Genomic DNA, 57,685 nt, shown 5'->3' on the forward strand with positions numbered 1-57,685 from the left:
TTGCAGGTAAAATTATTTCTCTAGGTTTATTTATTTTGTATGAAATCATTGTCAGTGTAAATAATATTGTTACAACCTTATGTATTTTGGTGTTGATTTTACATGAAATTTTTTTTTTTTTTATGGTCTCTGTCCCAACCGTGTGGTATCTTCCAGCTAATTATCAGCAGAGGGAGGAATAAAAGGAAGGTGGTTGATTTTAAAGTTTGTTAGTGTGTCTTTTGTTGTTCAGTGACACTACAGGTGTGTTTCATTTTAACTGTTACATCTCCTGTCTCTTTGCTGCTAACTGTTAAACTGTAAGAAGACAAGTCAAAATATAATTTATGTAAAATAATGTATATATAATACAACATCTGATAAAAAAAAAAAATCAAAAGTGAGAGACAAACTAGCAAACCTTTATAAGTCAGGTTTGTGGCATCAATGTTTTTGAGACTATTATAGTTTTAACTTTCAGTTCTTGTCATATTTTTGACAATAAAATGTGTAACATGTAAATTAATGTAACAATTTCATCTTTTTTACTCTATTTATGTACAAATACTAGACTGTATGGCGTTAAACGAGGTGGTGGTATTTCTGTTTGCAGTCTTTATTTTAAGCAAAGCTAACAGTGTCCTGACTTCAGCTCAGAACTGAACACACAGGAATGAGATTGATATTTGATTTCTGATTGATATCTAATATCTCACCCCCAGAATAAAAAAGCAAATATCTTAAAATGTTGAACTATTCCTTTAAACAATAAACAGAATAATTAGGCTAATTTTCACCTCAAAATTAAGCTAGTATTTAAAATAAAATAATATAAAATAATATAATATAAAATAAAATAAAGTAAAATGATATAAATGTGAGAAAATGTTGGTAAAAAAAAGTCAAAAGTTTCTGACTGAATCTGAATTTCCTGAAAATGAACACACTTTGTAGCAGATACTGAAATCTCATTTATCTGATGAATTATTTCCCATTTGATTCTGCTGGTTTCATTCCTTCTGAATCTTTTTTTATTACTGTATTTAATTGGTTTAATTTAATCTTTAATGTTGTTCATTCACTTCCTGCACTTTGATCAGGAGGCTATTAGTTGTTTTATAAACTTAAATTAAGAAAACTTCAAGACTTTCTTTCAACTTTATTTATTAATTTGAATTTAATTAATAAATAAAGGTTTTCCACATTTCAAAATTAAAATGGTTTAAAGTAGAGCTATTCTGTGATTTCTGTACTGCAGCCTCCTTTCTGTCTCTCTTTATTTATGACATTTTTTTATGTTTCATGTCATAATTGTGTTTGTTTTAGCTGATTAGGTTAAAAGTCAGGGTTTCATTTATTTTTGTAAATGTCACAGATGAATCAGGCTGTTGACTGCAGCCTGCAGCGCCACCTGATGGTCAGGATGTATCTGTGTGTCATATGATGGTGCAGCACACATTTAATTCAGAGTGAAATTACAGCATTTAAGCTGAGTAAACAGCACTCTGATTGGCGGGTTGACAGGTTCAAAATTTTGGGGCCCTGTCATCCAGTCAGCGGATGAGTTTGTTTTCAAACTCATCCGCTTTTTTCTTCGCCATCCGCTGTTTTCTTCGCCAAAGTTTTGTGAACAAAGAGGCAACATGCAAAGAGGTCATCTCATGGTGATCCCCTCAAATTAGAAGTAAAACAGGACCGTCATAAAGCAACTAAGTCATTTGAGAGAGTTATTTTAGACGAAAATAACTGCAAAAGCTTTCACTTCCCCACACTGACATCCTGTGGTCATGTACAGCAGGTACAACCCCATCTACACACACACACACACACACACACACACATATCTAAACTACGCACAAAAAGTAAGGACATTTGTGTTTGGTAGATTATTTCTTTGTTGGAATAATGCTTCTTGGCAATAAATCATATACTGTTGGAAAGCCTTTTTATTCCCCTTTTAATGGTGCCACATTTGTAAGGAACATGTATTTGTGGATTGAGCAGCAGAGCTGAGTATGTGGGTTGCGCCCATGAAAATTTGTCAAATCTCTGCCAGTGCCAAATAGCTGTTCTTGCTGTTGCTATTGACTCTTGTTTTGAGCTTCTGGTACCCCCAGGTGCTGACAGTCAGGTGCCTGATTGTCAGCACCTGTGAGCATGTGCCCTGCTACAGTGGTCAGTTGGTGTCTGATCCAAAAATCGTGCCAGAAAGACCAACACAACCACATTGGCTGATTGCGACAAATGCTGGTTAAGAAATTGGATGCCATCCCACAGCAGTGTTTGACCAGGCTGGTGACCAGCATGAGGAGGAGGTGCCAGGCTGCTCACACGCTACTGAGGCTCCTGTTTGTTAGATTAATACATTGTTAAACTGCCAATATGTCTTGTTTCTTCAAAGTTCAATCATCCAATCCACCAAACAACACCAAACAAGAGAGAAAAAATCTACCAAACACAAATTTCCATACTCAATGTGCTATGTGTATATATATACATATATATATATATATATATATATATATATATATATATATATATATATATATATATATATATATATATATATATATATATATATATATATATATATGCATGGTTTTTGTCTGTTTGCCGTGTTCTTTCTCTTTTTTCTTTCCTTATTGAATTTCTAAATATGCTTCAATCATGTATCCTATGGATATCTGAAAAACAAATTAAAAGCACAACTGTACCACCTCTATACAATGCCTTTTATTTTGAAGGTCCCTGACTCCTCCCAGCACTTCCGTGTTTGCCTCTGCGTGTCGCGCTTCTGCTGCAGACTCGAGTGTTTTGTCGCGACTGTTTTAGATAAATAATCATGTCTCTGGAGGTGGAATCCGCAGAGTGAGTAGACCGTCTTATTAGCCATGAAGCGGGTTAATTTCTATAACAAATTTTCCGCTAATAAATCCGTATTTTATTATATTTTTCTGTCAGTGAGGCCTGCTCATCCTTTAGTGCAAACCGTTAGCACCCCGAGCTAATGCTAACAAGCTAACTCACAGTCACCTCCATGGAAGTTGATCGCTCTTTTTTATATTATTATTTTTAGCTCGGTAATATAGTATGAAATCACCTTTACATTGTATTTCCATTACTTCTCTGTTGTGTAAACAGAAGAATAAAACAGGAGAATCAGAGTGACTTAGCTAGCCTGTGCTAACGTTTTAGCTAACGTTACCCTGCCAGTTGTCACAGTTTCTGATCTGGAAAGTTTATTATTCAAACTTTAGCAGCAAAAATTAACCCTTAGATATTTGTATTATTGTTTATAAATCTGTAAACAGCTAAAGTTGACTCCTTATTCAGCTCATGCACTCGATGTACGTTTTATTTTTACATTTCTAAAGCTCACATACATGTTTTGGACTTAGATAAAGTATAAAACACATAATTTTATATATTTATTTACTGAGTTAAGCTATATATAATACAATTTACTCATTGAAATACTTTTTTATTACTAATTTATTTTACAGTTTTCTACGTTTTACATCAGACCAACAGTAACAAAAGAAAACACAATTTCCAATCATAATAAAGTATTTTTTAATTCAGAATAGCTTCAGCTGAGATATTTTGTATATATTCTTATTGCTATACCTGCATACAGTATGTGTATCTCTGTTGTTCACTGTAGCAATCTACAGATATTTAAATTTTTAACTTGCATACTAATTTTATACGTTGCGCTGTAGCATAAGGCACATTTTTATATTATACACATTATTCAGCACATTATCCATATTAGAGTTTAAATATACACATTCGAGTGCTAATTGTGCATTAATTTATTTCTTTACATCTATATTTTTACATACTTTACATACTCAGTATATTATGCATACTTTTATTATTGAATATTTACATACTGGTGCTAATTGTTTACTAGTACTGCATTTCTGTTTTTAAATATTTTTGCATACTTTTGCTGGTACTTATTTCATCTTGCTATAATTCTCTATGCTGGCATCAGACTGATGAAACACAATTTCCCCTGTGGGATCACAATAAAATATATCTAATTCTGTTTGGCGTCATTTGTGTTTTCCACAGCGTGATCCGTCTGATTATGCAGTACCTAAAAGAAAATAATCTGCAGCGGACTCTGGCCACGCTGCAGGAGGAGACCACCGTGTCCCTGAACACCGTGGACAGTATAGAGAGCTTTGTGGCAGACATAAACAGTGGCCACTGGGACACTGTCCTGCAAGCCATCCAGTCCCTCAAGCTGCCAGATAAGACCCTGATAGACCTTTATGAACAGGTGAGGTTTGCGTAAGGGCAAGGCACATACTGTGCATCCTCAAGAGGTATTATTGTCCTCCTTTATTTTCTCTTGTCCACCGTTTTGTCCACTTCATAAACTTAATCAACCAGTATTTGCTTGTTTGACATCTCTGATTTGCTAGTCTTTAAATCAGTTTTATTATCTATGCATCATTTTTATTTGTTCACAGAAATCCTTAAACTCTTGAACTCAATTCCTGTTGGTTTCTACTTAAAGAAGTAGTTTGTTTAATCTGTTGTTCTTACTAAAATCTTTTTGAATCCTGATGTTTCAGTCACTGAGACCTTGCTGGTGTCGTTATGTTAACAGATTTCTTTGTGAAAAAGAACTGGTTGATTGTGTCTGAAGTGTCCTCTAAGACTGAGCGTCTGTGTTGCTTCCTGATCAGGTGGTGTTAGAGCTGATCGAGTTGAGAGAGTTGGGTGCGGCCCGTTCCCTCCTCAGGCAGACCGACCCCATGATCATGCTGAAACAGACCCAGCCGGAGAGATACATCCACCTGGAGAACCTGCTGGCTCGCTCGTACTTTGATCCCAGAGAGGTGAGTCCAAAGCAGATGTGACACAAAATGTGGTGTTTGTAAGTTCTCATTAATCCATCCAGACATTTTAGGAGGAGTTGATCTGGCCGGTCATTTTTGCTTTTGGTTATAAAATACCAAAGAGCCTTCAGCTCATTGATTGTCGGACACAATCACAGAGCATAACTCAACTATTATTACTATTATTTAATGAGCAGTTTTTAGTTGTCCTGTTTTGTTTCTTGGTTTTATGATAATGAGCCAATTTTGAATTTTGAACATTTCATAAAGTCTCCATTTACTGTAAATAGTGAACACTTTTTTTCTAAGACTGGGCAATATAAAGATCTTAAATCATGTCAATGCTAAGAATGCTTAAAACAGTATAGAGAAATATAAATACATCATATCTGCCTTCAAAATCTCTATAGGTTTCATTTTAAATGCTATATATAGAGAAAATCTGAAAGATAACAGTGTTGTCGAGTTTCTCATGTGTGTGTTTGTTGTCGTCCAGGCGTACCCAGACGGCAGCAGTAAAGAGAAGCGCCGTGCGGCCATCGCCCAGGCCCTGGCGGGAGAGGTCAGCGTGGTGCCGCCCTCTCGTCTCATGGCTCTGCTGGGACAGGTCCGTTATATTTCCCACACATACATTAAATAAGGTTTTGCTACCATACAAATGAAGTGCTGCTGTTTACGATTTTGTCTACGTTCTCCTCCCTCAGTCTCTGAAGTGGCAGCAGCATCAGGGTCTCCTGCCGCCTGGTATGACTATCGATTTGTTCAGAGGTAAAGCTGCCGTTAAAGATGTGGAGGAGGAGCGCTTCCCCACCCAGCTCACCAGACACATAAAGGTACAAAGTATAGACGGTCGAGAGCAACATTAATGGGCTGCTTCACTGTGCCGAAATGATTTTTTCAGCCTAAAATATTGTCATCTAAACTTCACACTTCCAGGATTGATGGTTAATTTCGTGTTCTGATGTGATTTGTTTTCTTCCCGCCACAGTTTGGACAGAAATCTCACGTGGAGTGTTCCCGATTCTCCCCTGATGGTCAGTACCTGGTCACTGGCTCCGTGGACGGCTTCATCGAGGTCTGGAACTTCACCACCGGCAAAATCAGAAAGGTGCAGAATACAGACACATACAGCTGATTTACTGTGTGGCTAAATATAATGCAGCGTTTTTTGAATCATTTTAAAATAATATTTTCTGACGAGAAATTACTGTGTGCTTTGTGTCAACAGGATCTGAAGTACCAGGCTCAGGATAACTTCATGATGATGGACGATGCAGTGTTGTGTATGGGCTTCAGCAGGGACACGGAGATGTTGGCCACCGGAGCTCAGGACGGAAAAATCAAGGTAGACGAGAAATGTCAAAAATAATAATTTTCTGAACAGGCTAATCTTGACTTTGAAACCTTAAAAATCTCAGATTTGAATGGTACAACAAAGGACTTCCTGCAGAAAATGTACGTGAAGGCTGACAGCTGAAATTGCTAAGCATTACTCATATTACAGGAATCTGAAAGTACAAATGCACTGTACTGCCAAAAAACTCGAACTGAATTGTAAAACTGTCAAAGGTGGAGGTGTAGAAAAAGAAATGCTTTGCACTTTAAAAAGAACAAAAAAGTAAAAACATAAAAGTATTTAAAGAGCATAACAATTTGACCTTTGAATGATTTCTGCAGCTGAATGTAAGCAGAATTGGTATTCTTATTAAAAAATGTAAGTAAGAAGTAAAGTAGATATTACAATCTGGGGTCTTTTATTTTGGTGCTTCACCTAAAGAAGTGAATTCAAAATGATAACTATGAAACCTGCTCATTTCCAACGTGTTACTTCTGTTTTTTGTTGATAAAAATATTATTTATTTAACCACTGAAGTAAAACGTTTGTGAAATTAAAACGGTAATGCACAGAGTCCTAGTTACTTAACTGAATCTTATTTCCAGTAAGCATAATCTTCTGTTTTTGTGTGTTTTAAAAAATCCTTGAGAAAGTTGCTTGTGGATGCAGTGTGGTGTTGCAAAAACAAACTAAACTGTGTGTGTGCGCAGGTGTGGAAGATCCAGAGCGGTCAGTGTCTGAGGAGGTTCGAGCGAGCCCACAGTAAAGGAGTAACATGCATCAGTTTCTGTAAAGACAGCAGCCAGCTCCTCAGTGCCTCCTTCGACCAGACAATCAGGTAAAACCCAGATTCACCCTTTATTCTTCAGTCATTAGTGCAGCTGTGATCTTTACGTAACATCTCGCTTTAGTACAATATGTGAGCATGGTTTAACTTTTTTTTCTTGATAAAGAATCCACGGATTAAAGTCCGGTAAAACTCTCAAAGAGTTCCGCGGTCACTCCTCCTTCGTGAACGAGGCCACCTTCACCCCCGACGGTCACCACATCATCAGCGCGTCCTCGGACGGTACAGTGAAGGTGAGAGGAGCAGCGCAGTAAACGTCTCAGTGTGCTGTGTGTCTGTAGCCGTGTGTCTGACCCGCGTCTCATCCCGCAGATGTGGAACATGAAGACCACCGAGTGCACCAACACCTTCAAGCCTCTGGGCACGTCGGCCGGCACCGACATCACCGTCAACAACGTCATCCAGCTGCCCAAGAACCCGGAGCACTTTGTGGTGTGTAACCGCTCCAACACGGTGGTCATCATGAACATGCAGGGACAGGTGAGTTCACGTCAGTTCAGCAGGAGACCAGAGCTCAGTGCTGCTCTGAAAGTGCTTTTAGGGACGACAACACAAAATTTCAAGTGCAAAAAATGCAACATTGAAACAAATAATACAGAGCATTAAAACATGTATTGTATTATTTCTTGGTGTCATTTTGGGCTTTTGACTTCCTATGACTATTTTTCACCCGATGACATCATTTTTACCATATTTGGCATATGGGGGAAAATACATGCTATTTCCACCGACATATCCCAGGTTGTGACAATATAAAAAAAAATCCACTTTGCGTGTAGTGTATTTAAAATATTTATTTTTAATGTGTTTTTTCATCTAAAAACATAGTGGCATCATGACAAAAACCTGGCGTTTAATGGGCTAAAATTCTAAAAATAAATGAATATTTGATATCTATTATTAACTACATTTAACTACTATTAACAACTAATTGAAAGTGAAAAATATCATAATGTATAATGTTTATAGTGTGCAGAGTGGTATGATTGTGAGTATTTGACTCTGCACAAATATATATATATAATAATGTAAAAAAAATCAATGTTGCCGCTAATCATTGACATATTCCCGGCTGTGATCATTAAAAAAAATCTCTTTAGCATGTTGTATATTTAAAATAATTCTTTTTTTTTTTTTCATTTAAAGACATGGAGGCACCATGACAAAAATCTGGCATTTAAAGGGTTAAAATTCGGAAACTTAATGAATATTCGAATATTTAGACATAATATTTCAAAGTGAAAGGAGTGTGTGTAATATTAAAGCTGGATCTAAAGGGTTAAATTGCACATTACACTTTAGAAAGTGTGTGTATTTAGGTTTTTTTGTTGTTTGCTTATGAAATTTAACCTGTGTGCTCTGTGTGTGTGTGTGTGTGTGTGTGTGTGTGTGCGCGCGCGCTGTGTGCTGTATGTGCTGTGTGTGCTGTGTGTGCTGTGTGTGTGTGTGTTTGCGTTTGAATGCACGTGTGAACTCTCGATGTGCAGATCGTGAGGAGTTTCAGCTCCGGTAAGAGGGAAGGCGGTGACTTCGTGTGCTGCACTCTGTCGCCGCGTGGCGAGTGGATTTACTGCGTGGGAGAAGACTTTGTGCTCTACTGCTTCAGCACCGTCACCGGCAAGCTGGAGAGAACGCTGACGGTACGTCACGGCTCAGAAAAAAATGGAAAATTAAGAAATAAAAAAAACAAAAAAGGAAATTAACTAAAAAGTGCTAAAAATTATTACAATAATTCTGTAAATTGAAAAACATGGACCCAAAAAATGGCAAGTTTAAAAGTACAAAAAAATACCTGAAAATTAGTAACAAAGACAAAAAAAACCAAAAACAAAGTGGAAAATAAGGAAAACAAACAAGGAAATGACCTAAAAAAAAAAAGTATGATTATAATTGTGTAAAATAATTAAAAATATGTAATTATATCAATTTTAAATATGGTTTAGTTTTAGAAATTTTTCGATTGCTTTAAAAAACAGAAACATCACAAACTGCTCATTTCTTCCAAATTGTGGAACACTTTTTACCAAGTTGCTCATTTCCTTTCACCCTTTGGAAAGAAATCAAACCGATTTGCTCGGGGCTCAAAGATTAAAACGATATATTCCCGCTCCTCTTCCTCCTCCAGGTCCACGAGAAGGATGTGATCGGCATCGCCCACCACCCCCACCAGAACCTCATCTGCACCTACAGCGAGGACGGCCTGCTGAAGCTCTGGAAGCCCTGATGGGTTTGACCCAAAACGGAGACTGGACGCTCTCACGCGGCCGCCGCTCTCCTCGCTCTGCGCTCCGCTCTGCAAAGTCTCCGTCAGATCTCCGTGAACGCCGCACGCGTGTCGATTTCAGTGGCACCAGAGAGTTTACATGTTCAGCTGCGTGTTCAGTTTGAACATGTGATACAGCTGAATATCATCAAATGGCAGTTTGGGATTTTGGAGTGGGGGTGCACGGAAGAGCCTTATTTACTTGACCCTGTCTTCAGTTTGTCAACACGGAAATTGTTAAAAAAATGTTACAAAGTGAAATAATTTGCTTTACTTTGATGAATTTGTGAGGGTAGGCGTCCTGTTGTTTCATTTGTAGGTATAATTTTGGGAAGCAGCTCTTCAAATGTGAACTTGTTCATCACACACATGAAGAAAAGTGCTTCTAAATTTGTTCAGATTTTTATTTTTTACTTGTAATTTCAGTGTCAGGACAAATAAATAAGGTTCTGCCATTTAACGTTTGAAGTTAGCGGACATCCTGTGATTTTCAGAGAGAGGAGGGCAGCCGTCAGATGTAGATACTAGACTCTTTTTGTGTTTTTTAATTCCACTTTTTTGTAAATATATTTTTTATTTGCTTTTTGTTTTTTTCCAAGAAGGCCTGGTTAAATAGTTGTTTGTGTCTTTTTTCATAATTCTTCTTTAATTCCAGCTACAATTGAATGGCATTATTTCAAATTGTTTTTTATATATTTTGTACTCTGAAATTATTTCGTTTTTTCAACGTTGAGAATGAAATACCATTTTTGGACAAAATCAGAATTTGAAATGAGAATAATTGAGGTTCAGTAACTTGATGTACAAATGTCCATTAATACATCTCGTTCATGCCATTAAAGCTATTTAACCAGAACAGTGAAGAGAAGTGACGTATGGTGTTGGAGAACTCAAAATATGGCAAAAAATTTGTTTGGCTGACTTAAGAAAATGAAAACAGTTTTTAAAATGTCATAAGAAACGAGACCAGCAGATGTCACTGTACAGCCACGACTAAATATCCCGTACGGGGATTTAAAACTTTAAAAAATAATCTGAAAAAGTAAATTTCCGGCCCTTCAGGGTGCCTCTGTGTGATAGGAAGAGGAGGAGATGAAGAGTTGACTGAGTTTGATCCCTGAATAAACTCTGGTGGGACGGTTGTTGGTACAGCAGCTCTGTGGAGACGAGTCAGTCAGAAACACTCCTGACAGGATTTTGGCTAAGCCTTCAAAATAAAAGCATGGATTTGTCACCTTTACCAAGTATGTGTGAGAGTTTGAAAGTACTGATTTTTCAACTCTGCTGCATCTGTTGTCACCAAAATATTCTTAAAAATATGTCACAATAATCAGAAGCATTTGAAATGAGTAATTATAAATAGCTTATTTATGACATTAATCTGAAGAGTAAATCTGATGTGATGTTTTTTTTTGTCAGTCTAATGAGGTTTCAGTTTTTCTTGGTTTTGTTCCTTATTGTAAAGGTAAAATATGAGAAAGTGTAATTGTAATTTTATCCTGTGAAACCTGAGCAAATTGACTTGATTTCTTTCAAAATCACAGGGAGAGGGTCACAGCAATTTTACATAAAAGGATGAAAAAATAGAAAGAAATTAATAAAAAAGGTAAGAAAAGTACCTGAAAGTAGTGGGGGAAAGAGAAAAGAAAACAAAAATACACACAAAAACAAGGAAATGACCAGAAAGTGACAAAATGATTTACTTGTAGCATAATTTTAGATACATAAGATAATTATAACTATAGTTTCTTGGATATTTTTCCCTGTTTTTACATATCTAATCTCCTCCAAGCTTCAGGTCATTTCCTTGTCATTTATGCATGCCCATTATATTTTTTCCTATGCATTTGAAAGATATTAAACCAATTTTCTCAGGTTTCAGAGGTTTATAAGCTTCTGAAAAGTGTCTGAATGTGGCACAAAAAAAACTGATGTCGACCTAGGTGTTAAATTGTTAAATTGTTGTGTCTATAAAGTGTCAGAATATGAAAATATTTGTTATAATTTCCCAGAGTTGAAGACGGTACCTCAAAATTTCCAGACTTATCAAACCATCTGTCTGAAATGTAAGTTTATTCATTTTGAAGTCATATCTGGGAAAGAAAAGCAGCAAATTTTCATTATTTGAGAAGCAGAAATCAAGAGAATTTGGGCATTTGTGCTTCATAAATAGCTTAAATGATAAATTTATTGTCAATAAGCTGCAAATTAATTCCTCTTGGTTGGTTAATTGCTCCAGCTCTGCTTTTTTCCTCACTTTTTACACTGTTTTCTCTCACCACTATTTATCACCCCAATTCTATACGTGAGCGCAGCTTTTATTTTGTCAGCCTGTGGCTGGAGGTTGTCTCTGCAGTGTTGTGGGCTTGATGTTGCTGCAGAGCTGCAGGTCAGAGAGGTTGAATGTTTAGTGTTGGGGGGGTTTCTGCAGGGAACGGTTACTATGGCCGGACTTCTGCACTTCATTCTGCTGTTTTTTCTGCTTTGTGGATCATTTATTCTCATTTTATCAGAACCTGCCGATGACACAACGACAGTGACGTCCACTGTGGATTCAGATGCAGCTTTTACCACAACTGGGAGCCTTTTTCTTGCAGAGAAAACCACTGAGGTTCCCACCACCGGGTTCACAACCAGCTACAGCAAGACGACGGCTAAACCTCCAGAAACCACAACAACTGCTCAACATGTGACTGGAAACGCTGGTAAAACAACAGAGAGACCAGTGTCCAGGAAACACGCTGAGGAAGAGGAGGAGGAGGGTCCCTTAGAGTTGGGTGAGTAGATATAATTTGGATTTAATCTGTTGGAATATGAATGCTGTTTGTTTTACTCTATGAAAACTTTGCAGTGTGATGTGATGTTCAATAGTGAGTGCACAGTGATCAACTTAATCTCTAAAACTTTCTTATAAAATCCTGTTTTTTTATTGCAAAGATCTGCAGCTGTGCCAAAATGCCCAAATGCACATTTTTACAGCCTGACTAACTGTTGACTGGTTTTACATGTGACACATTACTTTTTCCATGAAGTCATGCTGGTGAAGGAGAGGCAGCTTTATTTATACAGCAGATTTCATACATCAGGCAAAAATAAAAATAATTACAAATAGCAAAAGTGCAATAGGTGCAAATAATTAAAGGGTGCAGGCTGGTCAGCAGGTCAACGATGAGAAACAACAGGGGCGCTGAGTTTATGATTATTTCTCTCTTTATTTGTTCATTTGTTATTTTCAAGCCAGAACACGAAGAAAGGGCGCTAACAAGCGCAGAGAATTAATATCAGGTTTTGGGTTTTTTTTAGCACGCCCAGCGGCGCCCCTCCAGCGTGTGGCGCTCTAGTCGACCTCCTATATCTCCTGTAGGGGCCGCCCTGGACAGTATATGTCCTCCTTGTTCACTGATGATCAAAATAAGATTTTAATGTTTCTCCTGTTGCGTTTTTAAAAATATCGCGGCTCAGCGGCTCCGAAAAGCCGCTAAATAGCAATAAAGTCGGACATTAGAAGTCCTCTCCTCCGTCACCCTGGGACCTTAGATCGTCTTGTTCATTTGTTTTTGGATGTGGAAATGTTGTTTTATTGCATAACATCGGTAACAGTGTCCCCTACACTACAGAGAAAACACAGATTGACGGAAAATCTGGTCAGTGGCGGGGAAAGAGTTAAAAAAATTAGCAATGGGTTAAACCCTGCTGTGGACTGATCTAGCTGCAGCAGTTTGACACACAGCATTATGCAGCGAAACCATGGCAACACAGGTGAATTTCAGTTTGTTATCGGTTCTATTTATCGGCCAGGATTGTTATTATCGGAATGATCGGTATGACGTCATAAGTCCCATTATCGGCCGATAATCATCGTGCATCCCTATTAGAAATTGGCTTTTTTGGTGATTTCACCACAGCGATCATAAAAGAGATGACCGTTTTTGTTTTCCTAGGAGCCTTTAAAGTCAGGTGTAAAATAAATTTGTGGTCATCACCGGTTCACGGTTAAGTGAAGACTACAGTGATGGTTACTGCAAACAAACAAAATGAACTTTAAGGAGAAAACCTTTAATTTGCATCTCAAGAAAATAGAAATACATCTATAAACTTGGTGCTGGGAACAAGAAATGTTCCTCAGACCAAATATGTAAAAGGATTGAAATGTCGATTGGTTGTGGAGTTTTTGTAAAATATGACGCCTCAGAGTTTAAATACGTTTCAGAATCGCTCGTCCTCGGAGGTTCACAGCGAGCTCTGTTGGCTCTGCGTGTCTGCGGTCGGACAGTCAGGGTTAGGGGTTAGGATGTTCCACATTCTCCGCTCTGAGCGCTGAGGCATTTTAACTGTGTGTTTTCTGCTGATGGAAACCAGATGGGCCGTGTGATGCCTCGGACCCAAAAAAAAGACTAACAAGACCCCTCACACATTTCTCAAAACCGTGAGATGTTGTCCATGCAGGCAGTCCAACGGTGCGCTCAACTGAAGCTGGCTGCAGCCAAATGGTCGTAATGTAAATAGATGTAAACATTTACAGCCAAAACTTCAGCTCAGCAGCTTTTACGTTAAAGTTATCCTCTGTTGGTGCTAAATGAAGAGCTTTTCAATACATCTGTGGCAACCATTTGAAGGTAAATACCAAAATAAAACTTAAATCAAACAATTAAAAGGCCCCTGATGCACCATGGGAATGTGATGTACGCAGGCAAAAGGAGACAAATGTCCATTCAGAGTAATTCAAGTTCTTCTTGATTTATTCTTTCAAAAACTAGTAAGAAGACAAAGGAACAAATCGTGGCTCCTGCTGACGCTTTTGCTATGTTAAATTTCAAAAAATAAAACTGCTGATAATAGCTTGAACACAATGTTAGAGGCGTGATCAAACATTTTGGCCAAAAAAACATATTCTCTCTCTACAAAAAACAGCAAAACTATTTCAAAGCATCTGTTTACAAACTCTCACGCAACTGGTGCAATATAATCCAAGTCTCATTAATCCGGTCGTACGTAATTCCCAAACAGACAGCGCTTTATGACGAGGAGCTGAACATAAACTGAGTCTTATCTATTCTTTCCTCAGACTCCACTGACAAAAACAGGCTTTTCACCTCAAGTTGCAGGCCCATCACTGCCTCATTTTTGTAGTTTGTTTGTGTTATTGTGGGTTATTGTGTTTTTAAAGGTTAGTTCAGATTAAGCAAAGTCACACAATAACAAACAAACTACAGATTGAGGCAGTTGGACAGCAGCAGCTCCCATGTTCAGCGAGGTAAAATTACTGTTTTTGCTAATGGAGTCTGGCTTTGAAAAGACTGTAAAATATAAGAGTATATAAGACTGTAAATGAGTTTTACTTTTAGGTCAGTTTGGTGACATAATGGTTGTTAGTTTGGGGTTACTGACCGTACGGCTGGATAAATAGACTCGGATTATACTGCACAAGTTGTGTGAGAGTTTGTAAACAGATGTTATGATATAGTTTTGCCGTTTTTTGATTTGGCGCCGGATGACTTTAATTCATTTAAAAAATTCTGGTTTTGGATTCTGCATTCACTGGAGGCGTGCAAGAAAAAGTGTTGTTGTTTTTTAATGAATGAAACATCACACAGAGTGAGATATTGACATGCAAATTGTAATTTTAGAGAAAAATTTGAGAGTGGTGTCAATGTTCTCATCTTATTCTCGCTAGAAAATTAAGTTTATTTCCTAATATGTCAAATTATGTCCCCTCTGAGGAAAGTTCATGTTCTACAAAGTATGTATTTTTCCTTCTTTGCATAAGATGGTTTGCATTTTCGTAGAAAGGAGGTCCACCAGGAGCGTTACAGTAGCAAAGAAGCCCAAAACAATCCTGAAGAAACCCAAACTCGTCAGCAAGAAACCGAAGGTCGTTAAGAAACCCAAACCTCCGGTCAAACACAGAGCGAGCCCGTCGGTTACCACGGAGACGGTCCCACGTATGTATGACCATCAGCCCTGATGTATACAGTATGTCAGTCAGACAAGGGTCACATGTTAGCGGCAAGTAGTTTGACGTACTCGCTTTGTGGCGTTTGCTGTGTCAAGACAATTCAGTTTGTCTAAAGTGATATTTGTTAGCCCGTTAATATTCGCGACACTCAGAGACACTGAATTGTCTGTGGAGGCAAATCCAGCCGAGAAAGCATCAAACTAACTCTGAAACTATTTGCTAATTTCATATTAAGATCAGACGCAGATCTGATTCATGTGATCACAGACTGAGGCAGCACATACTGTATATCTGAACCTGTAGACTGTAGAGAAATCATTTAATCTGCTGCTTCACCTCCGTCTGAAAATCACTTAATATCTGCAGTTATCAGCTTGTAGTTTGAGCTGCAGTTTTTCTATCAGCTGTTTTGTTTTGTGTATATGCACTTGTGCGCGTGTGTGTACTGTAAAACTTCAAATATAAGCAGGTTTTTGTGTTTGAAAGTAAGATTTATCCACATAAAAACTTCAAATAAAAGCAGAGTCCCAATAAAATGCTCAGTCCTTTTCACCAGCCGTGTATGGCGACACATTTTGACGAATAAAGGCCTGTCTTAATAAGAGACTTGGTCTGGTTACCATGAAATTTGTTTTTATAGAAGTTATTTGGACGTATTAGAGACATTTTTTTTTAAAGCCAGGGGAAAAGTGAACTGAATTCAAAATCCCAGATCATTTCTTGCTTTTTTTGTTTGGTTTTTTTTGTACTTTTTTGTTTGTTTGGATTTAAAAAAAAGAAAATTTGTGTGCAAATTTTCAGGTAATTTTTTTGGACTTTTTGCTAACCTCTTGGTCATTTCGTCTTTTGTTGCCTATTTCCTTCCTTCCATGTTTATGAGTAAAAGCCAATTAATAATTAATATTTTGAAATAATTAATTTGACTTATTTATATCTTTGCTGAGTAACAGTTTTGTGTGACAGGAATTAAAAGCCTGTTGAGTTCACTGATTTAAGCAAATAATAACTCGGGCTATTAATTGAAGTTTTACGTTATAAACCTCCTTGTTGGCCTATATCAGAATACTGTACGGGTGCATATTTGTGTGTGTGTTCTTGGCCTGAGATTGAGCCCGTTGAGGAAGTGTGTGTGTATGAGCGTCTGTATATATAGTGTGTGTATGTAGAGGGGAAACGTTAATGCGGAGTTTAGATTGTGGTCGGCTAGAAATAAATGCTGAGTAAGCAGCTTGTCACGTCAAATCAGAGCCGATGCTCATTAAAATCCCGTCAGCCAGAGCTGGAGTCAGATTAACTGTGAGCGATACACCCGAAAAGTTGCCACGAAACTGATATTACCTCTCATACTGTGTGCATAAAATCACATTTTTTTGTGCCAATTCGTTCTCTTTTTAAGAATATCACCAAAAAGCCAGTTTCTTGCTTTTGTCGTTAAAGAAAATTTATAAACACTTGATGAGAGTTTCAAAATTAAAGTGTCCCACATCTAAATTTTCAGTTTAAATTTTTTGCTCACAGTCCTGTTCATTATTTACTGTCTGAATTTGATTTTTGTTTTACATTTAGTTAGTTGGAAATCATGTCAGCATGAAAGAAAGAAAAGTTTTTAAACATCGCAATAGTACAAGAGTTACTTTGAGTTTCAGCTTTTTCTTGGTGGTTCTTGATGCTTCAGGTTAACAAGAGCTGAAACCACGTTTAGAAAGACATGTAAGAGACGCTAAGGGTTAATCACAAGCACCTCACTACTGTCGGTTTGAGTTTTTGTTTCTTTTATAAAAACTTTCTTAAGAGGAAAATGCGATGTCCTCAGTTTTAGGCAGCAGTGCTCTTTCCCCCCAAAAACACTTTTTTCCAATAGGACCTCTGTGCTTTTCGAAGTTTTACCCTCAAACCAACAAACAAACTTCATTTATTTTCTCTGCTTGTGGGCTTTATTTACCCAGATAATCAGCTGAGCTGTGCACTGAATGTTTTTTGTCTTCCGGGCATCATTTTCAGCCTCTCTGGCTCAGCTTCAGTAGTTTCAGTAGTTTGTGGTTTTGCAAGATTTCCAGTCAACACCAACAAAGAGACATCACTTTTTAAGTCACACGCAGCTCGACAGAGATCCAGCTGGACCGCCAGGCGAAGGGGGGAAAGGGTCTTTTTAGGGAATGCCGCCTACATTTTGCATTCATTAATACTGCTTCTATACGTTGGCCTGAGTTTTAGCAGCCGGTAAAACCTCCTGGCAGGAAGAGGCAGTTTGTACTGAGCTGAACCCTCCAGACAATAAAAGTCTGTGTGAGGCGGTAAAACTGCAGCAGAGGACGCCGCCGTATTTCACCCCCGACCAGAGAGCTGTGCTTTCTCTATTTCCTGCTCCACTTTTAAACGTCTCTTTCATTTAGCATCTTTGGCTTTAATGTTAAATCCATCAGAGCTGCAAGAAGTCTTAAAGTTGCAGTACCTTCATATGAATGAAAGCATGATGTGCGTTTTTTTTTGTTTTTTTTTCTCCCTCCTGGTTTGTTCTGGTGAGACAGACAGCTGATCTGTTAACCGTGTCTGTGCACATATCACCCTTTGAAACCTACACTTGATTTTTTTTAAAAAAAACAACAAAAAAAACATGGTAAGAAGGTAATGAGTATTTTACCAAGAAATGATCTAGAAATGAGCAAGAAATGAATAAATACTACAATAAAATACTTGTAGAATTGGCAAACAAACAAATGAGTAAAAAAAAGGAGAGGGCCTGAAAAACTGATTTTAAAATTACAATAATTCTATTTTAAAAAATATTTTGTATGCATAATAATTATCATTTCAAACATAATTCACTAAAAAATTTTCCCTATCTTTTCTCTATTTTTTAAAAATGTAAATCTAATTTCTTGCAATGTTTGTGACATGTCTTGTGGGGGTGCTCCTTGTCTAATTTTCCTGTGGTTTTGAAAGAAATCAATTTGGCGTTGGAAGGTGCTGAATGCAGCACAAGAAAAGTGACGTCCCTCCCGGTTTCAAAGGGTTAAACTAGTATTTTACCCCTGAGACAGTGATTTCTTATTACTTTGCCCTCCTTTGTTATAAACAAATACTGTTTAAGTTGTGACTAAACCCCTGCTGTCAGAATGTCCTCCTCTGGGTCTGGAGTCACTGAGGGTCAAAGACGACCAGCTGAGAGCGTCGTCCTACAAGCGCAGAGGCCTGGGTCCTCACCGCGGCCGGCTCAACATACAGGTACCAAAACACTCTGACAGCAAAACTAAAACTGGATTTATGACGTGTTACAGAGCTGCAGCACCGTGTGCTTTTCCTGTCTGTTGCAGTCTGGGATCGAGGACGGGGACATCTACGATGGCGGCTGGTGTGCTCAGTACAGAGACAGGAAGCAGTGGCTGGAGGTCGACGCTCGGCGGCTGACTCGCTTCACCGGAGTCATCCTGCAGGGTCGCAGCTCCATCTGGAGGTCAGTGCTGAAGGTTAAAGTTCATAAACTGTCACAGTGAACACTGGGAAACGAATATTCCTCTGAAAATCTGTCTTTTAACATATATATTATATTATATTATATTATATTATATTATATTATATTATATTATAAGGATATCCTTTTGAGGAATTCAAATGAATGTAAAAAGTGTGCCAACCAAACCCATTCTCCCCTATTGTACAGGTTAATCCTAAATAATAAAAAAAAAGATAAATGCATCATTTTTTTGTTTTTAATTGTGTGAGGGGGTCTTGTTTTTGGATTCAAGCTGCATTGTGAGGTTCTTTTTAGTACCATGTGAAACAGACCTTGTGTTTTGTTCCCTCACAGCTGGAACGTGGTTCACACCTACAAGGTGCAGTTCAGTAACGACTCGCTGGCCTGGACGCCGTGTATGAACGGGACCGAAGAGGCTGTGAGTGAACTATTTTTTTCTTAATTAAATTGATATTAGTTAACTATTCTTGTGTTACGACTGAAACTCTCTCATTGCGACTCGTGCTTGAGGTGCAACATAAAATATTCACAACATGTAAGACGGAAAGAGTTAAAATGTTCAGTATTTTACAATTAGAGTGATTGAATTTTAGTGAAGGCTAGAAAAACATAAAAAGCAGGATGATGTTCCCCTTTCTGCCTCTGACAGAGTGACACAATTAGGCTACTCACTTCAAATTTAAGGGTGTCAGCTTTACAATGGGAAGGTGGTTTACAGTATCATTTGTATAAATGAATAAATAAATAAATAATAACAATAATAATATAAATTATGCTCACGACTAATTAATTAACTAACTAATTAATTAATTAATTTTAAAAAATTATTTTATGGTGATGTTACGGGCATGAAAAGACAGAGACAGTTTGGTTATTAGTGAATTATTGTGGTTTTGATTTCGAGTGGACAACTTCATCCGGTTAACGGACCCTCGTCGTCATGGCAACAGTGGTTACGGTAATGCAACAACGCCCCGCGCTTAAAATCAAAAATAAACAACTTCGACGGTCGGTTGAAGTGGCTCATGAGCAGCAGTTTCACCGTGTAATCCCGTATTTTGAGGACTTTACTGTCCACCGGTGTTTGAAACATGATGGAGGGAGACGGTGAGACAGCGACAAAAGTGACTGGAGCCGCCGGCGCCGACTCACCGACGGCCCGGTTTGAGGGCCGAGAGGCGGCGCTGAGATTCGTGGCGGAGTGGGTGCTGACCGAGGGGGAGGAGGAGGACCGGTGCTCCAGCATCCTGTCCTCCTTCATCAACAGCCTGGAGGACAGACAGTGGGACACCATACGGGACAGGATGAGAGACCCTGTAAGTAATCACAGATATTCTGGTGTCTGCTGTTTAAATCATGTAAAACGATCAATATTAGCCAAGAAGTTTGTAGTTTTAACAGTTATTAGTTAGGCTACATTTGCATGGGCGGATTATGAGACACTGGGGCCCTGGGCACAGACATGAAGGGGGCCCCTCCACCTCTCCTTCATGGGAGCTAGCCCTTTTATAAAGTTTATTTATTTCTTGTAGCTCATTGTTGCTATTTCAACTACTTTCGGTTACATTTAGCTAACTTTTTCAACAGTCTATTCTTTTAATATTATTTCAATCATTTGTTGGGTTATACTTTTGGCTAACAGTTTTAACAGTTTATTCATTATTCTCAGCTAACTAATGCTGTTTCAACCATTTCCATATTTTTTAAATCGTCTTGTAGCTAAGTAATGCCATCTTAACCATTTGGCAGTCACTTTTAGCTAACTATTTCAACAATTTATTCATAATGTTTCGCTGACTATTTCAATAGATTATTAATTACTTTAGCTAACTAATGCTATCTTAAAGATTTATTAGTTATTTTAGCCAACTATTTCAATAGTTTATTCATTTGTTTTAGTTAGCTAATGCTATTTCAACCATTTGTTAGTTACACTTAATCATCTCAGCCCTTTTTACTACTTTTTTTTAACCATCATGTTACTTAAGCTAATGATTTCAACACTTTATTAAGTACTTTTAGCTTACTGATGCTAATTTAACTATTTTTCAGTTACTTTTAACATTTTTAAAATTATTTAGCCAACTAATGCTATTTTAACCATTTGTAAATAACATTTAGCTAACTATTTTAACATATATTCATAGATTATTCATGCTATTTCAAATACTTATCAGTTAGTGTTAGCGAACAGTTCAATGGTTTATTGATTTCCTTTGGCTAAATAAAGCTATTTCAACCATTTTCAGTTATTTTTAGTTTGCTATGTCAGTAATTTATTGATTTCTTTAAGATATATAATGCTATTTCAACCATTATTGTTAATTTAAGATAACTATTTTAACAGCTTATTCATTTCTTTTGGCTAACTAATGCTATTTCAACCATTCTCAGTTACTTTTAGCTAACTATTGCAATAGTTTATTCATCACTTTTATCAAACTAATGCTATGTGAATCCATTCAGCAGCAGCTTGGATCGAACTTGGATCTGTGAACATGAAAATATATTTCTTATAGTAATAAAAATCCAATCTCTGAAAGGGCCTTCATTTGTAAAATTAGGGGACTGCTCTCTGTAATAGCTCATAAATCATTGTGCTAAAACATATTAGGGTTCGCCTTTGTTTTTTAAAGTAATAATTGAGGTGTTTTACAGCTAAATTCAATATAACAAGTGTCTACGAAGTGTTTACAGGTTAGGTCCAGACGTTTATAGGCCCGAATATGAAAATTAAAAGACAGAAGTTAAATGTCTCCAGTACAGTCGATATTAACCTGTGTATTTTTTTCCAGCGGACACAGGCTTGTCTGGCCCAGGTGTCTCGCAGGATCGTCCTGGTGGTGTCTGAGCTGGTCTTCCAGCTGGTCCCGACCCTGGTGTCAGGTCTGCAGGAGTCTGCAGTGGCTGCAGCCAGCAAATCCTGCAAGAAGGAGGAGAGTCAGAGCAAAAGCTGCAGGTAAGAAGCTCCACCTCTCACACAGATACACCTTATAACAGGTCACTGTAAGGCCAACCATCAACATGATCTTTACATGTGGAGAACCAGGAAATATTCAACTTTATTCCCTCTGGGTCCTAAATAGGCCTCCATCTCCTAAATAATCCTATAGTTTATTTTTGATTCATATCCAACGTTTTCCAATTCTTAACTTTGTGTTGTATGGCAAGAAAATAACATGCATTAGGTTTAAACGCCAGATATTCCATTAGATGGGTTTCCACTCCATATGTATTGGAAACTGTACCTTTAAGAAAATCAACAAGCGCAATTAACCCTTTGAAACCTGAGGAAATTGGCTTGATTTCTTTGAAAAATATAGGAAGAAGGCAACAAGAAATGGCAGAAAAATTAGCAAGATAATATTGAAAAAAGCTTGCAAGTCAAATACCTGAACATAAGCACAAACAAGTTTTTTAAAAAAGTGCTAAAATACATGTGTATTTTATGTAATATAATTTTAAATATATGATTCCAAGAATTACGAATATAGTGTTTTGGAAATTTTCAAATTTGTTTTACAGATTTGTTTCAGGAAATTTCTTTCCAAGTTGCTCATTATGTTTTTCCCATGTTTTCTTAAGAAATCAAACCATTTTTTTCAGGTTTCAGAGATTTAAATGCTACTTAAAGGCGTTTGAACACAGTACAAGAAAACTGATGTCGATCCAGGTGACTAAGGGTTAAATCAGTCAATAACTGTTTTTTTGCAGGTCCTCCCCTGTGATGCACGTCCAGGACCCGGCTGCACAGGACTGTCCTGCCTCCGCGGAGCCCTTGAGCTTTGCGGGCGAGGCCCTCGCTGAGGCGGCATCGTGTCACAACGTCGAACAGTTTTTGGAGCCGGCGACGGGAGCGGTGATATCAGCGATCGTTCGAAGCTTAGACATCTCTGAAGAGCAGCGAGAAGCAGGTTTGGAGTCAGAAAGCCAAGCCGTCAAAATTCTGAAAAACGTCTACATCAAAATGAAATCTAGAGGTGAGGAGACAGAAGAGTTGAGCTTGGACGAGTACGACGTGGACAGTTTGGACGTCTCTTGCTGCTGCTGGGAGATATTTCAGAGCTGCATCGGGAAATTTAGAGTATCCTTACGAAAGAACCAAAGGGTGTCACCTGAAAATGAATCACCTCTTCACGACACGGCGATTACTTATCCGATCGCTGTGTCCCCTGAGGACGTCGTCAGAGACCTTTCATGCAGCAGGTTTCAAGACATCAGCTTGGATTTACTCCGAGAATTCCTCATGGCGTCACTGCACACGTTTTCATCGTGCTGCGTCGAGGCGAGGGTCACCTCATTCGAGCCCTTCGTGGACTCTGTGGCGCCTGTGGCGGCAGAGATGCTGAACGCTGTCGTAAACGCTGTAATTCAACTCTGCCAGCCCGAGCCGAGGAGGTTCACCTTCCCCTGGAAACGGTCCCAAAATACCATCGTGTCTGAGGAACAAATCGCCGCCGCAGCATTGGCGCTAGAAGACAACTTGCAGGAGACACTGAGGAGGTTTTTCATCTCCCAAAAAGAGGCATCAGGTAAACTGACGGAGGATGAACAGGCTTTGTGTCACCATCAGCTCAAAGAGGGCGACATGAGAGCTGAGGCATCAGGTTCACGCGAGTCCAGCATCAAGAGCACGGAGGCTGTGGTGGAGTTTGCCCTGGATGAAACAGAGCAGTCGAAACAAGACGACAGCAGAGTCCAGAGCGGCGACGCAGCGTTAAAAGGGCTGATCGGTCAGGACAAGCTCTCCATCTTCTCTAAGATGCTGGCTGACACGCTCACCACCATGTACAACCAACAGGTCCTGAGTCCTTCCAGGTCGCCGAACAACGGCAGAAATGCGTGGTCGGATTCAGAGCTCAGCAGGCCGACAAGATATCCCGTCAGCGTCATTGTGCCAAACGAACAGGTGTACGCATTCGTCGAGGATGCGGTGAAACACCTCCTGACCACCCTCGTCCTCCCTCCAACCTCCCAGGGACACGCGACTCAAAGCGGCGATCCATCTGCCGCTAACTGGGCAGACAAGATTAAGAAGTACGAGGCCATCGTCAGGGTCTACAGCGAGATGATGGCCGACCAGGTGATGGAAAACCTCAGCAGGACGTCCGCTGCCTCCGGGCTCCAGCAGGAAGTCACCGAGCCAAAAGAAAAGAAAAACATCATCCACTTCCTCCAGGATCTTCCAAACAGGATCAGTAAGAAATGGAGGGCGGTGGCCAACAAGGAGGACTAAGAAGGTCCGTCTGAGAACAGACGAGTCATTTTAGCCTCCCCGACACCCTCCCACCCACGCACTTCACCCTTCCTCCCCCCGACCCACCCACAGGAGGAAATGTTAACATGACTCCCAAACTACAGCCTTTCCGCTGGGCCTCACTCCTCTGTGAAACTGCATCTTTACAACAAAAGATTAAAAAATAAATGATTTCTCTGTCAGCAGTAACTGACCTATATTTGGTATTTTATAGATTTACGGTGCATGCCCACGATATGAGACCAATTCACCTCCACTCGCGTCTGTCCTTCCCCATTGTTTGCTCGTATCTATCCAAAATTTGAAGTTTCACTTCAGCAAAATGTCCTCGATGTATCCAGAGCCTTTCAGAGAGGGACTGCAGCTGCAGCTTGAGCGGCTGCTGATGTGAGCTCCGTTTGAGTTCATAAATTGTCACTCCGTTGTGGCACCACCAACATGTCTGCACCATAAGCACGCCAGCGTAGTACCCAGTCTTTTCTAAGAAATGTCCTAAGAATTAACTACAACCACTGATAAAATATCTGCAAGATTAGAGTAATAACATAAAGCATTAAAGAGATTTTGTAAAAGCTGTACTCTAATTAAATATAAGTTGGCAATATTTCCATGTACTTGAATGTGAATTTTGAAAATGGGTTTTTTACATTTTCCATTATTCATTTTTCAGTTAAATACATCATGTTGAAACTGCTGCAGCAGATGTTTAAGGTCAGTTATGGAAGAAAATGAGTAAAACACTCATTACAGTGTAAATTACCCACAGACTGTTATTACCATTCCTACAAAGGGCAGTAAAGGAAAGTTTGGTCACTAGATTTAAAAATATAGCAGTTTTGAATGATTGGATATTTAACAGGCATTTGGAAGTGCCTCCTTTTCGTCAGGAAGTTTGAAATGATGCGAGGCTGTCTGATTTGGTTGCATTCATAAATCTCCTCTGCCCTTTGGTTATTCAGCGCGGCAGAGCTGGTTTGGAAACTTTGCAGCTTCGGTCAGGTTTGTTTATTCAGGTGGTCTTTTAGGCATGTGTGTCACAGCCACAGCTGACCGAGGTGTCAAGGATTTATTTATTTTTTCTGTCAGGAATCAGACTGACTCAAAAATGCTTGAATTAACAAATTATTTTAATAAAGTTCTAGGGCTTTATATTTTATTTTATTGAGCATAATAATACATCTCAGAAAGAAAAAACTTTAATGACAAAATGGAGCTAAAATCATGATTTGCAATGATATAAAACTATAAAATTGTTGAGCCCAGTTTGCAGCCTCAGAGCTTAATGCGTCTTTTCAAGAGCCATGTTCTATATTTGGAGCAGCCTTTTCAGTTTTTATTTTTTTATTAATTTATTTTTAATTGAGCATTAGGCTGTGGATGGACAGGAGGACGGATGACTTCACGACAAAAGTCACCGGCGAGATTTAAGTGTTGATTTCATTTTACAACTCAAACAAGGCTCTTAAGTTTCCTTCTTTTTCACCACGTCTCCTCTCGCTGCAGGTGTTTGAAGGGAACCAGGACACGGAGACACCTGTCCTCGCCCTTTTCAACACTTCAACAGTGGCCCGTTACATCCGGATCAACCCTCAGACCTGGTACCAGAACGGGACGGAGGGTGACATCTGCCTGAGAGCCGAGGTGTTGGGCTGCACAGTCCCAGGTACGGGACGCCAGCTGCTGCAAAATGTTTCTATTTATTTAAATTTCACACTATGATTGCTGAAATACTCCTTTCCCATGATCACAGATCCAAATAATATCTACCCGTGGCAGACGGAGCGGACAGAGTCTAGAGACAAGCTGGACTTCAGACATCACAACTATAAGGAGATGAGAAAGGTGAGACACAGTTGGAGGTGTATAACTTTCATCCCGATGATCAGATCTGATGGATCACAAAAAACTCCTGCACTCAAAATCTTTACCATTAAGAAATCATTTCTATAAATAAGACTTTGGTGTTGACAAACTTACCAGTTTTGTGTGTGTGGGGGGTGTCTGGTCTCAGCCTGACCAAAAAACAAATATTATGGGCGGTTTCACTCCTTCATGGCAGCGTCCTCACTGTGCTGTCACTACCTGTGGGCTGTTTTGAGACAGCGTGAGGCATCTGATGGTCAGAAAACAGCCTGCAGAGACAAACAGATCCACATCCCACGAGTGTAGATATACTCGGTATTTTAACCCTTTGAAACCTGAGATAAATGACTTGATTTCTTTAAAACAACAAAAACATGGGAAGCAAGCAAAGAGCTTAACACAGCCAAGGACGCCTTTAATCTCTACATCTCTGTTTTGTTTTTTTTTTGAGCATGAGCGTCCTTCTGCGTGGTGACACTGAAGAAAGAGTTTAGCAGGTCTGACTGCATACGTGCACGCAGAACTTCAGACTTTGTCTTGAGACTAAAGTCAGTTCACGCTGGCAAAAGTCAAATGTTGAATGTTTTTTTTTTTTTTTTGTCGTTTACCAGTTGATGAAGTCTGTGAACGAGGCGTGTCCTGACATCACCCGCATGTACAGCATCGGGAAGAGTTACACGGGTCTGAAGCTCTACGTCATGGAGATCTCCGACAACCCTGGAAAACACGAGCTGGGTGAGACACACCGCACGCAGATGTGAAACTTTCAGAACGTACCACAGCTGTTTAAGAGGAGAAGTCCGGTTCATCTGCGTTCAAACCTAAAATGTAGAAAATCCAGTTGATAAATGTTTTGAGAAACAAAAGAGCGTTCTCTTTCTAAATAATGTGTTTTTTGAGATCTTCATAGTCTGAGGCTCAATTCAATCATTTCTGGCATAATAGCAGAGACATCTTAAAAACAATGGTTGTTTTTAGTTGGATGTCTGCAGATTTCGAGGCAGTGATGATGAAAATAAAAGCAGTGTTTTTAGAGAGACATTTGTCTGATTTCAAACCATGATTGTGCCCCCAAAACCTGGTGATTTTAGCCAGATGTTGTTGGCATTTCTGGCTATGATTGCGCTGCTAAAATCAGATGTTTTTAGTGAGACTTTGACGGCAGATCCAGCTGTGATTGTGGCATTTGTGCCATTTCTAGCCATGATTGTGTCACAGAAACCTGGAGATTTTTAGTCAGATATTGTTGGCAATTACAGCCATAATCGTGCCAATAAACAGGGTGTTTGTAGCGAGAAATCAGCGTCATTTCAAGTGACGATTGTGCCACCAAAACTTGTGTTTTAGCAAGATATCTGTGGCATATCAACTGGATTGTGACACCACAACCAGATGTTTAGACAGTGGCAGGATATCCAGCTGTGAATGTTGCACCAAAACCACTTGATTCTTTGTAAGAAATCAGCTGCATTTCCAGCAGCGATTGTGCCTCCAAAAAACCTTCTTTTAGTGAGACATTGGTTGCATTTCCATCAGCAATCATTTAAGCACTTTGTTAAAATGTAAAGAAACCTAAAGTTTTAACACATCAGCTACATAATATCATGCAGATGTTACATATCAGTAGTTTGCAGAATGCCGACATTTATTCAGGCGATTGTGTTGAAGAGACACTCTTTTAAAACTGAAGTCGTGCAGCCTCTGCTTCTGCTCCAAAGAGAAGAATCATTTTTTTCTAATGAGGGACAGATGCAACGTAATTTGAGGGGTCAGAGGGGACTTCTGCAGCAGCTGCCTCCGTATCCCAAACCTGCACAACCACACAGTCCAGCACTGTGTGAAACTAAACGGACACACACCGCAGCTCCTCTCTGTTTGCTCTGAGGTGTTCAAATGTTTTGTTTGGCCTCGTCAGCTCTGCCCACATGGCAGCAGAGGGGAGAGGTTTTCCCGCCAAAACACAAGGCAGTGAAGGCAGCACGGAGGAGCAGAGTGAAATATCAAGTCTGTCAGTCAGTGTTTCAGCGTGTATTCAGATATCAGGGTGATTTCAGCTTTGTGTCAGGTTTCATTTTCTTTTTTTCTGAGGAAAAAGGTAACGCCTGCACACTAACTCCATGCCACACAAGGTTATTTTGGACAAAATTTCGATCCCCCTTGGATTTCGTGAGGTCAAATAATTTCATTTGACCTGATGAAGAACCAAGCAGGATTTTGCATTTGATTTTCTTATATTTATTGTGAAATGGTAAAAAAATAAAATAAAATGGTAATGGTTAAAAAAAAGCAGAGATAGCGCAAAACCATGTACGCAGATGGATCATTCTTCTATGTACGCCGTTTTTTGATAGATTTGCACTTACGTGATGTGCATTTTCTTTCAGATTTTTCTTTTACCAAGTGAAATCCAAACCCTTCATCCCAATCAAAAACACAAAAGTCATCAAACCTGTGTTTCTTAGGACTTCCTGCCCAGTATTTTCGGATGTCGGGACTGCAGATAATTGGTGGCCTTTACAAATGAACATATCAGTTTTTCCCTCCACTCTGCTCCGTCTGTGGCCTGAATCTAACCTCAAAGTTTTTTTTTTCCAGCGACCAGTGTTGGTTTGGTGCCGTCTGTTGGAATAATCTCACCATCTCTGTGGTTACACTTTAAAAATAGTCAAATATCCTTTTCTGCCCCTTTTTCACAGTTATGTAAGCTGTATAAATGCTTTTCTCTCTATGTTTCATTCAACTCAAACTTTTTGTTACTGGTGATGCTGCGGCTGCAGCTGGGCCACTGATACTTGTTTTGTAACTCAGTATGTCTAGATGAAGATAAAGACAACATGTATCTGAAAAACAGTTTTTTGTTGTCACAAACAGATAAAACTAAAACACACTTAAAAGATGCTTTTATTTTTCTAAAATTTGCTGTTGTTCCTCTGCTAAGCCTAACCCCTTAAAAACTGCAGTGTTTGGGCATTTTCAAGAGTTTGGAAATACTGATTTAAGACATTTGACTACCAATTAAGGCCTTATTTTTATATGAATGAATTCAATGCTTTTTAAGGACCTGCGGGAACCCTGATGACTTCAGATGTGCTACCTTTTCAGTGTTTTGGATAAAGAAAAATTTGTGTGAGCTGAACCTCCTCCTCATAAACGGCGTGAGGAGGATGTGTGAGATTTCAGAGCGGCCTGTCAATGCATGCAGACCAAACATGAAACAGATCCAGGTCCTTGAATGGGGTCTGTGAGGCTGATCTGTATGTGTGCTACTCTGAAACCACAGTTTTTGTTGCAAAATCAAAGTTTTTAAGACAGATGTAACTCCCTCAAAAACATATTTGACTTGCATGTTTGGGTCTTCTTCTGCTTTTGTTTCGATTGTAGACAGTTTTTGTTTTCTCTGTAGTACTCCTAACTCTGTTCCCGTGTCTGTGTTTTGGCGCACCCTGCAGGAGAACCAGAGTTTCGCTACGTTGCAGGGATGCATGGGAACGAGGTGCTGGGCCGAGAGCTCCTGCTCAATCTGATGCAGTACATGTGCCAAGAGTACAAGCGGGGCGATCAGCGCGTCGTCCACCTGATCAAAGAGACTCGCATCCACCTGCTGCCCTCCATGAACCCTGACGGATATGAGATGGCCTTTAAAAAGGTGCCCAGATGATGTTGTGGTTTCCATGACGGCTCCTGAGATTAATTCTTTGTGGTCCAAACCTAAGTTTTTGTCTGACTCTGTGATCTTCAGGGCTCAGAGCTGGCAGGTTGGGCGTGGGGTCGTTACAGCTACGAAGGTATCGACATGAACCACAACTTTGCCGACCTCAACTCAGGGATGTGGACCGCCATCGAGCTGGAGACGGACCGCTCCAAACTCATCAACCACTACTTCCCCATCCCAGAGCAGTACACGTCTGAGGACGCCTTCGTAAGATTTATGCACAGGGCCCTCTTATGCTCATTTTCTGCATCACATTTGTATTTTGGAGGTCTACTAGAATAGGTTTACTTGCTTTAATGTTCAAAAAACACGTGTCTCATACTGCCCCCAGCTGCAGCACCTGTCTGAAACAGTCTGAGCTAATGTCCCGCCTCCCAAAAAGCACAGTCTGCTCTGATTGGTCAGCTTGCTTGTTGAGCACATTTTATTCAACTTGTTACATTGTGATGTCACCAAGTTAAGGAATCACACACAAGCAAAGCAAAAAGCTGTTGTTAGGCTATAAACCAACTACATCACTGCAAACACTGTAAAACAACGAAAAGTATTATAAACAGATAAATCTACAAGCTGGAGCGTGAGTCTGTGAAGCTGTAAAGGCGGTGAGTGGGTTTAAAGAGTTTCTGTGTCGCTGTGATGATGTCTAACAACAAACACTGAAGTCCCATTTAGCCACTTGTTAGCAAACGCCTTTTTAAGACGTGTAAAACCTTAAAAGTTCAAAAATCTGGTTTAAGATTTTACTTCATTCATTACCTCAACACTCTGCGGTGCAACCATTTCAGTGCTGTATCCAGTTCTTTGAATACATTCATGGTTCCTCGGGTAGAGACTGGCCTCTGGTGGTGCGTGCTGTGAACTACAGTACATCCTGTTAATGCAGCATCTCTGCATCAGTTTAATAGAAAGAGAAGCAGCAGAGTTTTTCACGGTGCTGAAAATCATACCGTTGTGATTTCTAAATATCCCGCTATACTTTTATTCCTTGATAACGCCTCGACCGAAGGAAAATGTCAAATGTCTCACACTTCAAAACTGTAAATGCAGAAAATGAGTTTCCGTCTACCACCAGGTGGCGTCAGAGACCCGAGCGGTCATCAACTGGATGCAGAACATCCCGTTTGTTCTTGGTGCAAACCTCCACGGTGGCGAGCTGGTGGTCACCTACCCGTACGACATGACCAAGGACTGGGCGCCTCGGGAGCACACGCCCACCGCCGACGAGAGCTTCTTCCGCTGGTTGGCCACAGCTTACGCCAGCACCAACCAGGTCAATAACCTTCCCCTGTCACTTCCTGTCAAACATGTGAAACGCCACCACAGGCTCAACACGTCTCGGTGTCTTATATATCCAGGTGATGTCAAACCCAGACCGGCGGCCCTGCCACAACAAGGACTTCCGTAGATACAACAACATCATCAATGGCGCCGACTGGCACAACGTACCAGGAAGTAAGAATGCGTGTTTATCACATGGATGTATGATGAGATCTGGATACTGGATGCCAGCATGGCCTGATGCATACACTGGATATAAAAAGATACCTGGATACAGCGTGGAAATGGGGCCACATTCACTCCTGTCCAAGTTGCTCAGTGGCGTCTGAATCTAAAAAAGCCAAATTTCTGTGGTATAAAATTACCTGGATGTGGCGAACTTCTGGTTCAGCCCTCCGCTAACTTTAAAGGGGATAAAACTTATTAAATCTTGCAGCTCGATTACATTTTTGGGGTCAAATCCTGATAGTAAAACAAGTTTGTGGGCTGTGAAGCTCAAAAACGTGTATCCACTAATTTACAGATGTCTCTCTCTATCACAATGTAAGTCTTTTTAGAGAAAGTCTTTTCGGGGCCCCTGGACATTGTAATTCCTGCTGTTCCCGGGGATTTGGCGCTAAAAAAGTTTCTCAATTCCAGGTTCAAGAAATATTTATTGTCCCTCGAGGGGCAAATTCTTGTGCATGAGTGCATACAATAAATACAGCAAAAATCAATATATTTAAAATTACACTGAACCATTTTTAAAAAACTGATGACGGCAGGAACAAATGAATTCTTCAGTCTGTTGAGCTGCACGTCACCATCACTGACGCCAAATAAATAGAAACAAATATTTACAGCAGGTTATTGTTTGTCCTGCTGTCCCTCGCTCAGGACTTTCTCACTTAGCCTGAAGACGTTACGAAGTGGCTCAAAAATTTATAATAGAGTCAAAATTGACTCTGTTTGCAGTTCGAGGCGTCCTGCCAGCAGTTGTACAGATGTCTGTTACAGTGGCAATGGAAAAATGCTTATTTAGGAAAATATTTTGGCTAAAATACTGTTAAGGCCACTGGGAAAAAAATGGAAGCAACTCTGCGGCGTTCCCGAGGGATTAATATTCACGTGTGTGGTCTAGTTTGGTTTGCTGTCCAAAATTATTTCCATCTCAGTTGTTTGGGTTGTTGCTCCAATATACAAAAAAATTACTAGATATCTTAAATACTGTAATGAATTAAAAAAAATTGTATATATTCAGCGCGCCGAATGTGGCCCACTGCAACATATCTTAAAAATAAGATTAATAAGTGGCTTGCTGCAAAATTAATGTTGTAACCTTGTAGGAAATTAAACGCAACCCAGGAGAAACTCCATCCAAAAAAAAGCTGAACCAAGAATATAGATCTCTGCGTTTTTCTTTATTTGCAGGTATGAACGATTTCAGCTACCTGCACACCAACTGTTTCGAGGTGACGGTGGAGTTGTCCTGTGATAAATTTCCTCACGCGAGCGAGCTTCCCATCGAGTGGGAGAACAACAGAGAGTCTCTGCTGGTTTACATGGAGCAGGTCTGACTGAAGATTTGATCTTTTATTTTAATAATCTTTTCTGTTTCCACCTCAGTTCTGCTTCCTCTGTCTTTGATTTTCCTCTTTTTTAAAATTTTTCTGTTTTTTTGCTCTTTTCGATCATATGACAATAGTCGAAATCAGGAATCAACATCCTCCTTTTAAAAAGAAAAGGTGCAGCATCGGCATCATGATCAGTGTTTTTCTGTTTTATATCTACAGCATCAATAAAACAGTCTTGTTTTTTAGGTGCATCGTGGGATTAAGGGCGTGGTCCGGGACAAAGACACGGAGGCGGGAATCGCAGACGCCGTCATTAAAGTTGACGACATTGATCATCATATTAGATCAGGTACAGTCAGACATGATTTTACATCACATATGAATTTAATTAAAGCCTGATGCTGGAAAACATAAAGAAAACTTTATATGAGTTATTATTATTATTTTTTAAAAAAATTTTTTTGCAATAATTATTATGATTTTTTTTTCCTTTTTTCTTGATTTTGTTTTTGTAAATTCTTGTATGTTTTATTTTTTTTATCTATTATTGCTGTTACATTACACGTCTTATTGTTTTATATTTATATGTATGAGTCTTAAAGAAAACTTTAAGTATCTTATGAAACTAATACATGAAATTACTGTCAAAACTATTTTACATTTGACTTATTTTTCTATTGTAATCCAAAATAAAGTCTAAAGTCTCACGTCCGGGTTTTAGTCAGTAATTAATGACACACTTCTATATAAACTTTTTAAATCTCTCTGAAAATCCTATTTTTCTTGTCACTCATCAGAAGAAATAAATAGCAGTAATAAGCTGAATTAACTGAACAGAGCAAAGGTCAGCGGATTCTGGGATGCTCGTCCACTTTGCTGTAAATGTAACTTGATTTTGGGGTGACGGTGTTACCTCAGCTGACCGTCAGCTTCGCCTTTGTTCCTCTTTCAGTCTCTGACGGCGACTTCTGGCGGCTGCTGAATCCCGGCGAGTACCGAGTCACCGTCAGCGCGGAGGGCTACTTCCCCTCCTCCCGCACCTGCGTGGTCATGTACGACCACTACCCGACAATCTGCGACTTCCGCCTCGCCAAGATGCCCAAACAGAGACTCAAAGACCTCTTGGCGAAGGGAGGGAAACTCCCCAAAGACCTGCAGCTCCGGCTGCGACAGCTACGACTGCGTAAACTGCGCGTCAGCACCAAAGCCATCAACCAGAGACGCACCGCTGCTGCCGCCAGGCGGGCGAAGAGGATGTGACGATAATTTAAATAAATTTAAATTTAAATAAAAAATTAGAACAGAGCCGGACTTGGTTCAGAGACACCCATCTTCACTGGACTTTATTAAAAATGAGATAAAACAGCTGCGGATCGTGATTCTCTGCAGAAACGTGATATTTTACACCTGAGAGGTTTATTTCGTGCTGCGGAGCAGCAGAATAACCGGGACGCCGGTTAGTTAGTTAGTTTTTAGAAAAGACTTTCAGCTTTGCAGGCGTCACTTTTTAAACTCTGCAGAAAAACGACAGAGCTGCACTTTCTGGACCTGCAGAGGTGACGGATGACGTGTTTTTGTAGGCCGACCAGGAAGTTAGCATCGCCCTGGTTCCCTCGGGATTTTCGATTATCGCCAAAATTAAGCTCTGTGGCGTTTTATGATGTTTATGATACTTACAGGTTTCGTTCAGCGTGATAATCTTCACAGATGAACTTTTGTCTGTTTTGAAGCGTAATTGAAATTTCCAGAAGTAAAAAGTTATTGTCAGGCTATGATCCGACTACATCACGGCCGCACGACTTAAACGTCAAAACTACGACCACTGAAAAAACACGTTAAAACACAACGAAAAATATTATAATATAAAATATATAATATCAAAATCTGGTTCATACGGACGTATTACGTTACAGAACAAAACGTCTAAATATCTTTAGCCTTTGTTAACCACAGATCTTATTTAAGACATTTTACCAAAAACCCCAAAAACATTTTACCCAAAACCCGGCTAACGGACTCCTTCATTTCCCGCTCTATTTACCCTGAAATTGTGCAAACTGAAATTGAGAACATAAAAAATACCTTATGGGAACACGGTAGTGGGTGATATTTTGGTAGTATTTGATATTATGGTGATATTTTAGTAGTATTTGAATGAATTGTAGTTTCATATTCAGACATCCAGGAGATAAAAACTTGAAAACACACCTGAGGACTACATCTCCCACAATCATGTGACTTCTTTGTGTATTTATTTGCTGGAGCTGCTTCCTGTTGCAAACAGTACAGCTGATGAAGGTGTTTGGATGAACACGTCTTGTTTTTAAAGTTTTTAGTCCATTGTTTTTAAAAATAAAGAGATATTTGAATGGTGCCCTTTAACTGTCTGTATCCCAAAAACTCTTTCACTGTAAATCAATAAAGTATTTTCTGATTTTAAAAAAATACCTGGATGTGATCTCATGTTGCTCTCCATCACGGCGGCCGAATATCGACACGCAAAACCGATTTAAGGGGATTTCTGCATCAATTTAGGGCTCACTGTTTTCTTAAGGGCTGACTGACTGACAGGCTGAGTCTCCGTCACCATGGAAACGAGGCGGCCGGTGACGGTCTGTCCTCTCTCTGTTTTCTCTCTCCCTCTCTCTTACCCTCCCCTCTCTCTTTCTCTCCCTCCCCTCCTCCCTTTTGCTTTCTCTCCCTACCTCCCTCCCTCTCTCTGTCTTTCTCTCTCTCCTCCTCTCTCCCCCTCCTCTCTCTCCCTCCCTCTCTCTCTCCTCCTCTCCCTCTCTCCTGCTCCTCTCCCTCCCTCCCTCTCTCCTCCTCTCTCTCCTCCTCCTGCTCCTCTCCCTCCCTCCATCTCTCCTCCTCCTCTCCCTCTCTCCTGCTCCTCTCCCTCCCTCTCTCTCTCCTCCTCTCCCTCTCTCCTGCTCCTCTCCCTCCCTCTCTCTCTCCTCCTCCTCTCTCCTCTCCCTCCCTCCTCCTCCTCTCCTCCTCCTCTCTCCTCCTCCTCCCTCTCTCCTCCTCCCTCCCTCTCTCTCTCCTCCTCTCTCTCCCTCTCTCCTGCTCCTCTCCCTCCCTCCCTCTCTCTCTCCTCCTCTCCCTCCCTCTCTCCTCCTCCTCTCCCTCTCTCCTGCTCCTCTCTCCTCCTCTCTCTCCTCCTCCTGCTCCTCTCCCTCCCTCCCTCTCTCCTCCTCCTCTCCCTCTCTCCTCTCCCTCTCTCCTGCTCCTCTCTCCTCCTCCTCTCCCTCTCTCCTGCTCCTCTCCCTCCCTCTCTCCTCCTCCTCTCCCTCTCTCCTCTCCCTCTCTCCTGCTCCTCTCTCCTCTCCCTCTCTCCTCTCCCTCTCTCCTGCTCCTCTCTCCTCCTCTCCCTCCCTCCCTCTCTCCTCCTCCTCTTCTCCCTCTCTCCTCTCCCTCTCTCCTGCTCCTCTCTCCTCCTCCTCTCCCTCTCTCCTGCTCCTCTCTCCTCCTCTCTCTCCTCCTCCTGCTCCTCTCCCTCCCTCCCTCTCTCCTCCTCGCCGTCAGGTGGCGCCACCGTCGCCTCTTCACGCTTCTTCCTGTCCTCGCGCGTCACAGGTGAAAGGTCGCGGGTCTGACAGCGGTGCACGCGTCATGTTGTGTTGATGCAGAAATATAAAAACTTTGGTTTCTTCTCGGTGAGTTTTTGCTTGTTTCTTGAGTTTTGTCGAGTTTTAAAGCTCTTCTGTTGTGTTGTTGGTACTTGTAGTTTAAAGAAAAGAGATCTGGTCCATGTTCGACTGCAGCTTCGTATTTTTCCTCTAAAATCATTAATTTGGTCGAAAAAAACTAAACATTTGAAGTAAATTTTAAAGCTCCACAGTTTGTGTCCGTTTATTTTATCTGTCTGATCTTCGGCGGATTGATACATAACCGCACATCAGCCAGCGACGAGCTAACCGGCTAACAGCTAACGCTGCAGTGTACAGTAAATGTAATGTTTATTTATTTTATTTATTTGACCTTTGACCTGCTCTGACTCAGCTGTTTGCTGTCTGCTGCACATCTTTAAGATGTTGCATTTTCCCTGATTTTTTTGCATTTTATATACTCTTTTTTAACCTTTATTTATTGTCTTTTTAAACAATATAAAGTAATATCTTTAAATCACAATCGATCAGCTCTGACAAACATCTACAGCCATATACAAACTCACGAAGTTACAGTATCTAAAACATCATAAAACAATACAATATATACGCAAAAATACTTTCAATACCAGTAATAATAGTAATGATAATAGTAGTAGTAGTAGTATTGATAATAATAATAATAATAATAAATACAAAAATAAATTAAAATAAAAATGAAGAAAATAGTTATTAATCTATAATTCCTGGAAACACCATCAGTAGGTCTTTGCACAATTATTGATAAAGTCTGTAAGATATTGTATATATTCTCTATTTTTATGCTTATTTTATTAACAATGTCAGTGAGTCATTTTTTATTTTCCATTTCATGGTATGCATTCTGTGCACTAAATTTTTATCCTTATTTCATCTGAGTTTTGCTAGTTTTATCAAGTGGATTTTATCTATGTGAAGATGCATTCTGTTTATTTTTATTCTGATTTTATTTTATTCTTACATTCAGGTTTTATTATGTTTTATTTGTCCTTTATGTGTTTTGATGTGATGTGAAGCACTTGGTGCATTTAATTTCTTTCTTATAAAGCACACTGGGCTGCATTTCTTGTGTGTAAGAGTTTATTATTATTATTATTATTATTATTATTATTATTATTATTAATGTGAAGCGTTAATCCGAAATAAACTGTAAACTAATTAAACTACTTAAATCGGGGCGCTGTGGTGGACGTGGCTCATAATGGGTTAATATCATGTCATCGCTGTTTAATAACAAACAGGAGAGAAAACATTTTCCAAGTCCTGTAACTTTTCAGTCTTACTCCCGTGGTGTTGAAAGTTACATAAAACAGTGTTTTAAATTTGTGAATCTGAAGTCAACAAATGTTTGTTTACTTGATTTTTTTTTTCCAAAAGCAAAATTTTAAACTTACCTTTTTCAGTCTGGCTTTTTATTAAACTTCACCTATTTATTTATTGACCATTTATTTCTACATTTTAGTCCATTTTACTGTTTTGCTAGTTGGTATATAATATTATTATTTTTAACATTTTTATCTATTATTATTCTTTGTGCTGTTATCCTTTCATTTATCTTTTATCTACTATGTAGAGTATTTTTATTATTAATCAGGTAATTTATTATTATTATATTTTATCTATAGGTTTTAACCTGCCTTTGCTGCGTTACATTCCTTACAAAGTCTTGTTTTTTTTTTTTTTTTTTTTTAATCCATCTGCTTGTTTGTTTGGGGCTGACCACATACAACTATAATATTAAACATTTTATTCCATTACAAAATCTAAAAGTCGTCACTGCTGTTTTATCACTGTAGCGTTTTGTAACAGATCGCTCAGATGTTTCAGTGCTCGACATGTTTCATTTTTGCTGTTTCGGCTGTTTTGCAGCCTTTGGACTGTGTGTTTCTGAGGTAAAATGAGGAACCTGAAGCTGCTGAAGAGCCTGCGGAGCTCGGAGCTGCAGGGTCCGGGCTCCCCGCAGTGTGTGTGTGTGCGTGCGGACACCGGCACGCTGCTGGTCGCCTCTCAGTACTCCATCACAGAGTACGACCCTCGAACGGGACAGGTGAGCTGATGATGAATTTCAAATGATTACAAATCACAGAAGTCTGCCAAAATAGAAAAAAAACAGCAAAAAATTAAATATATAAATCCTTTTTTTTTTCATACTTACACACAGAATACGAGAGACAGCAAGCTCAATTTGCGGCAGCGGCACCTAACTGTGGCACCTCGTGTGGCACCCCCAGATGCCGCAGCTAGGTGCCGCTAGCAGTCGCAGCAGTCGCAGCAGATGCCACTGGTTGCTGAGACGTGCCGGGAGGTGCCGCGAGGTGCCGCGAGGTGCCAGTGCTTGTGCCACCTCCTGGTACCTCCGCCAAACCGCGGCACACGCACTGGCACCTCGCGGCACCTCCTGGCAAGCAGTGGCGCAAGCACTGGCACCTCGCGGCACGTCTCGGGAACCAGTGGCATCTGCTGCGACTGCTAGCGGCACCTAGCTGCGGCATCTGTGGGTGCCACACGAGGTGCCACAGTTAGGTGCCGCTGCCGCAAATTGAGCCAGCCCCTGCTGGAGAATACATGATGATGTCGGCTCGTAAAGCAGCACAGATTAAGGATTTGATTTGATTTTTATTTATTCTGAACATGTAAAAAGGAACAAAAGAAAATATTGCACAAAAACAGACCAACAAAAAGCAAAATAATAATTACATACAATGAAAAACATAAAGCAAAAGAAACGTCTAAATAGGAAATGGCTCAATATTCAATAAACAGTACGTGACAGATACAAACTGCATTTTTATTCTGTTTCGTTCCTTTTACTGACTTATTTTAGCTTCGTCTTCTTGAGGATGTGTTTTGAGATTTGAGAATTTTTAACGTAATGCTGAAAAATTGCAGCATTTTAATGAACTCTCCTCTGTTTGGGTCTTCAGGTGGTCAGCGAGGCCTCGCTGACGGCCGAGGGTTTCCTCCCCGAGGACGGCAGCGGGACGGCGGTCGGGCTGCAGGACCTGGCTGAGCTGGAGTCGGCGTGTTTGGCCACAGCTGGCGGCGACGTCGTCCTCTTCAACCTCAACAGCTGCCAGGTCAGCAGGTTTTTTTTGAGACGTCATTTACTCAAAAAGCTGTGTGGCGGTTAAGAGTTTTGCTTTGGTTTGATTTCTTTGAAAAACATGTGAGGAGGACAATAAACAATTTAACAACAAAGGTCAGAAAAAATAGACAGAAACTTGTAAAAAGTTACAAGAAAATAACCTGAAAATAATCTAAAAAAAATAGAAATTGACCTGAAAATAAGCAAAAGGAAATGAGATAAAAAATAAAAATAAAACAAACAAAAAACAAGAAAAGTAACAGAAAAAAAAGTTTTTATAGCACTTGACGTCAAGAGGATTAAATATAAAAAAAAAAATAGATAAATCTGGATTTTTTTTATTTTTTCATCACATCTAATAAGTTCTCCCAGATTGTTTTCAGATCATTTTATTGTCATCTTTTACTTATTTTTTTGCAGTCTACAGCAAATTTCTTGCCAAGTTGCTCTTTATGTTTTTGAGAGAAATCAAACCAGTTTTCTCGGGTTTTAAAGGTTTAAATGGTCGCGACAGTAAACCGACATCGATCCGGGTGTAAAATAAAGGAGAATGCGTTATGTCTACGAGGGTCCTCACGAAATGTCTGTGATCACGATCCACAGCTGGAGTGCGTCGGCAGCGTGGACAGCGGCCTGACGGCGATGAGCTGGAGTCCCGATGAAGAGCTTGTCGTTCTCACTACCGGTCAGCATGTTGTACAAACGTCAAAAACATATTAATAATAAACATGTTTATTAGAGTCAGTCAGAGAGTCTGCACACAACAAAGCACCAAAAATATCAATATTATATCAAAATTATGATATGAGAGGAGATATTGTTGAGATTTTAGATATCATAAGTGTTTTTTCCTGTTCTCAAAAAGGACTGTTTTAGCTGTTTTTGTATTTGGCTTCACCCACATTACTGATGATTATTTATTTAGAAACAAATCATAACCCTACAATATTCATCATCAGTATCAGTATTGAAAAAAAGAAAATAAGATTGTCATGTTTGATTTTTTTTATGTGACCTTGAGTCTATTTTAGGCTCAACCATGAACTGATTGCGAGTTCATAATCAGACCAGCTGTCCAAACTTTTATAAAGTTGCTACCCATAAAAAATAAATTACAATAAAGCAAAGAAGTCACTGATGAATTGTAAGGACCTTTTGTTCCTGCAGACGTCATCAAAGACGAAAAACGTGTCAGCCTCCTTTATAAAATGAGTAAATCAAAGTACCTCCAGATATGAATTTATTTATTCATAGTGACAAATCACTGCTTTGTTGATTTTTTTTACACATTTGAAGCAGGAAATAAAACGATAATTTGTGCTCGCAGGTCAGGAAACGATCATCATGATGACCAAAGACTTTGAGCCGATCACCGAGCTCCGAATCCACCAGGATGATTTTGGGGAAGGTACGCTGGCTCCGAAGTGGACTCTGTTTAGAATAATGGTTCCCAACCTGAGGGTCACGACCCCAAAGACAGTCATGAAATTACCCAAAGAATATAGCAATATTTGTAATACTGCGATGCAACATCGACGCTGTGTAAAATGCTGCACCTTCTGTGTTTCTGCAGGGAAGTTCATCTCGGTGGGCTGGGGCAAGAAGGAGACTCAGTTTCACGGCTCAGAGGGCAAACAGGCGGCGCAGAGGAAGATCCAGGTCGACCGCAGAAACACCACAGCGTAAAATATGCTCCAAAATCAATGAAAACTTCGTCTTATATGAAAATACGATGTATGCGTGCACCTGCAGGAGGTGCAGCCGGCTGCGGCCTGGGACGACGGCAGGCCGCGGGTGACGTGGCGAGGTGACGGTCAGCTGTTCGCCGTCAGCGCCGTCTGTCCTCAGACCGGAGCCAGGAAGGTGCGCGTCTGGAACAGAGAGGGCGTCCTGCAGGCGACCAGCGAGCTCATCAACGGCCTGGAGCAGGCGCTCAGCTGGAAGTGAGTCATTTTCACTCATCAACTTTCATTTTTTTCTTTGACAATGAAGACGAAAACTGGCAACACAACTAACCTCTTTCCAGATGTTTCATATTTATTTAAGTATTTAAGTACAATTGACAATTTGTAGCAGAGCCTGAGAGTCTATTTTATTTTATTTTATTTTATTTTATTTTATTTTATTTTATTTTATTTTATTTTATTTTATTTTATTTTAACATTTCAGTGCCAGTGTAGAATATTCTTGAGAATTAAAAATTGCATTATTCTGGTTTATTATTATCATATCGATGGCATAAAATGGTCTTAAATCAACATCGACAATAATATCGTTTATCGTGATATTTTCGGGGAAAAAATATCCTGCAACAAAATCTTTTATCGTGTATAAATGCGTGACAGAACCTGCTGTCTCTGCTAGATGATAATAATAACATAAAGAATCCCTAAGAGAATATTAAGTGAGGATATTATATTGTATTTCGTGGCGTTTTCAGACCGTCCGGCAGCCTGATCGCGAGCACTCAGCGTCATCCCAACAAACACAGCGTGGTTTTCCTGGAGAAGAACGGACTGCTGCACGGAGACTTCACCCTCCCGTTCAGCAAAGACCAGGCCAAGGTATAAAAATATTGATCTTCAGTTTGTGATTTTTATTCTTGAAAAACACTTTGATTGCCGTGTTCGTGTTTCAGGTGAAGGATCTGATGTGGAACAGCGACTCCACTGTTTTAGCTGTTTGGTTGGAGGACACGAGCGCCGGAGAGGACAAACAGGTCAACACGTACAGTGAGTTCAGCCAAAGTCGTGACGTACTGAACATGCTCAGCCACATCGGTAAAATAAATTACGCAATTAAATATTCGTCCGAGAGATTTTTCAGGTCAAATAAATCAAATGCATCATTCCTTTAGACTTTCAACCTTGTTGAATTTGTTGTAAAGCTGCTGAAAATATTAAAAACGCAGAGCTCATTAACCCTCGAAACCTGAGCATATCAGCTGGATTTTTTTTTCCTTATAAAACGTTGGAGGGCGACGAGCAACATAACGAGAAATGGCCCAAAAATGGACCAGAAATTAGCAAAAAAAAAAAGTTATAAGGACATGACCAGGAAATAGGGGAAAAATAAAATTAAAAAGAAAAACAGAGAAAAAAAAAGTAAAAAAAACACAAAAACAAACGAGAAATGACCTTAAGAAAGTGCTTTAAAATATTTATGTACAATAATTTCAAATATATAATTACAAGAATTATAAATACAGTTTCTGGACAATTTTCAGCTAAGTTTCAGGTCATTTCCTCGTCACCTTTTGCTCGTGGTTTTTTGCAGTTTGCAGGACATTTCCTGCCATGTTGCTCATTATCGTGTTTTTGAAAGACATCAAACCAGTTTTCTCTGTTTCAGGGGTTAAAAACGATGGTGAAATGTGTCTAAATGCACCACGTGTTGACTTTTTTACTTGAATGGAGGAATAATTGAATTATGAATGAAATAAAAATAAATATGTAATGAATGATGGTTAATTTCTCTGCCTGCAGTCCAGCTGTGGGTGGTGGGAAACTATCACTGGTATCTGAAACAGAACCTGGACTTCGGCAGAGACTCTCAGAGGGCTCCGGTCTGCGTCTGCTGGGACCCCGAGCGGCCCCTCAGGCTCCACGTGGCGACCCGCGGCTGGACCAGCATCACCTACGACTGGGGCTGGACGACCGAGAGGAGCCCCGGGGCGGACGACACCGACAACGCCAACGTGGCCGTGATCGATGGAGGTGAGGGCCGACGAGACGAGAGGACGCGGAGCTGCGGGACGATTCCTACACGATGTTAAAATGTTTCTGCACCTCCTCAGATAAAATCCTGGTGACGACCTTCAGGCGGAGCGTCGTTCCTCCTCCCATGAGCTCACTGGAGCTGCAGCTGGACTCGCCGGTCAGCCAGGTGACCTTCCTGTGCCAGCCTCAGCGGACCAATCAGCTGGCAGCGCTGACCTCTGACGGACGGATCTCCATCTACAGCCCAGGTGGGTTATACATACACACGTTAACCCTTTCAAACCCGAGCAAACTGGCTGGATCTCTGTCAAAACACGACAGGGAGGCAATGAGCAACAAAAAACAAAATTACCAAAAAATCTGTAAGAAATTACCTGGAAATTAGTGAGGGAAAAAAGTCAAATAAATAATAATAAAAACTAAATGACCTGGAAAACGTGCTTAAAAGTTATAATAATTGAAAAATTGATAAGAATTATAAAGATGAAAAAGTAAAAATAAGGCGCGAGGAACGTACTTAAAATTTAATTGCAACAGCTTAAAATTTGGTAACTTAATTTCAAATATGTAATAATCATAAATATTTTTTCCTAGACATTTTATTCCTAGCTTTTGAAAATAATTTTCTAAATCTACTAATTTCTTGCAGTTTTGGAACATTTCTGTCTAAGTTGCGGAAAATAAGTGAAATTATTTTTTAAATGAAAAGGGAAAAAAGTAAAAAAAAAAAAAAAAAAAAAAAAGGCAAACAAGAGTCGGAAAGGTGCATAAAAATACAGTAATTAAAAACATAATTGTATAATTGTTATTATGGTCATTACAAAAAACATTCTCATTAGCTTTTGTCTTTTTTTACCGAGACATTTTCCTCTAGTTTTTTTTAAGTAATTTCCTTTAATTTTTGAAACGTAGATGCTCATTGCACTTTTTCCATGTTTTTGAAAGAAATCACCAAACTTCAGAGTTCAGTGGTTTTAACACTGAAAAACATCTGAAAGCATGTGAGTTGCTCCAGGTTTTAAAGGGTTAAGAAGACTCAAGTCTGGGCTCACATCGAGCATTATGTCCTCGTGTGTTTTTTAAATTGACATAAACATTGATGTTTATTTATTTTGGGTCCAAATATTATTCTGATCAGTTTGTGCTTAAACACCAAATGGTCCAGATTCTGGAGACGGGGCTGATAAAACAGAGGACGGGTTCAGGACGACGTCTCGTCCCCTCGTCCTGCAGAAGACCTTCAGGTAACAAACTCTTTGTTTTCTGATCCCTGCAGCTTCAATCACCTCAGCAGCTTCTGTCTAAACTCAAAATGTGACGAATATCATCTTTTGCTTGTAGCTAAAGACGCAAACAGTCTGAATAACGCCCAGTTTTTTTTATGGTTTCACATTGAGGTTTAGTTATTTAAAAAGTGCAAATTAATAAATACACAAGTTATAAAAAGAATTATCCAGGAGGTTATTTTTTATCTGTAGTCCCTTCAGCCGAGGTTTTACACAGGGCTTCCTAAAAAAACGAGAAAGCAAAAGCACAAATAAAAGGGGCATGAAGTTTAAAAGACTTTTTGAAACAGATCAGAAAAAAAAGCCAAACACACAAAATTAAACCAAACAGATAAAAAAAGAGCGAGAGATGCAATTTAAAGACTGGAAAAGAATAATAAATTATTTTTATTGAGTTTTGAATATAGATAACATACCAATACACAGCACAATATATAGAACAGTGAAACACACTTAACACAAACCCTTCGGCCACATACACAAAAACACAAACACACTAAACAGCCCGACTACAGTGGAAATGCAAATTAATTCCAAATAAATAAATAAAATAAATTAAAGGAAAGACTGCATCCTCCTTTAAGGTGCAGAAGGCAACACATTGCACGAATAATAGACTGGAAAAGAATATCCAAACTTTAAAAGCGGTAGTGACATATGCACATATAAAATGATGTTTTATTAACGTTTCTTTAACGTTCTCTCGCTGATTGTTCCTGCAGAGTGACGGTTCAGCAGGAGCAGCCTCTGGCTCTGCGGCAGCTGCTGTGGCTGCAGGACGAGCTGTTTGTGTGCGTGAGCTCCGGTCTGCTGCCGGCGTCCTCCACCGTGCTGATGCTCCACCCTGCCCCGGACGCCGAGGACACACTCGCTGTCAGGTCGGCTGATAGCTCGTCATCGTGCGGTTAAACGTACAGATTAATGAATGAACACTGAATGCATTAAGGTGAATTATTCCACGGCCGTGTTGACAGTCGGGACTCGGTGTTTTGATGTCTCAGGTCTGAGCTGGACGTGGACGGTGTCGTAGTCAGTGTGTCTCACAGCTCTCAGACCGGGACTGTGGCTCTGCAGCTGGAGGACGGACAGATCAGGAGGCTGCGCTGGGGTCAGTCACCGACATGCTTCTGCTGCTGAATCATGTGTTTTTACTAAAACATCGAAATTCATAACATTATTATTATTATTATTATTTGAATTACGTCATTAACCCTTTCAAACCTGGAGAGGCATCACAAGTGTTTAAATCTTTGTGCTCTGAGCAAATTCACTTTATTTATTTATTTTAAAACATGGGGAAAGGCAATGAAGAAATGTCCTGCAAATTTCGAGAAATCAGTACATTGTACACAATCAGTACCTCTGCCTGGCTTTCAAAGGGTTAAAAAAGAATGCTTTCTTTATGCTTTCCTTGTTATTTGAGAGATTTTTTTTCTATTTTTCCATTTTCCTAAAATATATCGATGCTTGCCTTTAATATAGGAGAATCTTACAGTAGAAGCATGTAAAATACAGAAGTTTACAGGAACAAAAAACTTTTATTTATTTATTTATTCATTCATTCATTTATTTATTTATTTATTTATTTATTTATTTACTTATTTATTTATTATTTCTGTGTAGATTGTCCTGAGCCGTCAGTGGAGGATTGGCGTGACGCTAGCGGATGCAGCATCAACTTCCCCGTTCCCTGCGTTCAGACGGCGATCTGCAGCATCAGCGGAGAGGTAGAAACACATGGACTCATAGTAATTTAGGTTTAATAATAATAATAATAATTATAATAATAATCAGGGATGCACGATGATGATTATTTAAACCAATACCGATAAACGGATTATCTCCAGCTCCTCAAGGCCGATGAGATACCGATAACCGATAACTTCTTTCTGTTTGTTTGGACTGATCTAGCAGCAGCACTTTGACACGCAGCACGGTGCAGTGTGTGTCGTACTGGAGGGGTGAAACCATGGCAACACGGGCGAAATTACGCTTATTATTATCGGTTCTACTTATCGGCCAAAAATTGTATTACCGAAATTATCGGTATGACGTCATAAGTGCCATTATCGGGCCAATAATTATCGTGCATCCCTAGTAAAATATTAAAATAAAAATAAAATTGATATTAAAATAAATAATTTTGGTTCCCTTGAACGAACCAAAATCCATATGTGTCTCTTTTTGTCTCTTATTTGTCCGTAGGAATATGTGCTCGGTCTGACGGACAGGTCGCACCTGTACGCTGCAGACACAGAGGTACGCTGTTTTAACCAGCTCTCTTCGTATGTTCACTGTGACACGGGGCTGCTGGGAAATCTGTTCACTTATGTCTCTGCTTTTTTCTCAGCTGGCCTCCAATATTTCCTCCTTCGCTGTTTGCAACGACTTCCTCCTCATCACCACACACTCACACACCTGCCGCTGCCTCCAGCTGAGCACGCTCAGTGTCAAAGGTAGGACAGACACACACAGACACACACAGACACACACAGACACACACACACACACACACACACACACACACACACACACACACACACACACAGGGGCCAGTCAGGGCCAGTCAGGGGCCAGTCTCAGCAGCCACATACGTGCTTCTAGGATTTCAGGGCATTTCTTGGATTTTAGGATTTATGCAGGATTATAGAACATTTCTACAATTTTAGGAAGTTTCCAGGATTTTAGGGCATTTCTCGGATCTTGAAACATTTTTAGGGTTTTCGGATGTTTCTCAGATTTAAGGACATTTCTAAGATTTTAGTAAATTTCTAGGATTTTATGACTTTTGTAGGATTGTAGCTTATTTCTCGGATTTTACGACATTTTTAAGGTTTTTTGATGTTTCTCAGATTTAAGGACCTTTCTAGGATTTTAGGTCTTTTTCACAGATTTTAGGTCTTTTTCACGGATTTTAGGACATTTCTAGGATTTCTTTTTTATTTCTTTGGGACAGCTCAATTGAGTGACCTTTGACCTTGCAGGGCTGCAGGCGGCTTTGGCCTCAGACGGAGGTCAGAATGACGAGAGTCTGCGGCGGGTGGAGAGAGGATCCAGGATCGTCACAGTGGTCCCGCAAGACACCAGAGTGATTCTGCAGGTCACTTTAACTCACAGACGTGCAAACGTCTGCAGCCGTTGTCTAAATCCAAGATCCACATTACAAATTACTGAACACGTTCAATATCATGACAAATTAAGAGTTCAGAGGTACGAATTCTGTGATTTATTCTGATTGTGTCCAGATGCCTCGTGGGAACCTGGAGACGGTGCATCATCGAGCGCTGGTGTTGGCTCAGCTCAGGAGGTGGTTGGATTGGTGCGTAATTTTTTCTGCACTTTTTTGGGTGATTTTCTTGCGCTATGTCTTGTTAAGTCGCTCTCACATGTTTTTGAAAGTACGTCAGTTGTGAAGCCGTCTTGTTGTCTTGTTTTGTTCAGTTTGAGGTTCAGAGATTCGTTCGAGTGTATGAGGAAGCTGAGGATCAACCTGAACCTCATTTACGACCACAACCCAAAGGTACATAAAAGGGTTAACGTGTCATTTTCTGACTTGAAATCTTTTATTTTGTCCACAGCAGGCAGTTTATCGTCCAAATGTTAATATTTCAGTATCTTGACCTGTCTGATTTCTCATTTTCCAACATGCATCTCTTCCCGCAGGTTTTCCTGGAGAACATAGAGACCTTCATCACACAACTCAACTCCATCAACCACATCAACCTCTTCCTCACCGAGCTCAAGTAAGACCCGCCCCAGGAGAGTTTTCGTTAAGGAAAAAACACATTTTAACAGGTATCTTATATTCTGACATTTTTTATCTCTGGGGTACGCAGGGAGGAGGATACGACCGGCACCATGTACCCTCGCCATGAGAGCGCCGCGGTCCAGACGCAGCCTGTTTCTGGGCAGAAGAAGGTGGATGTGGTTTGCGATGCTTTGCGGAGCGCCATGGAATCAATGAACACGAACAAGTCAGTAGCTCTGTTTACGTGAACACTTTTACTCGGTCTGATTAAAGATTTCAGCTCAGCTGTTTACATCGGATGTCTAATGAGATCTGGTGTTTACATGCACTGACGCATGCACTGACGCATGCACTGACGCATGTAAACGTAGCAGCTGTGTTACATGCGCTAAAATTGTGAATATACACACTCTCACGCCAAAAGTGCATTTTCTCACAGTGAAAAATAAATAACAGCTAACCTCTGACGGCAGCACAGCGCTCTCTCCCTCCTTCTCACACACCCCGGGCAGGAGTGAGTTAGTTGCTATGGTTACGGGACCACTTGAACTATTAGAGCATCTTCGAAGCTGAAGTCAAACTAATGGTTAAAATGCATATTTACATGTCTGTTCAGCGCAGTTTTTGCTGTTGTTTTGATGCTATTTGGGATTAAAAACAAACTCTCTGCCGTAGTCTACCTCTGCTCAGAAGTCAGCATTTCTTGGAAGCAAAGAAACGTGCGACTGAGCGTATGTAGAGAGAACGCAGCCAGAGATGAATCAGCTTCATTTTAAAATAACACAAATTTTCTTTTGATATGAAAAGGTTTAAACTCCTCGATTTGAATTGAATCAGTTTGGGCCTTTTTAAGCTGATTGGGGTGTTGTCTGCTTAAAATCTTAACCGGAAGTCTTCATACTAACACTGTGTGATGTTACAGTTAAAGTTAAAAGCCTTATCTCACTAACAAAGGTTTGGTGTCCAGCAAATTTTGGACTTGGACTCAGTTTAGCATTAGTGGGATATAAAACGACGGTGTTGTTAATCTTCCAGGTTCTTTCTGTCCGTACTGACGACTCACGTGAAGAAGACGGTTCCAGAGCTGGAGATCGCTCTGCAGAAAGTCCACGAGCTCCGAGGTGAGCTCACCGACGACCTGCAGGAGTTTGTGATGGAGATAAACTGAACTGTTTCACTCAGTTTGTAGTAGTAGTACTACTAGTAGTAGTAGTAATAGAGGTTTATACTGAACATGTGAAAAAACATGTAAAAAAGAAACAAGACAATCATAAAGCAGTGGACAGACATAAAAAATACATGGAAAATGTAAACAAAGCATCATGATTTTATTCACATATCTGAAAAGCATATAAAGCTGTACAATAATTAATTCTCTAGACTTATTCTAATTTATTATCTTAATTACCAATAATCTTTATCTTACAAGATATAGATTAATTACAAAAATATAAATTTTAATGGAAATATAAATTCTTACATATAAACCTAATTCAGAAATATAAAAATTGATTGCTGACATATTAATCAAAAATAATGTGACAGCTACGTCTCACCTAATCAATATGTATATTTATATATATATATATATACACATACTAATACACGTTCATGCACACAAATACATTCAAAGATATATACAGTACATATATTTATATACACATACGTGTACACACACAACTCAAGGCAACACAAAAAAGAAAAAAATAACAAAATAAATAATAAACAGTAAACACCTGGTGACAGTCAAACATCCCTTTATTTCATCGGTATGTTTCGTGAAAATCATTTCTTTATGCCTCTACTTAAACTGATTTATGTTTGCTCATTCCTGGATCTCTGCATTCAAACTGTGTATAATTTAACTATAATTTAACTTGTTGTTTGCACACTTTGAGTTTTTGAATTAAATACTCCCCTTAAAAACACTATCAGCTCCAAATATATGCTTTTTTGTGCATGAAATAATATCATTTGAGTTCCTCATCGTGTGCTGTGTTTGCCCAGAAAACCCTCCTGAAGCTCCCGATGCTGTGAGCGCAGAAGAGGCGCTGAAGTACCTCCTCTTCCTCGTCAACGTCAACGACCTGTACGAACACTCGCTGGGAACGTACGACTTTGATCTGGTGCTAATGGTGGCCGAGAAATCCCAGAAGGTAAAAGACAACAGAGGAGGAGGAAACGTCCTCATTATTTTATTTTACTTGACTTTTTAAAGTCAGAAAGATCTCTGCAGCGGAAATAAAATTAATGGAAATCTAAAGTAGCATGACGATGTAGTTATTAAAGTTATTAAAGGGTGACTTAGAGTATATCTCAACTCCATTTTCCCCTCTTTTATGTCTTGACTGGAAACAGCAAATATTAAAATTGGTCCACATGCACTAAAAGATCTTGTTTTTGCCACTGACAGGCTCAGGATTAACCATTCATTATGTTTTATATTCGTTATGTAACCAAGCTGTGATTTTTGGATGAATTTGTAAGTTGTTTTTTCCCTGCAGGACCCAAAAGAGTACCTTCCCTTCCTGAACATGCTGAAGAGCCTGGAGCCAAACTACCAGCGCTACACCATCGACAAACACCTGAAGCGCTACAGGAAGGCGCTGCATCACCTCAGCAAGTGCGGTCAGTCTCTCTGCTTCTGTCAGCTGTTTTTACTGCTGCTCTGTGTCTTCAGCGGAGACCGGCAGCTGTGGGTAACGGCCGTGCAAATGTCCAGAAAAGCATCACACGTCCCCAAATCAAAGAGTGGGGAACGATTTAAAGCAGCACCGAACGATCAGGACGTTTTTATTTCCTTTGCCCTTTCTTTTTCTCTCTTTTTTTTTTCCCTTTTTTAAATTTATTTTTAATTTTCATGTGTGTATATGCATGTATATATATATATGTGTGTGTGTATGTGCATGCGTATATATTTTTTATACTTTTATCCTTATTTTTAAATATTATTTAATTATCATTTTGAGGCTAAATCCTTCGTACACACGTATATACATGATGTACATCAGCATGTGTGTAGTGTGTATATTTGTATACATATGAGCTATGCTTATGTGTATGGATGGATGCGTTTGATTATGTTCATGGAAGGTGTATACATGGGTATGTATGTATATGTATGTATGTATGTATGTATTTCTACTATGAAAGTATGTAAACTGCTGTGGCTTAGTGAATCTTTGCCCACATGTGCAGCTTTGCCGTTATTGAAGTTGTGAGTTATTGATCTGCTTTTCTTGAATGACTGAATGAATGAGTTAGTTTAGAAAGATGTGCTGATGTTTTGCAGAGTGTGAGCGGTTCACTGAGAGCTTAACGTGTGTCGTGTGTTGTGTTCAGGAGAGGAGCATTTCCCCGAAGCTGTGCAGCTCGTGAAGGAGCAGAAACTCTACAGCGAAGCTCTGCGGCTCTACGCAGCAGACAGTCATCACTACAAGGTGAAACACAAACACAGCTCAGGACCTTTTTTACCCACAGCAACAACTTCTCAGTGCTTTATATTCACTATTATCCGAAGTGGCCGTCAGTTTTGGCTTTATTTAACTGCATTCAATAATTTTCATGACTTTTTTTTGGCCTTTTTGACCCTTTTAAACCTTAAACGTCGCTTTTCTTGTGCTGTTTTCTGATGTCTTTTACAAGTATTTAAATCTTTGCACCCTGAGCAAAAAGCGACTTAGTATGAAATATTCCACAAATTAAGAGATTAAAAAAAATATTTTTAAAAACCTAGGGGAAATGTTTTGGGAAAAGATAGAAAAAGCTGGAGGAAAACTATATCTATAATGATCATAATTACATATTTAAAATTACATTACAAAATTACTAAAATTTTTCAAGCATTTTTCCTATGTAATTTTATATTTTATTTATTTTTATTTAGTTTTCTTTTTTTTTTTTTAAATTTCTTGCTAATTTTTGGGTCATTTCATCCGTCGCTCCATGGCCTCTTCTTGTGTTTTTAAAAGAAACATTGTTTTTGTAATTTTGGTAATAATTAGTCTATTTTCACACTTATTTTTGAAGTCATGTAACTACACGTGGAAACAGGTGTACAACAGTTTATGTGGTTATATATTTAAAAAAAAAAAACAAACATTTTTTTTTCCAGTTATCAGATAACTTGTTTTGAGATAATTTTCTTGGGAAAATTTGACCTCTGAACTTTGACCTCTAGGTTCTTAGCTGTGCTTATGCCGAGCACCTGATGGAGCAGCAGCAGGCGGAGCAGGCCGGCCTGTTGCTATGGCGATGCAGGGAGCCCGCCAGCGCCCTGCAGGCGTTCGCCAGCAGCTCCAGTTGGAGAAACGCCATCTGTGTGGCGCAACAAATCCCGCTTCCACCTGACCAGTTAGCCCTGCTGGCCCGGGACCTGGCAGGTAACTATGGCAACAAGGTAGACAGATGACAACACAAGTTGACAGGCAGATGGTTAGTTATAAGAGCCATTAAATCACATATTTTATACTTAAAAATGAATATTGTTGTTATGTGACATATTATATCTTAAGTTTCTGTATATTTTGAAGGAGCAAAGTGAAAACTAAATTTAAACTAAATTTATGTTAATATTTTCAATACTTATTATATTATTTCTGCTTGAACTCCAAGTTAAGTACCACAACTTTGTGTGCATGACATAGAATAAAATAGAATAGATAGAAATAATTAAAACCGGGAGGGAAATTGTTTCGTTACGGCAGCAAAGAAGAGAGCAGCAACTGAATAAAATATTCGTTAAAAAGGCAAAATAATGAAAATATATATACAAAGGAAGGCACTTAACATAAAATAAGATAACAATAATAATAACCGTGTTTTATTGTGTAACGTGTTTAACAGTTTTATATGACGCAGGAATAGGACATAAATTTGTCCGTGGATCAGACGAGACGTGATTATGAAAGGACTTTGTCTGCTGTGTTTTTTTGTAATCCAAAATTGAGTTTTCGAGTCAAAAAACCGAGACACCTTTGAGAGAAAGTGGCCGAGGATCTGCGGTGTTTAAGAGCGTCACTGCGTGTAAATACTAAAATGTTTTCCCTCTCTTATAGAGAAGCTGACTGAGCAGCGGCGGTTCTCAGAAGCTGCTCTGCTGTTGGACCAGTACGCCAAAGTAAGAAGCAGCCGCGCAAAAAAAAACCTCCAAATGAAGCAGCTTTTTTATTCTAAAATTTCTCGTTGTTTTCCAACAGGACTGTGAGGAGGCCATCCTGGCTCTGATCACCGGCTCAGTCTGGGAGGAGGCGCTCCGACTCGTCAGTTAAAGATTTTATAGTTTTCTTTTTTGTATTTGTTTATTTTTGACATAACCATGAGACATTTTGTCTTTCTCAGATTTACATGCACAACAGACAGGACATCACTGAGACAAACCTGAAGCCTGCTCTGTTAGACGGTGAGGATCATTCACGCGGTGACGTTTAACTCCTGCTGCTCTGCTGCTGTCTGCTGCTCTTTGTTCCTCTACTGAGGCGTTTTTTGATGATTTTTGACAACATGGTATGCCGAAAGCATCCGGAATAAAAGAAAAGGTTGAAAAGATGTTTAAAAAAAAAAAAAAAAAACTTTTGAACTTCATGTTGAGCTGAGGTCTAATTTCCCTCCATCACACTCAGAGATTGAGCTGCTCCCGTCCGGACGTCGATTTAGGGTCCCAAAAACCAGCCGTAACACGTTTTCAAGTCTTTTACTAATCACAGGATAATTGTTAAAGGGAAACTACTATTTTGTAAGATGTGCGCTCTCTTATTATTTATTTATATTTATATAATTTATTGCTCCACCTGCCTGTTTGCACCATTGTGTCTAATATATTGTAAATGTTTTAACGCTGTATTGTTTCACGTGTCTGTGTCTTTGAGCAAAGACAAATTTCCACCATAAAGTCTCTCTTTCTCTATCTGTCTCTAATCTATTTTGTGGTTTTGTCGTCTTGTCTCAGCTGTCAGCACCCAGGTGAGCTTCCTGGAGGCTCAGGTGGCGACGTTCACGCGGCACAGAACCCGCCTGGCTGTGGTCCGAGAGCAGAAAGAAAAGGCCCGACTGGACATGCTGGGTGAGAATGAGTCCGAATTTAACAGAACATGCAATATCTGAGATAACGTGCGATTTTAACATGTTTTTCACGATTTTACGTCAACTTTATTTGTTCACATTGTACCAAAATGTTGGTTTTTTTTTGTAGTATTTTACTTTTTTTTACAGGATCAAATGTTCACCTTCTGTAGGCAGAAAAAGGAAAATGTATAAGGTTTAATAAAGAATTCCAAAAGTTTATTTTTTCAAGGCGAAAAAGGACAAAAATACATGTATATGTACATATATGTATATGTATATATATGTGTCAGATCTCTTCACTGTACGCTCGATATGTTCCAGCCGTGTTAACTTCACAATGTGGCTGAAAACATCGATACAGATCGAGAGAGCTAAAAAATGAATTAAGCAGTGAATTAAATATGTATGTTTTTACTCTGTAGTTGAAATCATGATTAAAACTTAAATTTGCATGAACTCTCTGTGGTCTTTTTTATCAGATGAGGACGGTCCGGACTGTCCTGACGCTGAGCTCTACTCTGAAGCCAGCAGCGTGCTGACCGGCTCCAAATACTCACACAGCAACTCCCGCATCTCCTCGTACGTCAAACACACTCCTAACAGTTCTCACCAGCTTCTGGTGATTTCCACATTTAAAAAAATGTAGCTGATGTGATAAATAATCACATTTATTTTTCTGTTTTAACGTTTATTGTTTGCGCCGCGACTGCAGGAGATCATCGAAGAACCGCCGGAAAGCAGAGAGGAAGAAGCTGAGTCTGAAGGAGGGAAGCCCGATGGAGGACAGAGCGCTGATGTACGCTCTGGGAGAGATCCTCACCATGGTGGACAAGATGAGAGGTACACACACACACACACACACACACACACACACCCCTCAGGGCTCTTAATAATTCTTTTTTATGTTAGTTTTAATAATACGTAGATCACCTGTGTTTGATTTGGCATTTTAAGTCAGTTTAAGTTGAGTATTTTTGTTGAAAAATTAAAGTTTCTGTCGTGCTCAGTGTAGAGAAAGCAGTACCAAGTGGCAAGGGATGATGGGAAATGTGGTCTTACTCAAGAGATCTATTTAACCCTTTGAAACCTGAAATTGAAATCGCTTTTTTGTGTTGTGACGCCTTCACGAGTGTTTAAACTGAGCCCTGAGCACATTGGTTTGATTTCTTTTGAAAACATGGAAGGACAACAACTTGGCAAGAAATATTCCACAAATTGCAGGAAATAAGTAGATTAGGAAAATTATTTCTAAAAACGCAAAGGGAAAACATGTCCAAAAAGCTGTATTTATAATTATCATAATTCTATATATTTAAAATTAATTTACAGAATTTTTCTTCTTTATCTTTCTTTCTTCTTATTATTATTATTAGTATTATTAATATTAGGGTTTTTTTCTTTCTTTTTTTTTCTAATGTCCAGGTGGTATTCTTGTATTTTTTGCAATGATTTTTTGTCTTTTTTTGTGTGTGTGTGTGTGTGTGTGTGTGTGTGTGTGTGTGTGTGTGTGTGTGTGTGTGTGTGTGTGTGTGTGTGTGTGTGTGTGTGTGTGTGTGTGTGTGTGCAGATTTTGGGGCACTTTCCTCTAACGTTTGTCATTGCCTCTTCTCCATGTTTTTGAAAAAAATAAAATAAAAATAGAGGCCAGTTCACTCAGGTTTCAGAGGGTTAATCAGCATTTACAAGACATGCACTCAGAGTAAATCTGAATCACGCTGAAGCGTTTGACTCTCCGTCCTGCAGAGGAGGTGCACGGCCTGCTGAAGGCTCTGGTGCTGTTCCAGTTCGACAAACAGGCGGAGAAGCTGCAGCTGGCGTACGAGGAGGCTCTGCACACCGTGGAGGCTGCGCTTCCTGAGGTGTGGCCCGAAGGCCCGCAGAACAATCAAGCTCCGGTAAATATTAAACCAGATCTTCATACGCACTCATGGGGGTAATGCTTTTTTTAAACCCTCGTTTTAATCTTATTTTGGGTCTGACTGGTTTCACACTGATAGATTTGTTTTTACAAGCTGTGACGAATGAGTAAAATCAGTGAAAAAGACTGGGCAAAATTTAACAAAATCTAGCAGACACGATCCTGTACGCAGGATTATATTTTCTATGAACTGAGGAGAAATAAGGTTGTGCACGTGGGATAAAAATGAAATGCATTATTCACCTTTTTTAATCTATTTTATCGATTTTACCTTTTTAATTTATGTTTTATCCATTACATTTCCTTTTATTTGTGGTTTTATTGCAGTTACTGTTTCTGTTGTTGTTTTTGGTCTATTTCTTTATATTATTTTATATTGGCACTATGCATCTTAAATCTCTTTGTCCACCTGTCTTCATTTTGTCCTAACTCTACCTGAGTTTCGTCTCGCTTGTGTTTAATAGGGCTGTTTGCTTTCTGTTGTTGCATGGCCGTCTGTGTTACCCGATTGTGCTTTGCTTTTTTTTATGTAAAAGCACTTTGTAAACTCTGTTTTTAAAGGTGCTTTATTATTATTATTAAAATGTGAAGCAACCAAATAAAATGAAAGGAAGGAGTCAAGACACATGTGCCTGCACACATTCAGTGTGTATATAACCAAGCAGAGAGCAGCATCTATTTTTTGTATTATATTTAATCTAAATGTGGCCTCGTTGTTGCTCTCCAGCTCACTGGACCGAACTCGACCGCAAACAGCATCATGGCGTCTTTCCAGCAGCAGCAGAGACCTGCAGCCTCACAACCAGGTCAGCAGCTTTCATCGTGTTTGTTAATTATTCTCATTTTCTTTATGTTTTTGTTCACAGTCGCTCACAGACCACTGTTTTAATGCATATTTGATATCTACTATGTGTGAGCAAACACTCACACGTGGCTTTAAAGTGTAAAGAGATTGTTTATCTTTTAAAAGTTTGTTTTTAACATTTTTTAACATCATTTTTTATTTCTTTGCAGCTGCTGAGGTTCTGACGCCACCCAAGATGAGAAACGGTGTCAAGTGGAAACTCACTATTCTTACATAAACTAGTTCAGTTTTTACTTTTTTTAATGTAAAGTCAAATGGTTGTTATGTAATAAATAAAGATTCAGTTATTGTCTTCTCTCACCAAATGTTCAGTTTATTTGTTGGAGTTAAAAAAAACACAGCATTGTCTTAAAATGTCGGCCATGGAAAGTGTCTTAAAATAGGTTTTTAAAGGTTTAACTTCAGGATTCCTACATATCGCCTACCCTGTCTTGCATCTTTCAAATATACCACATAGTATTTTGACTGTCTACAATCTGATATTTTTATCTAACTGATGCAACTATTTACTCTTTATTTCTGTTTCATGTTGAGCGTAGCCAAGGCCTTTACATTTATGCATAAAAAACACAAATTGATGCATAAGAATTCATCAGAAAGTAGGAAATTAAGTGTCTGACACTCAAAATCTTTCAAAGAAGGGCCCCCAGACCCTGTCACACACACACACACACACACACACACACACACACACACACACACACACTAACACACCTACCTACATATATATGTGTGTATGTGTGTGTGTGTACATAAAGAATCCTCAGACTAAGACGAACACAGATATACATGAGAGCACTAAAAGAAAGAAAAAAAATGAACATACTACACTGAAGATAATCAATAATAAACATTGTATCAATAAATGAGACAATAAAAATATTTAAAATGTGATTAAAATTAAAAATTAAAATAAAATAAAAGGACAGTAACAAAAATAATTCATATTCACATTACAACAGGGGTTTCACCAAATAAG

The 57,685-nt window shown here is 39.4% G+C and overlaps 4 protein-coding genes across 5 annotated transcripts; all 4 read left to right on the forward strand.

Annotated features, from left to right (window-relative positions):
• Positions 1–2,714: 2,714 nt before the first annotated feature.
• On the forward strand, positions 2,715–10,521 carry smu1a (SMU1 DNA replication regulator and spliceosomal factor a). The gene is made up of 12 exons (XM_042493711.2): positions 2,715–2,847; positions 4,060–4,270; positions 4,683–4,835; positions 5,332–5,442; positions 5,540–5,668; positions 5,824–5,943; positions 6,064–6,180; positions 6,882–7,009; positions 7,125–7,251; positions 7,331–7,498; positions 8,506–8,658; positions 9,144–10,521. Exons 1-12 carry the CDS (start codon positions 2,822–2,824, stop codon positions 9,240–9,242), a joined length of 1,542 nt encoding a protein of 513 aa, XP_042349645.1. The 5' UTR covers positions 2,715–2,821; the 3' UTR covers positions 9,243–10,521.
• A 147-nt stretch (positions 10,522–10,668) lies between these two features.
• Positions 10,669–34,838, forward strand: LOC121947908 (putative carboxypeptidase X1). Of its 2 annotated transcripts, XM_088080744.1 has the most exons (15): positions 10,669–12,058; positions 15,068–15,223; positions 18,353–18,462; positions 18,552–18,691; positions 19,046–19,130; positions 25,473–25,632; positions 25,720–25,811; positions 26,444–26,567; positions 29,282–29,478; positions 29,572–29,751; positions 30,617–30,814; positions 30,900–30,996; positions 32,233–32,372; positions 32,622–32,724; positions 33,328–34,838. In XM_088080744.1, exons 1-15 carry the CDS (start codon positions 11,725–11,727, stop codon positions 33,633–33,635), a joined length of 2,424 nt encoding a protein of 807 aa, XP_087936870.1. In that variant the 5' UTR covers positions 10,669–11,724; the 3' UTR covers positions 33,636–34,838. The 2 variants fall into 2 exon arrangements, with proteins under 2 accessions (XP_087936870.1, XP_042349029.2); XM_042493095.2 differs by lacking the exon at positions 15,068–15,223.
• Positions 19,160–25,466, forward strand: LOC148188820 (uncharacterized). The gene is made up of 3 exons (XM_088080745.1): positions 19,160–20,028; positions 21,508–21,671; positions 22,427–25,466. The coding sequence occupies exons 1-3, from the start codon at positions 19,804–19,806 to the stop codon at positions 23,946–23,948; spliced, it is 1,911 nt and encodes a 636-aa protein (XP_087936871.1). The 5' UTR covers positions 19,160–19,803; the 3' UTR covers positions 23,949–25,466.
• Positions 34,839–35,911: 1,073 nt separating the features above from the next.
• On the forward strand, positions 35,912–57,011 carry elp1 (elongator acetyltransferase complex subunit 1). Its single transcript, XM_088080746.1, has 36 exons — positions 35,912–36,031; positions 37,892–38,069; positions 38,947–39,099; positions 39,711–39,792; positions 40,435–40,515; positions 40,681–40,766; positions 40,860–41,050; positions 41,548–41,671; positions 41,746–41,839; positions 42,593–42,823; positions 42,904–43,074; positions 43,992–44,070; positions 44,835–44,990; positions 45,114–45,220; positions 45,736–45,839; positions 46,318–46,371; positions 46,463–46,568; positions 47,097–47,212; positions 47,358–47,431; positions 47,554–47,632; positions 47,776–47,855; positions 47,949–48,086; positions 48,896–48,981; positions 49,868–50,016; positions 50,365–50,488; positions 51,203–51,300; positions 52,041–52,242; positions 52,918–52,979; positions 53,059–53,121; positions 53,201–53,261; positions 53,808–53,921; positions 54,403–54,502; positions 54,636–54,763; positions 55,667–55,818; positions 56,569–56,647; positions 56,856–57,011. Exons 2-36 carry the CDS (start codon positions 37,920–37,922, stop codon positions 56,921–56,923), a joined length of 3,942 nt encoding a protein of 1,313 aa, XP_087936872.1. The 5' UTR covers positions 35,912–36,031; positions 37,892–37,919; the 3' UTR covers positions 56,924–57,011.
• Positions 57,012–57,685: the final 674 nt, after the last annotated feature.

This window comes from Plectropomus leopardus, chromosome 8, assembly GCF_026936395.1.
Source record: "Plectropomus leopardus strain MGB_pleo_1.0 chromosome 8, ASM2693639v1, whole genome shotgun sequence".
NCBI lineage: Eukaryota > Metazoa > Chordata > Actinopteri > Perciformes > Serranidae > Plectropomus > Plectropomus leopardus.

Coding starts and splice junctions, on each gene's coding strand:
- elp1 (XM_088080746.1), top strand. CDS start 37,920: ATGAGGAACCTGAAGCTGCTGAAGAGCCTGCGGAGCTCGGAGCTGCAG. Junction 44,071..44,834: donor GTCCTGCAGAAGACCTTCAG/GTAACAAACTCT, acceptor TTGTTCCTGCAG/AGTGACGGTTCAGCAGGAGC. Junction 47,432..47,553: donor CTCAGGAGGTGGTTGGATTG/GTGCGTAATTTT, acceptor TGTTTTGTTCAG/TTTGAGGTTCAGAGATTCGT.
- smu1a (XM_042493711.2), top strand. CDS start 2,822: ATGTCTCTGGAGGTGGAATCCGCAGA. Junction 6,181..6,881: donor CTCAGGACGGAAAAATCAAG/GTAGACGAGAAA, acceptor GTGTGTGCGCAG/GTGTGGAAGATCCAGAGCGG. Junction 8,659..9,143: donor AGCTGGAGAGAACGCTGACG/GTACGTCACGGC, acceptor TTCCTCCTCCAG/GTCCACGAGAAGGATGTGAT.
- LOC121947908 (XM_088080744.1), top strand. CDS start 11,725: ATGGCCGGACTTCTGCACTTCATTCTGCTGTTTTTTCTGCTTTGTGGA. Junction 29,479..29,571: donor ATGAGATGGCCTTTAAAAAG/GTGCCCAGATGA, acceptor TGTGATCTTCAG/GGCTCAGAGCTGGCAGGTTG. Junction 30,997..32,232: donor CTGGCACAACGTACCAGGAA/GTAAGAATGCGT, acceptor CTTTATTTGCAG/GTATGAACGATTTCAGCTAC.
- LOC148188820 (XM_088080745.1), top strand. CDS start 19,804: ATGATGGAGGGAGACGGTGAGACAGCGACAAAAGTGACTGGAGCCGCC. Junction 20,029..21,507: donor GGGACAGGATGAGAGACCCT/GTAAGTAATCAC, acceptor ATTTTTTTCCAG/CGGACACAGGCTTGTCTGGC. Junction 21,672..22,426: donor AGTCAGAGCAAAAGCTGCAG/GTAAGAAGCTCC, acceptor GTTTTTTTGCAG/GTCCTCCCCTGTGATGCACG.